The 53,626-nt window shown below is 27.2% G+C and overlaps 2 protein-coding genes across 2 annotated transcripts; both read left to right on the top strand.

Moving 5' to 3' along the window:
* The first annotated feature begins 22,538 nt into the window (after positions 1–22,538).
* Positions 22,539–24,575, top strand: LOC100252986 (probable 2-oxoglutarate-dependent dioxygenase SLC1). Its single transcript, XM_002270631.4, has 4 exons — positions 22,539–23,015; positions 23,162–23,409; positions 23,552–23,894; positions 24,102–24,575. Exons 1-4 carry the CDS (start codon positions 22,728–22,730, stop codon positions 24,345–24,347), a joined length of 1,125 nt encoding a protein of 374 aa, XP_002270667.1. The 5' UTR covers positions 22,539–22,727; the 3' UTR covers positions 24,348–24,575.
* A 7,171-nt stretch (positions 24,576–31,746) lies between these two features.
* LOC132254857 (uncharacterized) lies at positions 31,747–32,769 on the top strand. Its single transcript, XM_059741536.1, has one exon. It carries the CDS (start codon positions 31,747–31,749, stop codon positions 32,767–32,769), a length of 1,023 nt encoding a protein of 340 aa, XP_059597519.1.
* Positions 32,770–53,626: the final 20,857 nt, after the last annotated feature.

Raw genomic sequence — 53,626 nt, 5'->3', positions numbered from 1 at the left:
TGTATAGTGAACCCCATGAGCCATGGACCTGAGAATGCCTAACGTGAATATGATATCGATAAGGAGACAAATGAAGCAAAATGAACTGATAGTGATATGCATAATGATGATGCGAAGTATCGAACCCGAGATGGGTCGCTGTAAGGGGAGAATAAGATGTGAAGGGAATGAGATGAATCATAAGCAACGATAAAAACAACAGCGAAACAATGGATATGTGAAGAAAGGTAGTGATCGACTCAGATCAAACATGAAGTGAAGTCACATCAATAATGAATGTAATGATGGGAAGGACAATGACCATAGAGGCGTCGAAGGCCCTCAGATGCACCCACGTGTAGGGAGGGAGTCCTAATCGGAGGATCTATGACTCAACCTACGAGGTCAAGGTGACTCTAAATGGATATGGGTGGACTTTAAAAGATCCCTAGCAGAAGCGATCGTACCCTCCGGCGGTACGCAACCCTCTGCACGTCTCCGAAGAGACGGGGCGCTTCCATGCAAGGTGGTCATCACCTCCACACATGCACTACCTCGACATCCTAGGGGGTTTCCTATGGTGAAACCTCTCAAACTCTCGACGCTCAATGGTCAACTAAAGTGCACAGTGAAAGGTGTGGGTGCATCCGAAAACCCTAAGAATCTAGAGCAGAAGAGGAAACACACTGGTCGCACAACTATCCATGAAACCTAGCTCGGGGCTATATAGGTCTTCAATGATCAGACTCCAATCGACATCAAAGTGTCGCTCTCCTCCAGAATGCTCCCGTGCATCGATATAGCCCGTCACTAGACCCTACTCCTAATCTCTGGCTCGGTCAGAGAGCAAGCACACAGAAGGTCTCACACTTGCAATAGTGAGAATCGAGATGAAAAGAATGACCGAGACCAAGAGATTTGGAAGTAAGGGGATAGAAGTGAGACCCACATAGACAAGCGACATGCAATCATGTAGAGGGAGGGCAGTCATGCATCATACAATCAGGTAGAGCAGAATATATCACTCATGTACACACAAGATAAGCGAGAATACGACAATCAAGACGAATAGTGATACAAACATCATGCTCAAAGACGATCAAAATAGTATACAAGTCAGAGAATCAACATGTCAAGCCGAGTGATATACAATGGTGAGTGTATGCATGTGAAGTGATCAGAACAATCATGCCAAAATCAGAATCAATACGTTAAGCAATGCAATAAAATCAATCATCAATAATCCAGCATGTCAAAATCTCAAATGAATACGACATCTAAGCATGCATCAAGAAATCCTCAATGTACAATGAAGAGATGAGCATCCACTGATCGTCCAATCAAATGCCACGTTTGTTTCACTCTAAGTTCAAGCTTGACCCTCTAAAAAAATTCCCCAGTGAAGTCGCCAATATGGTAGAATTTTGATTTAAATTATTAGAATTTTATAAATTTGTTTTGCATTAATTTTTTTTTAATCTAAATTAAGTTATTTTTATGTTGTTAGTTTCATTTTTGAGTAACCATTGAAAAGCAAATTTTAGATTTAAATTTTATTGAAAAACAAGTTAATCATATTCACTTTTTTCTTTACAAGAACTTCATTACTTTATAATAAATTCATTTTCATTGGGATTATACAAAGTTAAGATAGTTTAATTTCCTTTTTAAAGTAGAAGTTGTATAAAATTGATTGTATTTTTTATTAAGATAAAAGTAAAAAAAATTTAACTTTTTTTTATCAAGACAAAATTGTCTTAGAAAACCCACAAATTAAAAAACAAATAACTTCAATTTTTTTCTTTTAAGTCAAAGCAATTTAATTTAAGGCTTAAGGCAAAAAAATATAAATTACCCTCACATCAAAATTCAAAAAACCATTTAAAAAAAAGCTTAGTATTTCCTTTTTGGAAGATAAGATAATAATTGAATAAAATTATATTAGTTGGGACTCTTACGAGGATTATGTTTTGAGTCCCATAATTGAATAATGGAAACCTTCTTTTAGGATCTTACTTTTAGAATCCTAAAATCTCTTATTTATCCCGTCCAAGTGAAAATCTTCTCGTCTTAGCATCACCTCCTTGATTATCACTTTCGAAAACCCTAAATTCTCCTTCACCTTGGCAAACGAAAATTCTAAAATCTCTAGGATCTCAAACCAAACCCTAAAAGCTCATTTTCAGCCTATAAATTAGCATATTAGAGGCAAAGATTAAAAAAAGTATTGAACAATACTTAAATTATATTATTACATTAAATTAGGTACTAATTTGTTAATCTTGAAGGTCATTATGTAAGTTTAGAGGTCAATACTACATGAATGTATTAGAGTTAGTACATTCCTTTTTATTTCCTCATACACGTTTCTATTGTAACCAGTATATCGATACATTTCATTATGAAATGGAACCTTCAATATCATTTATTAGGATTCTTATGAGCTAATTTGATCATCTTGCATTAGCCTTGTTAAAGACAAAATGAGAAATTAGGGATATTTAGTGTGCTTGAACTTTTTGCAGGACTTTTTTTTCTAACAATTGGGCTCTTACATCGAACCCTTGATAAGTTAGGCCACCAAATTTTAAATAAAACTTAATCTAGATCTCGAAACATAATTCTTTCAAATATATTAATCATTCAAATAAAGCAACCGTTGCTTTCTTTGCTTTGAGTTTATTTTAATGATAATATTTATAATTAAAAATATAATAAATTTTTCTCTACACATTTAACATGTACACCCATGTTTTTTAATTAAATTTAATCCAATATATTATTTATTTAAAAAAAATTATCAAAACAAAAGCAAGGATGAAAAATAGGTGGCTGAGGAGGGATTTTAAAGTCAAAGAAAGGTGATGTAGATCTTGGAATAAGTCAGAATTAAGCCAATCAAACACAAATTCCTCACTCCAAATATTATAAAAGAAAAGAGTAGATGACAGTAAGAATGTAAAAATGAATTGAACCATCGAAGCAGCATACAAGTTAAATGACTTGCAAGAATCTTGGAGGCATTCGGGGGAGGTGGGTACTGGTTCCTTCACTGCCTTCCACCTTTGATGTATACAAAAATTCAAATACACATCGTTGGCCTACAATTATATAATTGTTAATTGGAAGATAAATATGCTACTGAAGCTGCCTCCCTACTTCCTAAACACATGTCCTGCATATCCATGCCATGCTATCTTTGTCCACCTCCCAATAAAAATAACGGTTTTATGGAAATATCGATAATTGGATTTTATAAAATATTAAAAAATATTAATAAAAATTTCGATAAAAAATATTAATAAATAAAAATTGATCAAAATTCATAAAAATATTTTAAAAAATCTTTACAAAACATTAAAATAAATAATAATATAAGTACACGTATTAAATTTCTTATATATATAATTTAACAATAACATGTAAAACTTAAAAATACACTTAATATTAAAATATTCAAGATATAAAATAAATAATGATATATGTAAATATTTTTATGTTTAAAAATGTTAATCATGAAGTTATATTTTTCTTGTATTTAATTATAATATTATAAAAATATAAAAGAGGCTATTTAATAAGATTATTATGATGCTTTTAATATTTTTAATGATATGTTAAATGAAATTCAAAAAATAATTCAAATTAATTTTATTAAAGAGAAAGTTTAGGAGGGACAATTAAGATTTACATAAGAATATATTTGTATATATTCAAAAAAGTAAAATAGCCTAATTGACTAATATGCCATTGGTGGATGAAAAATCGGAATATTTGGTCGAAATATCTCCATGACCCTTAACTATTCTCAAATTTTAATGAGCTTGAGTAAGTGTGACATACTTAACATTCGTGTATAAGTATGTTATGTCTTATAAATAAATTTCTCTTCATGTGAAAGCAATATTCAAAGTCAATCCATTGATTTCTAGGAAGGAAAAAGGAAACACAAAATGGAAATAAACTTGGGTTATTCCATTGATTCAAAGTCAATCTCAAATTAACATTCTCATTTCATCACTAAATTATTAAGGTTTACAAGTCAATACAAGACTTCAACTCTCAACTTCATGAACAAGTTCAATTAATAAACTTGTTCCAAGTCAATATCCAAAAGCTTGAATTCAAATTCCCTAGTTCACACGCAAGTTTATTTTTATAAAATAACAACCTTTGAACATTATAAATTCTAGAAAGAGATTTAAGACTTATCAAAATAATAAATGTATTAAACACGAAGATTTTACGACGTCTTAGGTGTCATTTCAAACCTTTAATATGCATTTTGAGATGAAAATATAAATAAAAATGAATAAAATACAAATAAATAGTGTTAAGGTATAAAATAATAAATCATAAAAAAAAATAGAGATTTAAATTTAAATACGCAGAAACCAAATATAACAAAATAATACTTATGTAATTAATTATTTGATCGCTACCATATATAAAATCACATTTAAGATATGTTGTATGTAATCTTAGTCAATAAACATAATTACAAACTTACATGCACTTAGAAAATAGGATAACTAAAAGCTTTATTGTTAGTGTCTATTGGATGGTCCAAATGAAGCAAAGATATCCCCTAAGATAAAAATTGAACGACCAAGTCATTAGTTGTGAGCCATTATTAAAGAGCATCTCATCTTTGGGACCCAATGGCAAGTGGATCTTTGTTTATATATAATACCAAATCAATAAGATGATCAAATTAGACATGTGTATTTTGATTTCAATATGTTATCATTTATGGTGGAAAAGGATGTTAGACTGAGTTATCCCATTTGACAAAGTTTGCCAATGAGGTAAACATGTGACATGTTTAATTAATCATAGTTAGAAACTAGTAACTTAGACTCCAAAACTTATATGTAAGCTCTTCCTTATCCATTCACATGGGCCTTTTTTTCTTCTTTTTTTTCAAATATTAGACACTTTTTTCTTTTTTTCTATGGATTTTTTAAATGATAAGAAAGTACGATACTACAAAATTCAAGGTTTCTTTAGTTATAATTATACACACATACGAGAAAAAATAGTCAAAAAACTCAATGTCTTTCTTCGATATATACACATATAACATGATGTCCTATGTTTTAGATTATTTAATGAAATTGGGAATTTAGATCATTTCATCCTAATTTATCATTGTACATGTTTCTTCTGTGATTTATGCTGCTCTAGAAGACTTCAATTCACTAGAGAAGACATCTCAATGTAGTCCAAGTATGATTGAATCAATTAGAGTATAATGATATAAAATTGACATATATAGTGAACTTATAAGAAATTTGGGAATAAAATTTAATTGGAAAAAAAAAATAGATAAGAGTGCTTAAGTGACCTAAGGTATGTTCAAGCATTCTTAGGGGGGCCTTGAATGGTGCTTAAGCTCTTAAGCCTAAGTTTGCTCAAATCTAAAGCTTTTCCAATTTTTGAAAGTTTTCTAAATTTAATTTGATACATAATGATTTACAAAACCTATCCAAGTCCATTACGATTTATTCAACATAGATACTCTTTTTGGAAAAATTCTTTTCTTTTTTTCCTTCGTGCCCTAAACATAATGTTATTGTTCTCGACTCTGAACCAACCCTCTTAGAAAGAAATATAATTGTTTGTTGAGTTTGTGAAAAGATTTTCTTTTTATTAAATTTTATCTTGCTCTTCTTTATTTTCATTTTTAGTGTACTTTAAATTTAAAATTTGAATTTAACCCAATGCTTAACAATATTCACCTAATGTAATTATAAAGCTAATAATGGTTGAGCTCTTAATTTTTTGTCATTTTTTTTAATTATTTTCAATCTCATAATTACACAAAAATATAAAGTAAAATAATGCAAATATTAGAACATGTGAACAATATATAGCACATTCCAATACTAAAATAAAATAAATAAGTTAAAGATCATAGAATAAATTTTAATTATAGATTGGTAATGATGTTGTTAGGATTAAGTGAATTTTGCCAAAAATTTGGACATATAAGTAGTCTAATACCTTATACAAATCTTGAAACACTGAAGCTATGAGCTTCTACAAATACTAGGCTTGATTGAATACAAAGTTTCGTCCACAAAGGGATGCAACATGTTTGAATTGAACTTAACCCAACTTGGATTCTTTTGTACTCCCATATTGAAATCAAATGACAAGGTCACCTTTTTTAGGCTAAGTTGGACTTGAGATTGGGTTAACCTCAAACACAATACAAAAATTATAGTTTCAAAAAATTATTAATAGTATTAATAATTTTAGTATGCAAGGTTAATTTTACCTATTTATTTATCTTGTTTAGTAAATAAAATAACAATGAAAAGAAGTAGATGATGATAAATATAAAGCAAAACATAAGTTAATTTTTGGGAGAATTATGTTTTGGGGGTAGATGGGCTCCCAAATTAACAAAAGGTTCATGTAACTCTTCAAATTGAGCCCAAGACCCAATGAAAGTATGAAAATTGAGTTGAAGGATATCATCCTTCAGTATTTCCAAAAATACCCTTTATTGATTTTGAGAAAAAAAAAATTAATATTTTTTAAAAATACTTTTATTTAATTTAATATTTTTTATTTAATTTAATATTTTAAAAAAATACTTTTATGTAATTTAATATTTTAAAAAAAATTTAATTTAAATTTTTTAAATACTTTAATTTAATTTAATATTTTTGAAAAAAAATTTAATTTAATATTTTTGAAAAAAAATTTTTAATTTAATATTTTTGAAAACTACTTTTATTTAATTTAGTATTTTTGAAAAAAAAATTATTGAAAAAAAATTATTTAACTTAATTTTATAAAATATTTTATATGTGTACTTAAAGGGTATATTTGTCCGTTACTATTTCATATCCTTCAACTCAATTTGAAGACTTATATGGACCTTTTGTTAATTTGGGGGCCCATCTACCCCCAAAAGATAATTCTCCCTTAATTTTTTGTTAATTATGATATTAAATTAATTTTTTATCATATATAATTATATTATATTAATATCATACTTTGCTTGAAAATTTTCTACCAAGTGAGATAATATTAGGTTTGGATTAGTTTCCAACCTAATCAATCAGTCCAAATTATAATATTAATTAATGGCGATACATCCTTAACGCCTCTTCTTTTCTAATACAAACATATCATCGTGATACAAATTTATGGTTGATCTTATTAATCAAGAGAAATGAGCTAAAATGTTTTTCGAATAGAGTTGGCACATAATAAAATAAATTAAATTATATTTCAAGCATTTATTTTTAATGAAAAATATATAAAAAAATACAATGAAAATCAAGGAAAAAAAATCTCTCAATTATGGTTGTATTTTCTAAGAAAACCCTTAAATATAAAATAATTAAATATATAATAGGGACAAACTCGTCAATCATCATATAAAAAATTTCTCTAAGAGGCGCTACCTCCTTCAACCCCTATGAGCTAATTAGACAGCTCGATCCCCATGAATTCACTAGGGAGCTCAACCCTCACGAATTGATCAGACAACTCGACCCTTGGCATCTCAAATAAAGCGTAATAATACTAATTCAGGTTTCACAATCTAACGCCAAAAAGTTTAAAAAAAATATAAATATAATAATTATATGATGAAGGTATTTCTGTCTTGGTATTAGGCAACTCATAGACTCGGAGACATCACAACGGAGTAGCAGAGCAGGTATCCCCAGTTGGACCTACCATGGAGAAACCAAATAAATTTCAGCCTTGTAGCATTTTCTCCTTGGCATATAAAATTTGACATTAATTGGAAGACTTAAGAACAAATTTGGTCAAGTTCAAAAAGGGTGGACTTAAAGGAATTAAAAAAAAAAAAAAAAGGGAGTCCGTTGAAATTTCCTGATTGAGAAAACATATGCATGTAAGACAAAATAAATATCTAATAATCTTTAAGTTTAATTGGCCCATTAATAACTTAAAGTAACATCTTTTTAAATTTGATATTAAAATATCAATTTGTCACAATTTATCAGAAAATTTTCTGATTTTTTAAGTGCATAAATAATTAAAAAAATTTCATATAAGAAATTAATCTTATACTTGAAAAACCACCCAGTCATTTTTGGTCTACAGAGGATATAATGTCACAATTTCATTTTAAGAATTAGGAGAAATTAGGAAGTTGATGGAAGTCAATTATGGAAGGCTTGAATGCCTCTATGAAAAAAAACTATGAAGCCGAGAGGTATATATTTCTAAGTCTATAGAGCCGCCTCCTTAAGGAAACAACCCACTAATTTCAATTTTGAAATCAACACATTTTCAAGTCATTATTTTATTTTGATAAATTAATATTTAAGCTCTTCAAGTCACATTCCAACTTAAGGCTTTATACTGGAATCTTCCCTTATTAAACAAAATTATTCTTCCAGTTAAAAATCAATTCTAAATGTTTAAAATTTTTTTTTTTGAAGTAATTTTATTTTCTATTTTAATTGATATCATGTAAACTTATTCATAATAACAAGTTTTTATTTTACATCTTATAAATATATACACATCAACAATAACATACTTTTAGCTAATTCAATATAATGCACTTATTAATGTTAGGATAATATTATTTCTTAAATGATTATTTACTCTAGTATTAGCAATAGACAATTAGTTTCACATGTAAAAAATTTAATCCAAAAAATTAAATTATTTGAAAAATAAATAATAATGTACTTTAAGATAATGTAATTCTATATAATAATTTGCAAATTAATTTAGTCAATGTAATATAAAATTTATTTATTACATATGCTATTAGAGAGTAATATTTTAGTGAAAAAATACAAATAAATTGGATTGTGCAGTTTGAATAAGTTTTGCTATACTTTGCTCCGAACTAGGGGATGAAATTGCTCCGTTAACTCATGGGGATTGAAGGGGCCAATACCCCCTAAATAAATAAATAAATAAATTATATAATAAATAACAATTTTATCTTTATTATATATTTAATATTTTTATGTTTTAAAGTTTTGCTTTTAAAGCTTTACTATTGTAATCCTTCATTCTTTTTTTTAGAATATTATTAAGTGGTAGTACACTCGAAAAACATGAAAATCATATTGGTCCTCGAATCACATTAAAATACCGTGTTTTTCTTAATTTTCTTTTAAAATATTAAAATGAGTGAAAATACCTTAAAATAACTTTGCTTTAATTTTATCAAGCATATTAATGAAAAAATTATAAGAAAAAATAGAAGACTTTAATGGTTGATGGGCTTTTAAATAATAGCAAGAAATTAGTAAGTCTGTTCAAAGTCAATCTCTAGAAGGCTTGAAAATTATGCAGCCACCCTCCAGTCGACTTAAAAAAAATATTCAAAGTCATTAGGCTTGAGCTTCCAATCTGGGCTCAATTTGCCTACCCAAAAATGCCCTTGGCATACTAAAATATGAAATAGAGTTTGGAATCATCCAAAATAGATATACAATTAAATAAATAATTTATACACCGACATAAAAACTTGCATAAAAATCTAATTTAGTAATAATTTGACAAATTAATATAATTCAATGTATTTGATGGTGTTTTTATTAATATATTTTTAATAGAAGTAGTGTTTTCTTAAAAAATAAATAAATAAATAAATAAATACTTTTAATAAAATCACAAAAATTTAAAAAATATTTTCTAAATTTTAGCAAAAGCCTATTTTTTTTTTTACCCAGTATCTTTCAAGGTAGTTAGTGTCCTAAAATGTCAACCTGGTGACGTACGAAATGAGACGGGGACGTGTGATTAGGTGAGGAATTAAAATGCGTCCAATTTATTTATTCTTTTATTTCCATTTTCCTTTTGAAAAATAAAAAGTAGGTGAAAGAGAGAGATGGAGAGCAGTTGATGGGAGTGGAGAGAGTCAAGTTATCGCGTTATAATTGAAAGGGAGAGTGACCGAATATAGGGTGGGCCGAGTCCTACCCCCCTACTCACGCGAAAGAGGGAAATCTTGGATTTTTTAATTTTCTCCTTGACGAGATACACTGTACGCATTTTCTATTCTACAAAGAATTTTATACATCTCAAAGGGCACATCATTTTCAAGAAAAAGTTAGATGAATGATTCTGTGAATGTCGGTAGAAAAATTATTTTTTGGTTGGAGAATGGAGATGGAAGAAAGATATATATAGAATTCAAAGTCGTCATTTATACTGATGGTGATAACGTTAAGAACGAGACCCAAGAGTCGAAGCTGCATGACAGCTAGACTTTGATGGGAAGGACTTTGGATTCAAGTGCGTCGACAGAAATACTTGAGAAGAAACTTGGCTGGAAGTTGCTACACGCCATAAGGAAGAACATTACAGTAGCTGTTATTCCTGGATACTGTATTATAGAGATGACAGGGTCCTGATTTCTCAATCGGAAGGGGACAGATGCATGGAACTCAATGTAAAGTGGGCATTGCAATTTCTAGCTAGTTGTTTTCAGGAGAAGAGGGATTAATGTTGGACATTAGCATAGGTTATGGACCAAGGTTAAGGAGGACCATTTTGGAGGTTGATAATGGAAATCATGGACATTATTAAGCTCCAGTTGATAGAAACAGCTTGAGGCATCTACACCACCTCTTGAATTTTGGCCCATTTCCGGAAGAAGAAGATACACATCATTTCTTCTGTAATAATATCGTAGATCAAGAGAAGGTGTGCCATTTTGATTCATTGGATCCATGCATCAAGTACCACGTACCACAACGTGATTGCATGAGGTCTTCATTACCCTTTTTCTATAAGTTCTAAATATCACCATAAAATCAGTTGGAGTGATATGTACATTTTTTAACCCCATTATTTGTATACTAGTTTTTCATTTGTATTTATCATTATATTCGTTGGATTATGAAGTCTAAATAAGTTTTATTACACTTCGTTCAAGATATTGACGGTTGAGTCCTCCATTAAGCTCATGGGGAACTCCTTGATTTGATTAGCTCATTGAGGCTAAAGAGGTAGCTCCTCTAGAATTTTTTATTTATTTATATTTATGTAATGAATGATAAATTTATCCTCATTTATATTTAATATTATTATGTTTTTTAGGGTTTTATAAGAGAGTCCAGTTGCAATTGAAAGGTTTTTTTGGGAGCTTCATCATATAAACTCTTTTTTTTTTCTTTTGACTAATGGATTGTTAAACGTTAGTACATTTCGTAAACATAAGGATCTCATTGATCATCGAATTATATTAAAATTTTTGTGTTTTTTTATTTTTTATTTTTTGTTCGTGTGTGTGGTTTTTGTTAATAATATTTTATTTTCATTTCCTTAGACTTCTGTTAAATAGTCTATATCGATGTCATCTAGATATTGAACTTTAAACTTTGCTAAGTACCATAACATTTTTCATAATCAACATAGTAATTTTTCCCAAAAATATGGCATAAGACCAAGGCCATGCCAAGTGGTAAAACTATGAGCATATGATTATGATGGCCATATTTAAGATAGCTTTTAAATTCTGCATGCAACAATAAGTTGAAAAGTGAAAGTTATAACTAGTATCACTATATATGTATTTAATTTTTTACCGTTGGATCTATATTTTAAAAATATTGGATAATTTTGATATTTTTAAAATTTAGTGAACTAAAATTTTATTTTCTATTTAAAGGAAAATATTATAGTTATATCCAAATTATACTTAATAATTAATTGCAGTTGACCTTTAAAACTGAAATTTGTTCGTGGCATGTATTAACCCCGAGATATAATATTATATAGAGGGATTTTGAAAAAAGAAAAAGAAAAAAAAAAGTGTGGACCCCACATTTTCGGCTCATGGGTTTCCCACTCGATGATGAGCTCGATTTTTATTTTATTTTGAAAAATGATTTATTTATTAAGAAAAATGACTTAGAGTCGCCACTTATTTAAGTTTTATTTTTAAATGGTAAACAAAATAATAAAGAAAACCCTAAGTGTGACTCCTTATTTTGGAAAAGGCGGGCTGTGAAAAAACCGGATCAGGTTCAAAGGTCAGGTTACTTATCGGGAAGGTACGATAAATACCGTAGCACCCCTCTAAGTCCCTAAAGTCAGGTATCTACTAATAAAATGAAGCAATCATGACAATTGATGAGTAAATTAACGAATACCCTGAATGATCATGCACATGTGAGAGTCTGAATATGCACAAAGAATGACTAAGACGCGAGTAAATACGTACTTGGGCAACGATCCTCAATGCGCTATCAAGAAGTGAGGTTAGTGCACAAATAATAGACATAAAACATAGCTCACGTGCTACTAAATCGAGTACAAAGTCATTACATGTCACCATTCATTCAAATTGATTTTTTATTTTAAAGAAAATTCTTTGATGTAGGGCCCCCACCAAAGCCCAATTTATTTTTGCATGAATTAATTTTGTAAATTCCATCACTTAGAATTACAAAATTTGATTTTTGCTTATTTTAAAACATTTTGAGAATAAGAGAAAATTCGGAAGTGGTTTGCCGGAAAGAAAGTGGCGACCAATTTTACTAAAAATGGAATTTTTGGAACAAAAAAAAATGCTAAGGGTAAAAATGGAAGAATTGAAAAAGAAAAAAAAATATTTGAAGAATTTGAAAATTGGGAAACTAATTAAGAAAACAAGAAAAAAACTTATTTGAAAACCAGGAGTGTGAGAAAGATATTTACAAAATGGGATATAATAAATCATTTTTTAAAATAAAAATCGATCTTGCCATCGAGTGGGGAAACGCATGAGCCGAAATGCGGGATCCACAAAAAGCTTTTTTAAAATATATTTTTCTTTGAAATATGATAAATTTAAAATTATTTTCAAATTGATGGAAACTTTTTAGACATCAATGAGAAGTTGTGTTTTAAAGAAACAATTTCAGTTTAAATATTGAAGTTGTTTTTTCAAAAAACAACTTTAAAATTTAAAATTACTGGATCAGTTTTCAAAATTTCCTGGTCGTATAGATGTGGAGTCATGGTTGAAAAATAGACCCTCATTAGATATGAGTAAATGAAGCAAAAAAGATTTAAGATTAAAAATAAGTTAATTATTTTGACTTAATATTTAAAGATGTTTTTAACTTTAAGTTGTGATATTAAATTATTTCATTAAATATATTTAATCTACTCAATAACTTAAATTAAATTGTTAAATTATATAAAGTGATCATTAAGTTGATTTATAAAACACTTTCAAAATGTTTATATTATTTGTTTTTTTATTAGTATTTGAATATTATTAATTGATCAATTGTTTGTTTTTATTCATATTTGAATGTCGAATCATTTTTTTTAAATTTTTACATTTTAAAACATCTATAAAATTAGTTATTATATTTCTGTTTATTTTAATTTGAAAACTAGCAATTTAGCATAATTTCCAAATATTCCAAAATATTAGAAGTTATTACCATAATAAAATTTTATAATTAGTTAGAAAATTTGTGTTTAACTATGTTTGGTTGCTAAGAAAATGTTAAATATTTTTAAAAATATTTGCTTTGATGTGGTGTACCTTTGGATTTATATATTTCTAAAATTAATTTATTAATTTTTGGAATTTTAATTTGGGAAAGAGTATCAATTCTTTTTTTTTTCTTTCAAAGTAATTAAATAGGAAAAGTGATATTTGATTCAAAAAATATGTGGAAAAAAGAACTTTAGATTTTTAAAATTAGTATTATCTTTATTTATTTAAAAATAATTTAACATACATGCATTTTTTAATGAGTAATTATTCCCAAAAATGTCTCTCATGTAATCCGAATCAATCAACAACTAGACTCCTCCATATAGATGTTTTCCTTCCTTTTAGATATTTTATTATTATTGTTATTATTATTATATTTTATTATTTTATTATTTGAGAATTTTTTTTTCTCTAAAAATATTATCAAGTAAGAATTTGAAAAAAAAAAGTTTATTATAGTATTAATAAGTTAAAAATAAATTCATATTCTTGATAATAAATAAATCAATAATAAATTTGTATTTATTATATAGTATTAATAATAATTTAATATAGTGGAAAATAAAATTTGTTATAAGAGCTTTTCAAATATAAAATGTTTTACAATATAATTGTACCTTGATATATAGTATAAAAATAAAAAATATTTTATATTAAATAAATTAATCATAATTAAAATAATTATATATTATTAAATTTATTATTTATTATTTAATAAACAACCTTATTACTTTTTGAATTGGTAATTATGATTAAATAAGATTTGTTTTACAATATTTGCTCTTAAAAATCTAGGAAATAAAAAAAATTGGGTCTAATCCAAATTTTATGATTTAAGTGTTACCATCAATATTTTTTAATAACAAAACTATAACATTTATGAAATTTAATTTCATTGAAAATTTGACAAATTGGGGAGTGTTTTCTCAAAATTGTTCTCAAAAACACTTTTTTAGAACAATTTTTGGAAAAAATTATAAGATGTTATGTATAACAAAAGTCAATTTATTTTCTATGTTTCTAGATAATTTTTTAAAATAAACTTTATATATAGTGTTTTATTTTTAACTACTTGATCTATTTTTCTATTTAAAAAAAAAAGAAGTAAAAATAACAACTAAATTTTTTTATTTTTTTAAAAAAAATTATATTTCTATTTTCTAATTAGGTTGTTTTGTAACTATAACAATATTAGGAATTATTCTCTTTTGAAAAAATCATCGCATAGGGTGGACTATAGATTACAAGTAATCTAAAGGGTAGGCTATTTTGATAAGCCTAGCAAAGGATAGTAAGAAAAAGGGAAAAAGTCCTCAAAAGTCCTTACAACAAAATTAGAGGCAAAAGTACCGAAAATGAGCTTCAATTATTAATATTAAGATTTGAATAATGCAATTGATTAGATTACACAGCTATAACAAAAATATATTAATATTACGATATAAAAACACTACAAGTACGATGTATTACAATATGATCAAATTTCAAGTTATTCATCTTTTTCCCATTCAAATAGGCATGGGTCATTAGTTAACATATCAAATCTCAAGCTATTCAAAATTTTTCTTTTAAATAGTAAATTGATATAATGAGGAACAACTTGAATTATTATAAATAACATAAGTTTTCATAAATATCCCAATGAATAGTAAAAAAGAAAAAGAAAAAACTTTGCTAGTATATATATATATATATATATATACACACATTTATTAACATCCCTTCATACAAACACAATGTATTCGTTGTACCCCATGGAATTGTAGGGTCTAACAGATAAACACCCCCTGTAGGTCCAAATAAACCCCCACATCAGAGTCGAGGATCGGCTCTGACACAATTTAAAACAACTCACACCCAACCATGTAGATATTATCTGTTTTTGGCTCTAAGGGCACTTATGATTTTAAATATCCCAATGAATAGTAAAAAAGAAAAAGAAAAAATTTGTTAGTATATATATATATATATATATATATATATATATATATATATATATATATACACACACATTTATTAACATACAAATTATAACGATCTGCACTCAACCGTATAGTTATTGTTCGTTTTGGACTTAAGGGGTCCTCACGCTTTTAAAAAGCATATATAAGGTTAAGAGAGACTCATACTTAATCATATAATGTCAGAAACTTTCTCTCTATCCAATGTAGGATATCACAAACATTCATTCATATAAACACAACATCTTTATTGTATCTCATGAAATTGTGAGGCCAAATAGACAAACATCCTCTATAGGGCCAAACAAACCCCACATCGAGGTTGATGATTGGCTCTAATACCTTTTGCAAGGACGCACACTCAACCATATAGTTATTGTCTGTTTTTTACCCATGAGTCTTCACGGCTTTAAAATGAATCTATATGATTAAAAGAACTCATTTAAATAGTGTTAGGAACTTTCTCCCCTATTCAATGTGAAACATCATAAACACCTCCACATACAAACACAACGTCTTTGTTGTATCTCATTAGATTATGAGGCCAAACATAAAAACACCCCTTATGGGGCTAAACAAACCCTCACACCGGGGTTGGGAATTATCGTGTAAATATTATCAGTTTTGGGCCCAAAAGGGAACTCATATTCATATAGTCCTAGAAACTTTCTCTCATATCCGAAGTTAGATATCACAACCATCCCTTCATACAAACCCAATGTACTCGTTGTACCCCATGGAATTGTAGGATCAAACAGATAAACACCCCCTATAGGTCCAAACAAACCCCCACATCGGAGTCGGGGATCGGCTCTAACACAATTTGAAACAACTCACACCCAACCATGTAGATATTATCCGCTTTTGGTTCTAGGGGCCCTTATGGTTTTAAAATACTTCTACATAGTTAAAAGAAGTTCATACTTATATAATGTCATAAACTTTTTCCTTTATTTGATGTAAGATATCACACAAATTATTACAACATTATTTATCTTCAAACAATTCCAATCAATTTTTAGCAAAGCTTCATAAACTCTGTGTGTTCTTCATACCCTAATAGATAATATCTTAAATTTTATTATCATCGAACATTACAAGTTATGTCATAATTTTTACTTTGTATTTATTCATCTTCTCTTAAAAATTACAAATAAAGAAAAAAAAAGGCATTTTCATGTTATTACCAATACATATTTTCTCATATATAAGATTGTCAATTGTTTAACGTAAAAAGAATATAGAAATTTATAAATTTTTGTTACAAAATTGATAGTTATGGGTTATCATCATTGTAAGCTCAAATCGCACACATTGAAACATAAACCTTGTGTAATGATGATCTTTTTTTTTTTTATCAAGTCTCACTAGAAAACCATGTACTATATCGGATTATTAGAGTTTTCAGCTTTTCTGTCATTGGAGACGAGGTCATTGAGGTTTGCAGCAGACTCAATGCTCATCGACTTGGAATTGAGTCGACTCAATGTCAGAAGTGAGAAAGAGTGTAACTTAGAAACCCTAATCCTAAGCCTACCAGGTTGGAGGAAAGTGGGAAATTGAGGATGTGAAAGGATGAAGGGAGAGCTTGATTACCATGGTGTTTGTTGATTTCATTCAATCTCATTCAAAGGTTAAAATTACAATCACCTCGAAAATATTTGCTTCTTTCTTGAAATACTAGATTTGAAATAATGTATATGACAACCTCGTTATCATGAAATAAAAATAAAATATGTGATAGTATAATTTTCTAATATTACTTCTTATTGTTGTATATTCAACCTCCTTATTTGATTAGAAAATAATTTTGTGTCATGTTTGGAAATTATTTAAAAAAATATTTTTTTATTGTTAAGAAAATAAAATATTTTTTAATTTAAAACATATATTTGATAAGCTTGTAATAAAAAATATTTTTCAAAAAAATATATTTTAATAAAAAAATATATTAGGTAATGTTGTTATGTCCATAGGTGCTTATGGAAAAGAAAATTCAACCGTACGAGAAGAATCTAAACAAGAATTTTCACCAATAAAAAAAAACATATGCTAAGAGACAATTATTCCTCAAACATACTTTTTAAATTTTAATATAGAAATATTCCTAATAAGTTTAGGGTTTCAAAAATTTAATATAAACAATTAAGGAATGGTCAAGAAAATTAGTGGACTACATGCATGGCTTGACAAAGATGACAAAAAAAGATGGAGTAGATGAATCAATCGATAGAGATGAGAAATTAATAAGAAGATGTGAGTTAGAAAAACCATTTACAATGTTGGAGAGTGATGTGGATCCAGAGCATGCATCGAATGGAGAAGAAAGGACAAACATGCATGGATGGAGCTTGGAGCAATGGCCAAATACTGTGGACCAGGATGCCATCCCCACCACCATCACCCCTAACCCCACCCTGTTACCTACATTTTCATAGGTTTACATTAATTGAGAAAGACAAACTCTTACCTACACTTTTATTAATACTATACCCCTCTCATTTCCATTGGGTCTACCTTAATTAATTTAAAGGGAAGACTGAAGAGTTGGTTGGGCAGTGGCCTGTGCTCATGCTTAACATTTGATGACTCTTGTTTTGTTTTGTTTTATAATTAGGGCACACGGGTTTGTGTAAGAAGGAAATATATATACATCATAGTCACAAACCTTGCAAGACGCTCATGAGCACACCTTCTCAAACCACCATGGGACACTGCAATCTCTACCTGTCATTTCATAATTTAATACTTGGCTGAGATCTTTCAAACGAGTTCATAGCCTCAAGGGTATATATATATATTTTATATATTAATTATTATAATATTTTTTGACAAGAGCCAGGCCATTAATATATCTAGTCATATGTTAACTTTCTCTTAGTAGATATTCATCTTGGAATACATTGGGCTAATTAGGAGACTGGTATCCTCCTTGGTGCCTCTACCCCTTTGCCAACATGCACATGGATATGGTTTATTATTACTTAATTGATTGACCATTAGTCTTCTAGTACTAGAATCTTGGATCAAAATCTGTAATATATATATAAATTATGAAAAGATGACTTGAACTCATGACTTTCTGTAAAATTCAATATGCAAATTGCGAAAAAGCGACTCGAACTCATAACCTTCCATCAAACCTAGCTCTAATTTTCATAGAATTTTAAATTTATAGGATTTTGATTCAATATGTATATTATGTTTTTTAACATACATAATATGATAAAAATCAAATTGATGAAACAATTTATCAACTTGATTAAAATTATATATGAAATCATTAATGATGGAGCATTCAAATACATTTACGTGAAATTAAGGCTCAAAGAAACTCGAGGGATGTTGAAGTCGAGATGAGTCAAATCCTATTTGATGATCACTTAAAAAACCAAGTATATTAGAAAGCCATGTCAACAAATGGAAATAAGTGGCTGAAATTGTCAATAAATCTCAAAAATTCATCTCCATAACCCTGGTTTGAAAAACAGAAGTTGTCTAGATTCACATAAATTTTCTATGGGTTTCAAAAGTGGGAATGAAAGAAGTAGGACTAAGACAGTATACATACCCAACATTATTCTTTACAACATACCTTACCAATTATTTTAAAGAAAAATACCTTATTGAACCAATATTTTTGTCTTTTAACTTAATTTTTAAATATTTATTAATCCCATATGTCCTCTTAAAACTATTCAAATTGTGCTATGTTTCTTGCAGCATATGCTATACCTAATCCCAAGGCAGATGCCACATTTGTCAAAGCCTAAATTTCCTTTCCCTTTCATTTCTTCTTTTAAAAAAGATTTGCGTTAGACCTTAATCAAATTAATGAGCTGGCATTCTGTAAGCATCTAATGCCTTGATCAGAGAGCTCTTTTTGGAGAGGAAGCAGTGCGCAAATGAGTTGGCTGCCAGGTGATGAGACAAATTATATGGAAATAATGAAAAGGATTAAGCATAGGATTTTTCAATTTTTTTTTTCTTTTCTTTTTGTGCTCTTCTGGAAATGATTAAATTAATTTTTTTCTCAAACATTTGTAGGCAATGAAATATTGTAGTTAATTAAAAAATGCATCTATTTTTCAAATAACTTATCTTACAATTATATGAGTCCCATGAACTGTGGCTCTTAAGGACACAAAGTTAAGTAAAACTTTGGATTGAGAAAACAATGAGAGGAAGAAAGTTACGGGGTGTTAAGTAAAACTTAACACCTCTTACTTAATTAGTTAACTTGATTTTAAGTTAAATTATATTTAAGTTGTTAATTTAAAATTTATTATTTAATTCTTATTTTAAATATAAAGATTGTTTGATAAAATTTATTTATTTATTTTTTAAAATTATCAAATTGATATATTTATCCTTATAAATTATAATTAAAAAAATAGAAATTATGTACCAATAAAGGTTGTAGAGTAATAAAAAAGATTATAAAAATAATTAAGATAAATGAGGATAAAAAAGATAAACTGAATATATAAACTTAAAAAATAAGTTAATTATTTTTACTTATTACTTAAAGTTATTTTTTATTTAAATCATATCATTATATTATTTTACTAACCTTACTTAGAACCCGTTTAACAACGATTCTAAAAAACGCTTTTAATATTTCTAATACTTGAAAATTTTTATTATTCAAGTATTAGAAATATTAAAAATATTTGTTAGAATTACTCTCAAACCCACTCTTAGACTATAAATGTGTTTGGTAGCGATTTTAGGAAATCTTTCTAACATTTCTATTACTTGAAAAATAAAAAATTTTAAATATTAAAAAGTTTATAAACACTTCTTAAAATGATTATCAAACGTACTCTATATTTAATAGTAATTTTAGGAAACGTTTCTATCATTTTTAACACTTGAATGACAAAAATTTTAAAATGTTAGAAATGTTAGAAACGTTTCGTAAAATCACTATCAAACAAGCTATTAATTTACTTAATGACTTAAATTATGTTAAGTTGGTTTATCAAATATCCACTTAATTTTCTCTTATTTTTTAAAATACAATAAAAAGAAAAAATTATGATAAATATTAACCAAATTTATACATTAACTTGGAGTTCTTCAACTCATACGGGAAGTATTAAAATTGATTAGGAGTGAATCAAGGCGAAGTATTAAAATTGATTCGGAGTGAATAAGGGGAAAAAAAATGTTGGGTTTAAGTTCAATATTTTTGTCATTTTCTTTTCTTTCTTTTTTTTTTTTTTTTTCCATTCCCTTCTCCACAAATGGAATCAAATATAGTCTTCTAGATTATTAAATTTTTATTCAAACAAATTAGGTTTTCATAACCTTACCTCCAACTTCACAATTGAATTTGATCCGCAAAAAAAAAAGTTCATGACATGTAAATGCAACATTTGATCGATTTTAAATAATTTGTATGAATATTTTTTATTTTGTAAAAGAAGAAAAGTGATAAAACATATAATTCTATGGAAGGAAACTTCCATAGAAATTATTGTTTTGAATAAAAGTCATAAAACATGTCATTCTAACATGCCATAGAAATCACCATTTTCCTTGAAGAATGTTGACAGAAAAAAACATTGTTGTAGATTTTTCATTTTGAGGGAAAGACTGTATATAATTTAGGAGTCAAAAATTGTAGGATGCAGATATTAAATTTGGAGCAATATCAAGATGAAGTTTCCTATTGGTATAATGGAAATATGATCATCAAAGTAGGGTTAAGATTCCTCTCCAAACATTGGAGGTCAACGAACGTCTCTTTTTTATTACATAATTTTCAACAAATTTGTAGTAGTATTTAATTAGCCTTAACTAATTGTATAAAGACATTATAAGGACTATTACGTTTGGTAGTTCTTTTCAAAAATAATTTTTAATAACAATTTTTGAAAATTATTTTTTAATATTCTATAAAATAAAAAATTATTTAGGAACCTAAATATTTTTAACTTGTTTTAAATATTTTTAAAAATCATTTTTATATATAGTATTTTATTTTTAATCATTATATATACTTATATAATTATTTTATAAAAAAACTTTTAAAAAACAAGTAATAATAACTAAAAAATGTTCTCTAAAAATATCATATTTTTTATTCTTAAGAATAAAAAATAAAAAATAATTTTTTATTGTCAAATATATTTTTTTTCATTTTTATGTTCTAAAGAATAAAAAACTATTCTTAAAAGCAATTGTAAAATATACCCTTAGTTTATAATTATAATAGACTCTTCAATTTTGTTTTGTACATAAAAAAACTTAAATAAAGCTTTAACAAATTTTTATTTTTTGTTTTTTCAAAATAATATTGGGACAAGGAAAATGTGTTCAATTTCCTCCCTAATAACTATTTAAGTTTTAGTGATTAACTTTTCTTCAAAATAATATTTAAAACTAGAAGGAAAAAGGTGTTTTTCCACCTTTTTGGCTTCTTTGGATTCGATTGATAAAGAAAATGTGTGCATGTTCTATGCATTATATAAATTTTTTTCATGTGATTAAATTTTTTTTTAAAATCATTGTTTTTTACAAAGGAAATATTAACATTAACAGTGAAATGAAATGAAATGTCTTAGATGATGACTTCCTTTTTTTTCTTAGAAATAATTAATGTGGTATGATTTTAAGTAATAGATTTATGTGATATGATCATTTCCTTGATATCACAACAATGGGACCGATGGTCACATGTACCACAGCCATATTAACATTTTCTCACAAAATATAAATATGATGGTACGCATAAACTTTATATACTTAATTTTTCTAGGCAAACCTGACAGGCAGAAGGTTAGAAAATAATTAATTTGGAAAAACTTTGAACACTACATTGATAAAGACTTAAGCAAATCAAGTAATGAGGGAGAATGAGAGAGAGAGAGAGAGAGAGAGAGAAAGAAGAAGACAAGGGGAGTCACTCAGTTTTGAGAGAGGAAGAAGAAGAAGACAAGGGAGGCACTCGGTTTTGAAATTTTCTAAATGTAGGACGCCAAGATACTTCTGGGCACCACCAACTCGTGGGCTGACTCTACTTGGTCAACGGTTCCGCTGCATGGAATGGAATGGAGAAGCAGTCTCATAAAACCACAGCTGGTTTCTCCCCCAAATACTTGATACTGCAGCTCGCTTTAATTTTGTTATTTCTCCTATAAATACACCACTTTTCTTCTTCACGATCACCACACCAATTCTCTCATTATTCTTCATCATTTCTTCACTTCCCTCTCCTATTGCTACACCACTTCTTTTACTCTTATTCGTTTTTTCTTTATCGCTCTCTCTCTCTCTCACTCACGCACACATATATCCTACAGCTAGATTCTTGTATTACCATGTCACCTGCAATGAGCACAGCAATCGAAGCCAACAAGGAAGGTGACCAACCAGAAAGCCAGTACCAGAAAGGAGTGAAACACCTATGGGACAGTGGCATCACCAGGGTTCCCAACAAGTACATATTGCCAGCCTCGGACAGACCTGGGTTAACCAGAGATGATAATCAAAGTGGCAACCCTAATCTCAAGTTACCCGTCATTGATTTTGCTCACCTGCAAGGCTCAAACAGATCCCATGCTCTCAATACCCTTGCCAAAGCTTGCGAGGAGTATGGATTTTTTCAGGTGAGCTTTGATTTTAATTATGCGGTTTAAGGGCTAGCTCAAGATAAACCATATAAACTGAACATTTACTAATGTATGTGTTCCTGCAAAAACTGGAAGTAAAACCAGTAAACCCTGATGGGAGGTTTTTGTTTGTATGGATGCAGTTGACAAACCATGGTATCCCAAGCGAAGTTATCCTCAACATGGTTGAAGGGAGTAAAAGATTTTTCGAGCTCCCTTTCGAGGAGAGATCCAAGTACATGTCGACTGATATGTATGCCCCAGTTAGGTATGGAACAAGTTTTAACCAGAACAAGGATCGAGTGTTCTGCTGGAGAGATTTTTTGAAGCTAAGCTGCCAGCCCCTCTCAGGTGTTCTTCCATTTTGGCCCTCTTCGCCTGTGGACTTCAGGTGAGGACACATTCAAGCTTCTTTCCATGCTTCGGATATGCCAGCTAGAGATTACCTACCAACCAATTTCAAGTAATACTAATTTGTTTCTAACTGTATCTTATATTATTTTTAAAAAAAATTATTTTCGTTATTTAATCAGGCAAAGCGCTGTTGATTACTCCAAGCAAGCCAAATTCTTGTACCTAGCTCTCACGGAGGCCATCCTAGAGAGCCTAGGATTGGTGGAAGCCACCACAAAGAACAACGAATATGATAGTTTAAAAGAATTCCAAGATGGAAGCCAACTCATTGTGGTCAATTGCTACCCTTCCTGCCCTGAACCTGACCTAACCCTCGGCATGCCACCACATTCAGACTATGGCTTCCTCACACTTCTTCTCCAAGATGAAGTCAAGGGCCTCCAGATACAGCATGATGGAAGATGGGTAACAGTCGAACCAATCCCTAACTCATTCGTAGTTAATGTCGGCGACCATCTAGAGGTTAGTAGTACTTAATCAAACCGATCAAACTCACTCTAAATTATGTTTATCATCCCGGTTTATTCATAGAATTTAATACATACCAGTCTTCTTCCCTCGAGTGTCCTTCAAACAGTGCATATATATATCCACTTGGAAACTACTGCTTTGCCTTCATGTAAAGGAAAGGCATCTAATTAAATTTCATCAACTTGGGTTTGCTGACAGATATTTAGCAATGGAAGATACAAGAGTGTGCTTCATAGGGTTTTGGTTAATCCTCTCAACTCCCGAATCTCCATTGCTTCCCTGCACAGTCTTCCCGTCAACAAGACGGTCCAGCCATCGCCAAAACTCATCGATGAAACCAATCCGAGGCGTTACAAGGACACAAACTTCGCCAGTTTCCTGGACTACATTTCCTCCTGTGAACCCAAGGGCAAGAATTTCCTGGAATCCAGGAAATTGACTTAAGAGGCATGTAAACAATGCATTAATCCACTAAAAAAAAGGATAATTAAGCATGCATTTTGACTTTTTGAACAAATTAAACAGTAATGAATTGATTGCATGGTAGAAAAGTTTGCAGTTAGTTTGTATTTTGGAAATTATGTATATATATCTTCAATAAGAGATCGGATAAACTAAAGTTTGTGCTCCTTATCATACTCTAATTGTACATCCTGATTTTAATTATTTCAAGATTGTCGTTTTGCTTCTCTTCTTTAACTACAAAATGATGTTGCTAGCTACCAGTCCTTTACACGCCACTCCCGAAATTATGGGAGCACATATCCTAAGCAATATCTACGTGTATACACTGTTTCTCCACGGATTTATTGTAAACCTGCTGTTACCATGTAGGGATATTAGGGAATTTTCCCACCAAACAAACAGCTCAATGACGTTTGCAATACTACTGTTTAATCACACAGCAAATTTTCAATTTTCATGTGTTTGCGGCGCCTCTTGCTTTTAGCCTTTTAATTACTCAAGCCAACAGAAAAGATTATGAGTTTAGTTTTTTTTTTTGGGGGGCGGGCCACTCTCAATTTATCTGCCCAAATAGTATATTGGATGCATGTATATATAGTAGGTGACGGTCAAGGGGACTTGAGCTTGCTCTTAAAACCCTTTATAGAAAACATGGAGAGGAGGTGAATAAGAGTGCGTTTAGAAATGATTCTAAAAAATGTTTCTAATATTTTTAACACTTAAATGATAAAAATTTTCAAGTATTAAGAATGTTAAAAGTTTTTTAGAATCACTATCAAACGAATTCTAAGTTGTTTTTCAAATTTTATTTTGAAGTCTGACGTTGGTTTACATTTTTGAAAGATCGAGTAGAGATTAGTTAGCCGACTTAAGCAGAATTTGTAAATGACACCTCAACTTTTTCATCATATCTAAATAAGAACTTTTTCTTTCCCTGTTATTTTCATCTTTATTTGTTTTCCCTTAATCTTCCGCAAATCAAAGAGTCTTAGGCATTTAAACTTCCACTGAACCAAAGAGTCTTAGTATAAATGAGGTAGCAGAATATAGCCGAAATTGTGAGTTGTTTGAATGATGGATCCCAACAGGCTAATACACTGAGTGTGGGTCGTGACCATGAAAATCAAAAGGATGAAGATGATGGAGATGTTAGTTGAAACGCCAGAAGGCATAGATCCATGACTTGCTACCAGCTTTAATTGAAGAGTCCACCCTTGAGTCATGAAGGCCCTATAGATTCAGCCAAACACAAACGATTAAATTGCATATCTTTACTTGTAATTATTAATAATTTAAACACCCAATAATATAAAATTAATTCACTTATATGACATAATTAAATCTCCAACATTCCTAATAAGATGGTGTTGAAACTTCGTTTTGTATTAGATATCATACATACGAAGAAGCCCATTAAAAATCATTGGATATTTTTGTATATCTTACATCAACATGGGTATAAGTTTTTTTCAATCTTATAGATGCATTTTAAAGTTGTGAGGTCCCTTTAAACCCAAAGTGAATAATATTTACACGATTAAAATTGAATCATTACAAATTGTATCAAATGTGACCCCTATTCTAATGTGGGAATTTGTTTTGGGATACATCGAGAACGTTGTATCTACATTTAAGGGACCTCAATGTGGGAGTTTGCATTGGAATGCAACCAAGACGTTATGTCTGTATTTGGGGTAAGGGGATTGATTATGATATTTTACAACGAATAGGAAAAAAAAGTTCTTAAAACTATATATGTATAAAAAAAATTTTAACCTTGTAAACACATTTTAAAGTCGCAAGATCCAATTAAGCCTAGAGTATATAATAACTATATTGTTAAGAGTTTGTCGTTACAACTCTCTTATTATATAAACCAATTTATTTGATAAGGTCTCATTGAGCTCAAAACAAACAATATTTACATGATTGGGAGTAAATCGTTACAACTCTCTTATTATATAAAACTAGTTTATTTGATTTATGAATTACTATTTAATCTCATGTTAATCTCAATTTTTCTCCCCAACAGTAAGCTTAGTTAAATCACAGCACAAGCAAATTTTACAAAACGGAAAAGACAGCCGCTGTTGAAAAGAAGACAATAATGTTATTGTCTTTATTACCCTAAGGTCAATCATCTGTTAATTGACTCCAGTAGCCGTGTGAATTGAACCTCAAACTTGGAAAATCCGAAGATGCCTGAGCCTATATATTGGACTATAATAAGAGTATTGGGGGGGAAAGAATTGAAGGCTTCTAGTATAGGGACTTTTCTCAATAGTACAGCAATTTTAAAAAGTTATGCTTAAATTACTGTAATAGAAGAAGTTATTACAAATATAGGGTAGTTTTTGCCACATAGGAGAGAGGAGAGAGGAAAGAGGAGAGAGGAGAGAGGAGAGAGGGTGAGAGAAGAGAGGAAAGAGGAGAGAGGGTGAGAGAGAGGAGATAGGAGAGAGGAGAGAGGGTGAGTAAAAAAAAAGCAAACTCGTCTCTTGAAGAGACGAGTTCCATGAAAGAAGAGAGGAAAGAGGAGAGAGGAGAGAGGAGAGAGGGTGAGAGAGAGGAGAGAGGAGAGAGGAGAGAGGAGAGAGGGTGTGTAAAAAAAAAGCAAACTCGTCTCTTGAAGAGACGAGTTCCATGAAAAAAAATATATATATATAATTTTAAAAAAATTCTAAACAATTATTCAAGGGAACTCGTCTCTTCAAGAGACGAGTTCCATGTAAAAAAATATATATTTTTTTAAAAATATATTTTTTAATTTAAAAAATCCCAAATTTAAAAAAAAAAAAAAATTTCCAAAAAGGGAACTCGTCTCTTGAAGAGACGAGTTCCATGTAAAAAAATATATATTTTTTATTTTAAAAAATCCCAAATTTAAAAAAAAAAAAAAATTCCAAAGGGAACTCGTCTCTTGAAGAGACGAGTTCCATGTAAAAAAAAAAATAGTTTTTAAAAAATATATTTTTTAATTTAAAAAATCCCAAATTAAAAAAAAAAAAAAATTCCAAAGGAACTCGTCTCTTGAAGAGACGAGTTCCATGTAAAAAAAATATATATTTTTATAAAAATATATATATTAAAAAAAAAATCCCAAATTAAAAAAAAAAAAAAAAAAAAAAAACACAATTCCAAAGGAAACTCGTCTCTTCATGTAAAAAAAATATATTTTTTATTTTAAAAAATCCCAAATTTAAAAAAAAAAAAATTCCAAAGGTAACTCGTCTCTTCAAGAGAGACGAGTTCCATGTAAAAAAAAAATTATTTTTTTAAAAATATATATATATTAAAAAAAATTCCCAAATTAAAAAAAAAAAATTAATTCCAAAGGGAACTCGTCTCTTCAAGAGACGAGTTCCCATGTAAAAAAAAATATTTTTTTAAATATATATATATATATATATATATATATATATTAAAAAAAAAAAAAAAAAAAAAAAAACAATTCCTTAAAATTCCTAACAGACGAGTTCTCATCTAAAAAAAAATATATTTTTTTTAAATATAAAATTTCAAGAGACGAGGGAAAAAAAATATATTTTTTAAAAAATATATTTTTTATTTTAAAAAATCCCAAATTTAAAAAAAAAAAAAAAAATTCCAAAGGGAACTCGTCTCTTGAAGAGACGAGTTCCCTGTAAAAAAAATATATATTTTTTTAAAAAAAAAATTCCAAAGGGAACTCGTCTCTTCAAGAGACGAGTTCCATGTAAAAAAAAATATTTTTTTTTAAAAATATATTTTTTATTTTAAAAAATCCAAAAAAAAAAAAAAAAAATCCAAAGGGAACTCGTCTCTTGAAGAGACGAGTTCCATGTAAAAAAAATATATATTTTTTTAAAAATATATATATTAAAAAAAAAATCCCAAATTAAAAAAAAAAAAAAAAATTTCCAAAAAGGGAACTCGTCTCTTCAAGAGACGAGTTCCATGTAAAAAAAATATATTTTTTATTTTAAAAAATCCCAAATTTAAAAAAAAAAAAAAAAAAATTCCAAAGGGAACTCGTCTCTTGAAGAGACGAGTTCCATGTAAAAAAAATATATATTTTTTTAAAAATATATATATTAAAAAAAAAATCCCAAATTAAAAAAAAAAAAAAAATTCCAAAAAGGGAACTCGTCTCTTGAAGAGACGAGTTCCATGTAAAAAAAATATATTTTTTATTTTAAAAAATCCCAAATTTAAAAAAAAAAAAAAATTCCAAAGGGAACTCGTCTCTTGAAGAGACGAGTTCCATGTAAAAAAAAAAATATTTTTTATTTTAAAAAATCCCAAATTAAAAAAAAAATAAAAAAATTCCAAAGGGAACTCGTCTCTTGAAGAGACGAGTTCCATGTAAAAAAAAATATTTTTTTTTAAAAATATATTTTTTATTTTAAAAAATCCCAAATTAAAAAAAAAAATAAAAAAATTCCAAAGGGAACTCGTCTCTTGAAGAGACGAGTTCCATGTAAAAAAAAATATTTTTTTTAAAAAATATATTTTTTATTTTAAAAAATCCCAAATTAAAAAAAAAAAAAAATCCAAAGGGAACTCGTCTCTTGAAGAGACGAGTTCCATGTAAAAAAATATATATTTTTTTAAAAATATATATATTAAGAAAAAAAAATCCCAAATTAAAAAAAAAAAAAAAAAAAACACACAATTCCAAAGGGAACTCGTCTCTTGAAGAGACGAGTTCCATGTAAAAAAAAATATATTTTTTAAAAAATATATTTTTTATTTTAAAAAATCCCAAATTTAAAAAAAAAAAAAAATCCCAAAGGAAACTCGTCTCTTGAAGATACGAGTTCCATGTAAAAAAATATATATATATTAAAAAAAATATATATTTTTTTAAAAATATATATATTAAAAAAAAATCCCAAATTAAAAAAAAAAAAAAACACACACAATTCCAAAGTGAAGAGACGAGTTCCATGTAAAAAAAAATATTTTTTAAAAAATATATTTTTTATTTTAAAAAATCCCAAATTAAAAAAAAAAATTCCAAAGGGAACTCGTCTCTTGAAGAGACGAGTAAAAAAATATATTTTTTAAAATATATATATTAAAAAAAAAATCCCAAATTAAAAAAAAAAAAAAAAAAACACACACACAATTCCAAAGGGAACTCGTCTCTTGAAGAGACGAGTTCCATGTAAAAAAAAATATATTTTTTTTAAAATATATATATTAAAAAAAAAAAAAAAGTAACTCGTCTCTTCAAGATTAAAAAATCCCAAATATTAAAAAAAAAAAAATTCAAAGGGAAAATAGTCTCTTTAAAAAAATTAATATTTTTAAATTTGTTTTTTAAAATCCCAAATTATAAAAATAAAAATATTTCAAAAGGGAAATCGTCTCTTCATTAAAAAAAATCCCAAATAAAAAAAAAAAATCCTAAAAGGAAATCGTCTCTTCATAGGTAAGTCGTTTGCTATCAACAATACCGTTTGCTATTTTGAACAACACTGTTTGTTATAATAGGTAAGCCATTTGCTATCATAGCTAACCCGTTTGCTATCATAGCTAGCCCGTTTGCTATTTCGGGCTAGCTATTTCGAAGAAGAACGTTGGTATCATACCGTTACACTCTACCAATTCCATTTTAAACTCAAATTTTAACCACTCATGGTACCTTTTTACAACTTCTCAAATACTATAAATTACCTTCTTCATTCTCATTTTCACCTTCAAACTTCTTCACTTACATTTTCCCATTCTTCCCACTTGAAACTTCTTCACTTACATTTTCCCACTCTTCCCACTTGAAACCGAAATTTTCACTTCTCAGTTTTTCACCTTTGGTAGAATTTGAGCATATCTTCTAAGGTAATATTTTTGCTTTATTTTATTTTATGATATATAGTTTTTATTATTATATCAGTTTTTATTGGTAGGTAATATTTTTGCCTTTTTATTATTATATCAGTTTGTTTTTATTGATAGGTAATATTTTTTCCTTTATTTCATATTTATTGTGTAATACATTTAAATATCCATTTTAAAAAAGAAAAGATAAGAAACATATAATAATTGTACAATGTTAGAATATATAATAAAATAAAATAAATAAATAAATTTAGTAATGGTGGTTAGTGTTAAATTATTTTTTTGCATTTAATATTATTTAAAAAATATTAAAATATAAGAAATTTAAGTATAACATTATCTGAAATTATGAATTTATCTTCTATATTATAAAAAAATTAATATTAGTCTTAAATTATTGAAATAATTCTTGTAAGATATTGAGAGCTAAAAAATAAAAATAAATAAAAGTAGAAATAAAACTAAAATATTATTTGATTTATTTAAATGGCTATTTAATGTATAATATATATACGAGTAATTTTCTATAATATAACATAGTAACAGTGAGTATTAAAGGTATATAATATATATTTAAATATTAAAATATTAAAATATTATATACATTTAAATGTCCATTTTAACAAAGAAAAGAAATATATAATTGTAAAATGTTATAATATATAATATTATTAGTGTGAAATTATTTTGAAATTATTTTTTTGCATACATTATATATATGTATATATATTAAAATATAAGAAATATAAGTATAACATTATTCGAAATTTTGAGTTTGTATTCTATAGTTTATAAAAATTAACATTAGTTTTAAATTATTGAAAAAATTCTTGTAAGAAATTGAGAGCTAAAAATTAAAAATAAATTAAAGTATATTTAAATTTAAAATATTATTTGATTTATTTAATTGGATATTTTAATATAATATATATGTACACAATATAAAATAGTCAATTATATATATTTAAATATTCAAATATTATATACATTTCATATCTATTTTAAAAAAGAAAAGAAATAGATAATTGTAAAATGTTAGAATATATAATAAAAATAAATAAATAAATTTAGTAATGGTTGTTAGTATTAAATTATTTTTTTGCATATAATATTAATTAAAAAAATATAAAAATATAAGAAATATAAGTAGAACATTATCCGAGAGTTGGTCTTATCTTAAATATGTAAATGGACATTTAAAATGTTATATTATATACATTTAAATATCCCTTTTTAAAAAGAAAAGAAATATATTGTAATGTACAATGCACCGTAATATTAGTAAAATAGATTTGCAAAATATATATTGTTTTATTATCATAAAGTTTATTGATGATGATATTTTTTGTTGATCTTTTGAATAGGTTTTATAATGGACGGTTACACCACGGTGTTGTGCTATACCAGGGGTGAAATTATTGATTGTGAATTTGGGGTAAGTTATAATCGTCCTCCTGATAAAGGTGTTTTAATCAATAGTATGATAACATTTGATGAGTTAGAAACAAAATTGTGTCATGCTCTAAATATTAATCGTACTTATACCAAGTTAAATATGGTGTTTCGATATCCAGTTCCCTTTTCAAATGGAAATGGTACTGTTAATTATGTCCCTTTGCCTATTCGAGATGATGGTGATGTAAGGATAATGTTCACCGTTGTCGCACAATCTCCTCCTCCAAATACTATTGAAATGTATTGTCAAACTTCTTCCATTGATTATCACCCTGTGCCTAGTAGCTTTACTACCCCATTGCATATTGAAAGTCTAGGTCCAAGTCAACATATGGTAGAAAATAACACATCTTCCCCTAAGTATATGCAAAGTTATGATAATGATATGGAACCTACAGTTAGGGTAGATATGGCAGGGGTTACTGAGTCAATTGTAATGACAGTTGGAAATTATGTTGATATTTTACCTGGAAATGATGATGACAATGTAGAGTTATTTGATGAAGATGATGGTAATGAGGATATTATGGACATGGAGGATAATGAAAATACAGAAAATGATGCATCATTGCTAGGTGGTGGTGAACATGATGTCCCTTCCCCAATATTTAGAGAATTGAATTGGGATGTAATTAACTCCATCGCTGACAAGGATTTAATAGCACGCACTGGCTTATGGAATGAATCAGATGAATTGTTTAAGGGTTTGCGGTTTGAGAGTAAGGTAGACTTACAATATGCTGTTAAACGTTATTCTATATGTAGGAATCAACATTTGATTGTTATTGAATCTGAGCCAGATATTTGGGCTGTAAAGTGTAAAAAATGGTCTGAGGGTTGTAATTGGAGGCTTCGTGCATGTCGTCGTAAATGTCATGGTTTGTTTGAGATAACAAAGTACATAGGTCCTCACACTTGTGTTTACCCTAAACTATCACAAGACCACTCACAATTAGACTCAACCTTCATTGCACGAGAAGTTCAAAATGTAGTCCAAAGTGATCACACAATTTCAATTGCTGCATTACATCAAATAGTGAAAGATAAATTTGGTTATAATGTTCATTACAAGAGGATTTGGGAAGCAAAGAGGAAAGCAATGATAAGGATATTTGGTGATTAGGATGAATCTTACCAAACTTTACCTAGGTGGATGAATATTGTTAAACTTACTAACCCTGGGACTAAGGTTGTTTGGAAGACATCATTACTAGCAGGTTGCAATGGAAATGTACGTTTTATGCGTGTGTTCTGGGCTTTTGGGGCATGTGTTGAAGGATTTAAGCATTGTAGACCAATAATACAAATAGATGGTACTTTTTTATATGGAAAATACATAGGAAAACTTTTGATTGCAACATCAATCGATGCTAATGGTCATATCTTCCCTCTAGCATTTGCAATAGTTGAAGAGGAATCATCAGATAGTTGGTCTTGGTTTCTTTATATATTAAGGACTCAAGTCACACAAAGAGAAGGCATATGTCTTATTTCAGATCGTCATGCAGGAATACAAGCCGCCATTAGGGATCCTAGTGTTGGTTGGAGCCCGCCTTATGCACACCATCGATATTGTCTTAGGCATGTGGCAAGCAATTTCAATGATAAATATAGAAATAAGATGTTAAAAGACTTAGTGTATAGAGCAGGGTCTCAACATCAACCACGAAAGTATGAGGCATGTATGACTGAGTTAAAACGATTAGATGACAAATGCTTAGAATGGTTTAAGAGGTTGGACACAAAGAAATGGACTTTGGCACATGATGGAGGACATCGGTATGGGTGGATGACTACAAATATTGCTGAATGCATAAATGGAGTGCTCAAAGGGGCTAGAATGTTGCCTATCACTACTCTTGTTCGATTAACTTTCTATCGTTGTGTTTCATATTTCGAGACTCGTCGAACAGAGATACAAACTCAAATGGCAAATGGAGATTTGTATACTTCCTATGCCATTAACAAAATAACAAAATATCAATCAAGGGCTAATGGACACACTGCCAATATTTTTCACCGTTCAAATGAGATATTTGAAGTTACAACTGCTCCCCATGGGTTTCATATGGATAAAGGAAACAATATACAAATTGTGAAGTTGAAAGAAAGAACATGTACTTGTAATAAATGGCAATCATTTGGTATACCATGTTCACATGTGTTGGCTGTATGTGCACGTGCAAGGATTGATAGTTGGCAATTTGTTGACAAACATTATAGGATGGATGTATATGCTTGTTGCTATACACCTCAATTCAATCCAATTCCACATCAAGCATATTGGCCAGAGCCTAATTTTCCAATTGTTCATCCTAATCCAAATCTAGTACGTGATAAAGGAAGACCAAGATCTTCAAGGATTAGGAATGAAATGGATTGGAGAGAACCAAGTGTTAAATTGCGATGTGGGCTTTGTAAACAAGAGGGTCACAATCGGCGAAAATGTCCTAACAGAGGGGAGTCTTCTAACACAACCGCTCAATGATATTGTAAGTTCCAGTTTATTTAAATTAAAGTTCTTTTAATCGAGACGATTTCTGGGAAAAAAAATCCTCAAGGTAACTCGTCTCTTGAATAGCCGAGTTCCCTTTAGGAAAAAATATATTTTTTTAAAAAAAATATATTTTTTATTTTAAAAAATCCCAAATTAAAAATAAAAAAAATAAAACACAATTCCAAGGGAACTCGTCTCTTGAAGAGACGAGTTCCCTTGTAAAAAAATATATATATATTTTTAAATACATATTAAAAAAAAAAAAAAAAATTCCTAAAGGTAACTCGTCTCTTGAAGAGACGAGTTCCCATGTAAAAAAAAAATATTTTTTTTTAAAAATATATATATTTAAAAAAAAAAAATTTCAAGAGACGAGTTACCTTTAGGAAAAAAAATATTTTTTTTAAAAAAAATATTTTTATTTTAAAAAATCCCAAAAAAAAAAACACAATTCCAAAGGGAACTCGTCTCTTCAAGAGACGAGTTCCCATGTAAAAAAAAAAATATTTTTTTAAATATATATTACAAAAAAAAAAAATTCCTAAAGGGAACTCGTCTCTTGAAGAGACGAGTTCCCATGTAAAAAAAAATATTTTTTTAAAAAATATATATATTTAAAAAAAAAAATTTCAAGAGACGAGTTTCCCAAAATATTTTTTTTAAAAAAATATATTTTTATTTTAAAAAATCCCAAATAAAAAAACAAAAAAAAAAAAACACAATTACAAAGGAACTCGTCTCTTCACTGTAAAAAAAAAAAATATTTTTTTAAATATATATTAAAAAAAAAAAAATACAATTTCTCAAAAATTCCTAAAGGGAACTCGTCTCTTCAAGAGACGAGTTCCAATATAAAAAAAATTTTTTTTTTTAAAATATATATATTTAAAAAAAAAATTCCTAAAGGAACTCGTCTTTTCAAGAGACGAGTTCCCTAATTAAAAAATCTCAAATTAAAAAAAAAATTAAAAAATCTCAAATTAAAAAAAAAAAAAAAAAAAATCCTTAACGGAACTCGTCTCTTCAAGACGAGTTTCCCATGAAAAATAAAAAAAATTAACATTTTTTAAAAAAAAATCCCAAAAAAAAAATCCTCAAGGAACTCGTCTCTTGAAGAGACGAGTTCCCATTAAAAAAAATTAATATATTTTTTTTAAAAAAATCCGAAAAAAAAATTCCAAAAGAGACGATTTCCCATTAAAAAAAATAATATTTTTTTTAAAAAAGTCCCAAATTAAAAAAAAAAAAAAAAAAAAAAAAAAACGAAGAATGAACTAGGAACCAATAAAAGTTAGTATTCATCATTAACACAAATAAACGAAGAATAAAAAAAATACAAGATATAAAAGTCATCAATGTGTGCCACATGAAGGAGGCTTCCTTCTTCGTTGTGGCCGTTGGTGACATCTTTCCAACTCGGATTGATCTGAGGGACCATCTAATGTTGCTTCATTTCCTCGTCTTCGTCCCCGTCCTCGTCCTCGACCTCTTCCTCGTCCACGTCCTTCATCTTGCACTTGTGCCTCTAGCTGTTGTTCAACAAGTGGTGATGAAAAGTATTGCATTTGTGTCGCCGCATCATCTCTCAATGGATGTCCTAATGATTGTGGTGACAAAGCAATGAGTGGTGCTGTAGGTGGAGTAAATGATACATCGATACTAGACGACATAGGTATATGAAAAGAAGGCCCATCAATATAAGAATGCAATATCTCCTGCATGAATGATGTCCCAACATCTTCCTGTATCACCCCCTCAACAATGGATGGAACTGATGAATAAGGCAGTGACTGGTCAAGTGGTGTAGAAAAATTGAAGGAAGAATGTTGTAGAGCTGATGGTGGAAAATGTATAGCTACATCATCGCTATGGAAGTGTGGATCATCATAAATATGGCTTCCACGTGTTCGTACACCTCCGCCTCTAGTGCGAACACCTCCACCACCTCTAGTCCGCACCCCACCACCTCTGGTCCGTACCCCAATATCTGTCATCCCAACCTCCTCATCTGATGAATGTCTCTCCGCATCAATGACATTGGGGGGAACAAGAAACTCATCGGCCTCGTGGATCTCTGAACGTCTAGTCCGTACCCCACCACCTCTAGTCCGCACCCCACCACCCCTAGTCCGCACCCCACCACCCCTAGTCCGCATCCCACCATCTCTTATCCCAACCTCCTCATCCGATGATTGTCTCTCCGTATCAACAACATTAGGGGGAATAACTAACCGATCAGCCTCGTGTATAGCCTCTAAAGTGGTTGCACATAATTGATGAATTGCATCACGATGACCGATATTCGGTGTAGTTGGAGAAGTCCATAAATGTATTTGTTGCAAACTGCGGTTCTGTAAGAATTAAGAATAAAAAGTTAGATGTTTTTGTAATAAGAAGAAAATATAGTAATAAATAAAAAGACATTGTAATTACCACTATCTCCCACGAAGATCCATGTGGAGTCAAAAAAAGGCGAGTGATCGAATGATACCACACCATATATGGGTGGTTATACCCGTACGAAGTATATGCTGCCTCAGCTCTAGCAAGATGATCGTACCTAGCCTCCCACCTTTGAATATAGTGGTGATGAATACTCATCCAATCAAAATCATGTCGACCCCTCAAATCATATCTATGTAAGCCCAATTCTGTATCGCATTGCTCGGGAATATGTTGTACTAGCCCAAATTGCCGCAAAACACGATCAGGTCTATGCCACTCCACTATGTGGAAACAGATAAGGGGTGAAATAGTCAACCACAAGTCAGAAGCAATAGTACAGTAATCTGGGAGTGCAGAGATGACATCATCAGTATATGGCTCCCATATAATCTGCAATTAAATTTGAAATATAACTCACATTATTTAATAATAATTTCATTATAAATCGTTTAAAAAAAATTATTCAAAATAATGAATTTATCACCTGCTCTGGCATAAGTCGATCAAGTAGATATCTATACTGGGATAGCACATGCATAGGCGTCGAAGTAGTACGGAATTCATCTCTCCAACTACAAAAAGAATATATATTAAAGGTTTTAGTAATTGTTTATTTATGCATATATGTGTTTACATATGCTATAACTATGGTTGAATACATACCGCATGCCTAAAGGTGGTTGTGGCAGTACTTCATCATGTGGTGTCGGATGTAAGCGCATAGGTGCCATAAAAGGAAATCTATCCCATATCCATAACTGTAACAAAATCAGAGGACCTGATACATCATGTGCATCAATACGGGATGCTCGACACATCTCTCGATATAGCCAAGCTAGGCAAGCACTACCCCAACTGTAAGTACCAGTAACTCCAAAATCCTGAAGTAGTGGTAAAAACATTAAGTGTACTCTATTGTTTGATTTATCCGCAAAAAGAAAACCTCCAATCAACTGTAAGATGAATGCCCTAGCATAGCATCTCACGGACTCCACATCAGCATCAGGTGGCAATGAAGGAAAATGTTCTGTCAACCACATCAAACGAAGTCTTTGTCCAGATATATCTCTATCTCCAGGCACCACTCCTAATAGTGTGGCACACACCTCTCTCCAATCTAAGCACGTGGTACCGGTAACTGCAACACCATCAATCGGTAAGCCTAAAATAATGCTAACATCTTGAAGTGTGATGGTACACTCTCCCTGAGGTACATGGAAAGTGTGGGTCTCAGGACGCCATCTCTCTATGAATGCTGTAATAAGATGCCAATCCAATGAAATAAAACCTAATCGAGCAACACCGTAGAATCCAGATTGTTGCAAATATGGAATGATACGTGCATCCAAAACACTATTACGAAAAAAACTGGCTTCACGACGTCGACAATGGAGCTCTCCGGGATCATTTCCTTCCCATATAAGTGAAGATCGGTGTATTTCCTGGTTATATAGAACTGAACTATCTACTGGTCCAGGATCCATGAGAATGTATTTCCTGCATCATTCAAATATTTTTTAATATTTTAATATTCTAACATTTTACAATTATATATTTCTTTTCTCTTTTAAAAATGGATATTTAAATGTATATAATATTTTAACATTTAAATATATATTATATACCTTTCATACTCACTGTTACTATTTTATATTATAAAAAATTACTTATATATATATATATATATATATATATATATATATATATATATATATATATATATTATACATTAAAATATCCATTTAAATAAATCAAATAATATTTTAGTTTTATTTATTTTTTATATTTTGGTCTCAATATCTGAGAAGAATTATTTCAATAATTTAATACTAATATTATTTTTCATAAAATATAGAAGATAAATTCATAATTTCCATAATGTTCTACTTAAATTTCTTTTAATTTAATATGTTTTAAATAATATTATATGAAAAAAAATAATTTAACACTAATAACCATTAATAAATTTATTTATTTTATTTTATTATATATTCTAACATTTTACAATTATATATTTCTTTTCTTTGTTAAAATAGATATTTAAATTTATGTAATATTTAAATATTTAAATATATATATTATATATACATTTAATACTCACTGTTACTATGTTATATTATAGAAAATTTCTTTGATATATATATATATATATATATTATACATTAAAATATCCATTTAAATAAATCAAATAATAATTTAGTTTTATCTCTACTTTTATTTATTTTTAATTTTTAGCTATCAATATCTTACAAGAATTATTTCAATAATTTAAAAATAATATTAATTTTTTAATAATTTCACACTAACCACCATTACTAAATTTATTTAAATTAATTCATGTAAACAATAATTAATTCATGCACGTAATAATTAATTCTGTCTAAATTAATTCATATAAACAATAATTAATTCATGCACGTAATAATTAATTCTGTCTAATAATCTTCAACTATAAAAACAACAGAAATATTTAATTTATAATACTGTATAATTTATTGTAAAAATTTAAACACAATAACACAAATATTTGAATATGAAAAATTTGTTTATTGAAAATATACCTTACAGAGAGTTGATGATTACGGGCTACGGGCTGGTTTACAGCAGAGGGAGGGAGGACTCAGACTGAAAAAAGAAAATTACAAGAGAAAATTTTTTGAACTCTCAAAATTTTGCACTCTCTAAATTTTTTTTGCTCTTTTTCTGCTCTTGAAGCTCTCTTACCGACTCTGCTTACGAAGAAAGTTGAGGCTCTATTTATAGGCGAGGATTCGGACTTGAAATTCTATTGAATCTGCAATCTTGAAAAAGTTTGAAATCCATCACGTGAAATCCAGCTGGGTACTGAAGTCTGCAGAGGGAGAATTTATTTTCTTTGTCAAAGACTTGTTACTTTCCCATCCTCCACGTTGGTTGCAAAGTAGTAGAAAGTAGACAAATACTACTATTCACTACTATTCATGACTTTTGATGTGACTTTTGATGCTCAGTCCATGCAGGTGTGCAGGTGTATTTTTCTAAGTAATATAAGAAGGTTCATTCTGAAATCTTTGAAGTAATCAGAAACATAATTTAAATAACCTATAAATCTTTCCAATTGTTTTTTATCTTTTATTTCATATTTATTCTATTTGTTTTTCCTTGAAAAAATTCATGTCCTACAAATCTAATTTTTGTTTGAAATAATTTTATTTTTAAGCAGAAAAAGCCGCTTTAATGACATTGAAAATATATATTTTTAATTTGAGAGTTTTTTTTTTTTTTCACGGAACTCGTCTCTACGAATTGACTTGAAGATTTTTTTTAAAAAAACTAATTTTTTTCATAGGAACTCGTCTGTTGATTTTTTTTTTTTTCCCTTAAGGAAATTCTTTTGTTTTTTTATTTTTTTTAATTTGGGAATTTATATATATATATATATACTTTTAAAAAAATTTCTTTATTTTTTTTTCTTTTTTTTATTTGGGAATTTTTAAAAAAATATATATATGAAGAGAAAAGTTGACTTGAGGAATTGTTTTTTTGTGATTTTTTTTAAATAAAAAATATATTTAAAAAAAAATATTTTTTTCCATAGGAACTCGTCTCTTGAATAGAGTTCGCTTGATGAATTGTTTTTTTAAATATTTTTTTTAAAAAAAAATTTGTTTTTTTTTTTTTTTTAAATTTGAGATTTTTTAAAATAAAAAATATTTTTTTTTTTACATGGAACTCGTCTCTTCAAGAGACGAGTTCCCTTTGTAATTGTGTTTTTTTTTTTTTTTTAATTTGGGATTTTTTTTTTAATATATATATATTTTTAAAAAAATATTTTTTTTTTTACAGGGAACTCGTCTCTTCAAGAGACGAGTTCCCTTTGGAATTTTTTTTTTTTTTTTTAATTTGGGATTTTTTAAAATAAAAAATATATTTTTTAAAAAATAATTTTTTTTTACATGGAACTCGTCTCTTGAAGAGACGAGTTCCCTTTGGAATTTTTTTTTTTTTTTTTAATTTGGGATTTTTTAAAATAAATAATATATTTTTAAAAAAATATATTTTTTTTACATGGAACTCGTCTCTTCAAGAGACGAGTTCCCTTTGGAATTTTTTTTTTTTTTAAATTTGGGATTTTTTAAAATAAAAAATATATTTTTTAAAAAATAAATTTTTTTTCCTAAAGGAACTCGTCTCTTGAAATTTTATATTTAAAAAAAAAATATTTTTTTTAGATGAGAACTCGTCTGTTAGGAATTTTGAGGAATTGTTTTTTTTTTTTTTTTTTTTTTAATATATATATATTTAAAAAAATATTTTATTTTTACATTGGGAACTCGTCTCTTGAAGAGACGAGTTCCCTTTGGAATTAATTTTTTTTTTTTTTTAATTTGGGATTTTTTTTTTCATATATATATATTTTTAAAAAAATAATTTTTTTTTACATGGAACTCGTCTCTTGTAGAGACGAGTTCCCTTTGGAATTTTTTTTTTTTTTAATTTGGGATTTTTTAAAATAAAAAATATATTTTTTAAAAAATATTTTTTTTTTTACATGGAACTCGTCTCTTCAAGAGACGAGTTCCCTTTGGAATTTTTTTTTTTTTTTTAATTTGGGATTTTTTAAAATAAAAAATATATTTTTAAAAAAATATATTTTTTTTTACATGGAACTCGTCTCTTCAAGAGACGAGTTCCTTTTGGAATTGTGTTTTTTTTTTTAATTTGGGATTTTTTTTTAATATATATATTTTAAAAAAAATATATTTTTTTTACATGGAACTCGTCTCTTCAAGAGACGAGTTCCCTTTGGAATTTTTTTTTTTTTTTAATTTGGGATTTTTTAAAATAAAAAATATATTTTTTAAAAAATATTTTTTTTTTTACATGGAACTCGTTTCTTCAAGATACGAGTTCCCTTTGGAATTTTTTTTTTTTTTTAAATTTGGGATTTTTTAAAATAAAAAATATATTTTTTAAAAAATATATTTTTTTTCCTAAAGGAACTCGTCTCTTGAAATTTTATATTTAAAAAAAAAATATTTTTTTTAGATGAGAACTCGTCTGTTAGGAATTTTGAGGAATTGTTTTTTTTTTTTTTTTTTTAATATATATATATATTTAAAAAAATATTTTTTTTTACATTGGGAACTCGTCTCTTCAAGAGACGAGTTCCCTTTGGAATTAATTTTTTTTTTTTTTTTTTAATTTGGGATTTTTTTTTTCATATATATATATATATTTTTAAAAAAATAATTTTTTTTTACATGGAACTCGTCTCTTGTAGAGACGAGTTACCTTTGGAATTTTTTTTTTTTTTTAATTTGGGATTTTTTAAAATAAAAAATATATTTTTTAAAAAATATTTTTTTTTTTACATGGAACTCGTCTCTTCAAGAGACGAGTTCCCTTGGGAATTGTGTTTTTTTTTTTAATTTGAGATTTTTTTTTTAATATATATATTTTTAAAAAAATATATTTTTTTTTTACATGGAACTCGTCTCTTGAAGAGACGAGTTCCCTTTGGAATTTTTTTTTTTTTTTTTTTTTTAATTTGGGATTTTTTAAAATAAAAAATATATTTTTTTTACATGGAACTATGAGTTCCTTTTGGAATTTTTTTTTTTTTTAAATTTGGGATTTTTTAAAATAAAAAATATATTTTTTAAAAAATATATTTTTTTTCCTAAAGGAACTCGTCTCTTGAAATTTTATATTTAAAAAAAAAATATTTTTTTTAGATGAGAACTCGTCTGTTAGGAATTTTGAGGAATTGTTTTTTTTTTTTTTTTTTTTTTTTTTTTTAATATATATATATTTAAAAAAATATTTTTTTTTTACATTGGGAACTCGTCTCTTGAAGAGACGAGTTCCCTTTGGAATTAATTTTTTTTTTTTTTTAATTTGGGATTTTTTTTTTTCATATATATATATTTTTAAAAAAATAATTTTTTTTTACATGGAACTCGTCTCTTGTAGAGACGAGTTCCCTTTGGAATTTTTTTTTTTTTTTTTTAATTTGGGATTTTTTAAAATAAAAAATATATTTTTTAAAAAATATTTTTTTTTTTACATGGAACTCGTCTCTTCAAGAGACGAGTTCCCTTTGGAATTTTTTTTTTTTTTAATTTGGGATTTTTTAAAATAAAAAATATATTTTTTAAAAAATATTTTTTTTTTTTACATGGAACTCGTTTCTTCAAGATACGAGTTCCCTTTGGAATTTTTTTTTTTTTTAAATTTGGGATTTTTTAAAATAAAAAATATATTTTTTAAAAAATATATTTTTTTTCCTAAAGGAACTCGTCTCTTGAAATTTTATATTTAAAAAAAAAATATTTTTTTTAGATGAGAACTCGTCTGTTAGGAATTTTGAGGAATTGTTTTTTTTTTTTTTTTTTTTTTTTTTTAATATATATATATTTAAAAAAATATTTTTTTTTTACATTGGGAACTCGTCTCTTGAAGAGACGAGTTCCCTTTGGAATTAATTTTTTTTTTTTTTAATTTGGGATTTTTTTTTTTCATATATATATATTTTTAAAAAAATAATTTTTTTTTACATGGAACTCGTCTCTTGTAGAGACGAGTTCCCTTTGGAATTTTTTTTTTTTTTTTAATTTGGGATTTTTTAAAATAAAAAATATATTTTTTAAAAAATATTTTTTTTTTTACATGGAACTCGTCTCTTCAAGAGACGAGTTCCCTTTGGAATTTTTTTTTTTTTTTTAATTTGGGATTTTTTAAAATAAAAAATATATTTTTTAAAAAATATATTTTTTTTTACGTGGAACTCGTCTCTTCAAGAGACGAGTTCCTTTTGGAATTGTGTTTTTTTTTTTAATTTGGGATTTTTTTTTTAATATATATATTTTTAAAAAAATATATTTTTTTTACATGGAACTCGTCTCTTCAAGAGACGAGTTCCCTTTGGAATTTTTTTTTTTTTAATTTGGGATTTTTTAAAATAAAAAATATATTTTTTAAAATAAAAAATATATTTTTTAAAAAATATTTTTTTTTTTACATGGAACTCGTTTCTTCAAGATACGAGTTCCCTTTGGAATTTTTTTTTTTTTTTTTTTAATTTGGGATTTTTTAAAATAAAAAATATATTTTTTTTACATGGAACTATGAGTTCCTTTTGGAATTTTTTTTTTTTTAAATTTGGGATTTTTTAAAATAAAAAATATATTTTTTAAAAAATATATTTTTTTTCCTAAAGGAACTCGTCTCTTGAAATTTTATATTTAAAAAAAAAAATATTTTTTTTAGATGAGAACTCGTCTGTTAGGAATTTTGAGGAATTGTTTTTTTTTTTTTTTTTTTTTTTAATATATATATATTTAAAAAAATATTTTTTTTTTACATTGGGAACTCGTCTCTTGAAGAGACGAGTTCCCTTTGGAATTAATTTTTTTTTTTTTTTAATTTGGGATTTTTTTTTTTCATATATATATATTTTTAAAAAAATAATTTTTTTTTACATGGAACTCGTCTCTTGTAGAGACGAGTTCCCTTTGGAATTTTTTTTTTTTTTTTTTAATTTGGGATTTTTTAAAATAAAAAATATATTTTTTAAAAAATATTTTTTTTTTTTACATGGAACTCGTCTCTTCAAGAGACGAGTTCCCTTTGGAATTTTTTTTTTTTTTAATTTGGGATTTTTTAAAATAAAAAATATATTTTTTAAAAAATATTTTTTTTTTTTACATGGAACTCGTTTCTTCAAGATACGAGTTCCCTTTGGAATTTTTTTTTTTTTTAAATTTGGGATTTTTTAAAATAAAAAATATATTTTTTAAAAAATATATTTTTTTTCCTAAAGGAACTCGTCTCTTGAAATTTTATATTTAAAAAAAAAATATTTTTTTTAGATGAGAACTCGTCTGTTAGGAATTTTGAGGAATTGTTTTTTTTTTTTTTTTTTTTTTTTTAATATATATATATTTAAAAAAATATTTTTTTTTTACATTGGGAACTCGTCTCTTGAAGAGACGAGTTCCCTTTGGAATTAATTTTTTTTTTTTTTAATTTGGGATTTTTTTTTTTCATATATATATATTTTTAAAAAAATAATTTTTTTTTACATGGAACTCGTCTCTTGTAGAGACGAATTCCCTTTGGAATTTTTTTTTTTTTTTTAATTTGGGATTTTTTAAAATAAAAAATATATTTTTTTAAAAATATTTTTTTTTTTACATGGAACTCGTCTCTTCAAGAGACGAGTTCCCTTTGGAATTTTTTTTTTTTTTTTAATTTGGGATTTTTTAAAATAAAAAATATATTTTTTAAAAAATATATTTTTTTTTACATGGAACTCGTCTCTTCAAGAGACGAGTTCCTTTTGGAATTGTGTTTTTTTTTTTAATTTGGGATTTTTTTTTTAATATATATATTTTTAAAAAAATATTTTTTTTTTACATGGAACTCGTCTCTTCAAGAGACGAGTTCCCTTTGGAATTTTTTTTTTTTTAATTTGGGATTTTTTAAAATAAAAAATATATTTTTTAAAATAAAAAATATATTTTTTAAAAAATATTTTTTTTTTTACATGGAACTCGTTTCTTCAAGATACGAGTTCCCTTTGGAATTTTTTTTTTTTTTTTTAATTTGGGATTTTTTAAAATAAAAAATATATTTTTTTTACATGGAACTATGAGTTCCTTTTGGAATTTTTTTTTTTTTAAATTTGGGATTTTTTAAAATAAAAAATATATTTTTTAAAAAATATATTTTTTTTCCTAAAGGAACTCGTCTCTTGAAATTTTATATTTAAAAAAAAAATATTTTTTTTAGATGAGAACTCGTCTGTTAGGAATTTTGAGGAATTGTTTTTTTTTTTTTTTTTTTTTTTTTTAATATATATATATTTAAAAAAATATTTTTTTTTTACATTGGGAACTCGTCTCTTGAAGAGACGAGTTCCCTTTGGAATTAATTTTTTTTTTTTTTTTAATTTGGGATTTTTTTTTTTCATATATATATATTTTTAAAAAAATAATTTTTTTTTACATGGAACTCGTCTCTTGTAGAGACGAGTTCCCTTTGGAATTTTTTTTTTTTTTTTTAATTTGGGATTTTTTAAAATAAAAAATATATTTTTTAAAAAATATTTTTTTTTTAAATATAAAATTTCAAGAGACGAGTTCCCTTTGGAATTTTTTTTTTTTTAATTTGGGATTTTTTAAATTAAAAAATATATTTTTTTTCCTAAAGGAACTCGTCTCTTGAAATTTTATATTTAAAAAAAAAATATTTTTTTTAGATGAGAACTCGTCTGTTAGGAATTTTGAGGAATTGTTTTTTTTTTTTTTTTTTTTTTTTTAATATATATATATTTAAAAAAAAAAATTTTTTTACATTGGGAACTCGTCTCTTGAAGAGACGAGTTCCCTTTGGAATTAATTTTTTTTTTTTTTAATTTGGGATTTTTTTTTTCATATATATATATTTTTAAAAAAATAATTTTTTTTTACATGGAACTCGTCTCTTGTAGAGACGAGTTCCCTTTGGAATTTTTTTTTTTTTTTAATTTGGGATTTTTTAAAATAAAAAATATATTTTTTAAAAAATATTTTTTTTTTTTACATGGAACTCGTCTCTTCAAGAGACGAGTTCCCTTTGGAATTTTTTTTTTTTTTTTTAATTTGGGATTTTTTAAAATAAAAAATATATTTTTTTAAAAATATATTTTTTTTTACATGGAACTCGTCTCTTCAAGAGACGAGTTCCCTTTGGAATTGTGTTTTTTTTTTTAATTTGGGATTTTTTTTTTAATATATATATTTTTAAAAAAATATATTTTTTTTTACATGGAACTCGTCTCTTCAAGAGACGAGTTCCCTTTGGAATTTTTTTTTTTTTAATTTGGGATTTTTTAAAATAAAAAATATATTTTTTAAAAAATATTTTTTTTTTACATGGAACTCGTTTCTTCAAGAGACGAGTTCCCTTTGGAATTTTTTTTTTTTTTTTTTAATTTGGGATTTTTTAAAATAAAAAATATATTTTTTAAAAAATATATTTTTTTTCCTAAAGGAACTCGTCTCTTGAAATTTTATATTTAAAAAAAAAAATATTTTTTTTAGATGAGAACTCGTCTGTTAGGAATTTTGAGGAATTGTTTTTTTATTTTTATTTTTTTTTAATATATATATATTTAAAAAATATTTTTTTTTTACATTGGGAACTCGTCTCTTCAAGAGACGAGTTCCCTTTGGAATTATTTTTATTTTTTATTTTTTTTAATTTGGGATTTTTTTTTTTCATATATATATATATATTTTTAAAAAAATAATTTTTTTTTTACATGGAACTCGTCTCTTGTAGAGACGAGTTCCCTTTGGAATTTTTTTTTTTTTTTTTTAATTTGGGATTTTTTAAAATAAAAAATATATTTTTTAAAAAATATTTTTTTTTTTACATGGAACTCGTCTCTTCAAGAGACGAGTTCCCTTTGGAATTGTGTTTTTTTTTTTTTAATTTGGGATTTTTTTTTTAATATATATATTTTTAAAAAAAAATATTTTTTTTTACATGGAACTCGTCTCTTCACGTCTCTTGAAGAGACGAGTTCCCTTTGGAATTTTTTTTTTTTTTTTTTAATTTGGGATTTTTTAAAATAAAAAATATATTTTTTTTACATGGAACTCGTCTCTTCAAGAGACGAGTTCCCTTTGGAATTTTTTTTTTCTCTTGAAATTTTATATTTAAAAAAAAAATATTTTTTTTTAGATGAGAACTCGTCTGTTAGGAATTTTGAGGAATTGTTTTTTTTTTTTTTTTTTTTTAATATATATATATATTTAAAAAAATATTAGAGACGAGTTCCTTTGGAATTAATTTTTTTTTTTTTTTAATTTGGGATTTTTTTTTCATATATATATATTTTTAAAAAAATAATTTTTTTTTTACGTGGAACTCGTCTCTTGTAGAGACGAGTTACCTTTGGAATTTTTTTTTTTTTTTTTTTAATTTGGGATTTTTTAAAATAAAAAATATATTTTTTAAAAAATATATTTTTTTTTACATGGAACTCGTCTCTTCAAGAGACGAGACGAGTTCCCTTTGGAATTGTGTTTTTTTTTTTTTTAATTTGGGATTTTTTTTAATATATATATTTTTAAAAAAATATATTTTTTTTACATGGAACTCGTCTCTTCAAGAGACGAGTTCCCTTTGGAATTTTTTTTTTATTTTTAATTTGGGATTTTTTAAAATAAAAAATATATTTTTTAAAAAATATTTTTTTTTTTACATGGAACTCGTCTCTTCAAGAGACGAGTTTAATTTGGGATTTTTTAAAATGAAAAATATATTTTTTAAAAACTATTTTTTTTTTTACATGGAACTCGTCTCTTCAAGAGACGAGTTACCTTTGGAATTTTTTTTTTTTTTTTTTTAAATTTGGGATTTTTTAAAATAAAAAATATTTTTTTTTTGACATGGAACTCGTCTCTTCAAGAGACGAGTTCCCTTTTTGGAAATTTTTTTTTTTTTTTAATTTGGGATTTTTTAAATTAAAAAATATATTTTTTAAATTAAAAAATATATTTTTTAAAAAATATATATTTTTTTACATGGAACTCGTCTCTTGAAGAGACGAGTTCCCTTGAATAATTGTTTAGAATTTTTTTAAAATTATATATATATTTTTTTTCATGGAACTCGTCTCTTCAAGAGACGAGTTTGCTTTTTTTTATACACCCTCTCTCCTCTCTCCTCTCTCCTCTCTCCTCTTTCCTCTCTTCTTTCATGGAACTCGTTTCTTCAAGAGACGAGTTTGCTTTTTTTTTACTCACCCTCTCTCCTCTCTCCTTTCTCCTATCTCCTCTCTCTCACCCTCTCTCCTCTCTCCTCTTTCCTCTCTTCTCTCACCCTCTCTCCTCTCTCCTCTCTCCTCTCTCCTCTTTCCTCTCTCCTCTCTCCTATGTGGCAAAAACTACCCTATATTTGTAATAACTTCTTCCATTACAGTAATTTAAGCATAACTTTTTAAAATTGCTGTACTATTGAGAAAAGTCCACCGGTATAGATACTTGGAACGGGTAGGACCCCATTATATTGATAATGGAGACCAAGGTGCCATGAGCCTAGGACCACACATTGGCTGCTAGCATACTACAGTTGGTCTTTACATAGACCAGCTAGCTGCTATGCTCTCCTCGGTCGCTACATTGACTCCATGGTCTCTTCTCCGACGTGTCGCATTATAATATTAGCTAGCTAGCTAACTGCGGTCCATTTAGGGCACACCTTCACGTCGTGAAAATCACTCCAAGACGCTAATCAAGGGATATCATGAATTCCGCTGTGCAATTAATGGTATCGCCATAGATGATGTTGGAATTTTTATTAGTCTAGATGAATAAAAAAACATATTGTTCAAATCTTGCATGCCGGGAAAGCCCTACTTTTTCTCAAGACTTTTTGCAAAGAAGCTAGTCGTGTTTAGCGGTGAAAGTAATCAAAACAGCTCTCCAATTTTCCTCCATCTTAAAAAGATTATCTTTCTTTTCTTTTCTCAATTTTCTGATCATTCAAATGTCTCCACTAGCTGTGAAAAAAGGAACAATCAAATAATTCTGACAATGACATTGAACAGTAACATTGACTCTAGGAAGATCGTTCAAAATATATAAACTTGTCTTGGGGTTCTGGTAAAATTTTTGGTAGATTTGTGTTATCATTTCTATGTCTACTTCACAACAAAATGAAATTAACTCAAAGATTTACATGGGAAGTAGTTAATCTATGCCTATCTTGCTTTCCCTTCAAAAGAGGGAAAAAAGATTTATATAGGAAGCAGTTGATCTATGTCTATCTTGCTTTCCCTTCAAAAGAAGGAAAAAACAAGTTGGAAAGTGACTCAAAATCTTAATCAGTGATACATAATAACAAGAATAGGCAATTAAAAAAATAAAGAACACAAATAATATAAGAATACAAATTCACGTGAAAAACCCTAGACAAGAAAAATTATGACAAGAGAAAAAGGAAATCCACTATATTAAAAGATCGATACAAGATGGGAGAGTTACGAATGATTACAGTATAAGTATAATCATCATAAGCCTAAAACTTAACATTATTATATATGTATATATGCGACCACCACAAATTTCTCAAAAAATCTCATAATTATAATTTCATTATATATTTCGCACTGTAAGTTTTTTAGATAGACTAAATAAAATTCAGGTCACCAAACTCTAATAATTAATATAGATTTTTTTCGAAAATCTAATAATTGTATCTTATTTTTATGTTCCCTATAATATTTTTTTTATATATAGTATAATGGAATGATTCTCTTTTATTCACGTGGATGTAGGTATATTGATTGAAACACGTTAAAGTTTGACGTAACTTTATATGGACTGTTTTATCTTCGCATTCTTTAATTAATGAATATTGTTTGCATTAACTTTACATTTCCTCTAATGTGAAATGTAATACTTTATTACTTGACCCTCAATTAACAGGCCAACTAATACTTTTAGTTTTCTTAACATGCAATTAATAAATATAAAAATAAAAAGTTTATAACTTTTCATTTTTCTAAGAATTTTATAAATAAATAAATAAATAATTCCCCATATCAGGAGTTGATAGAGTATTCAAATTGGCCTTTAGGTTTATTGATTTGAAAAAGAAAAATAGTTAAAGAATTAGTAAGATGTTTATGTTTAATATCAAAAACTGGAAAGATGAGTGTCCAACTTGTTGAACTCCAAGTTGGCTGATAAAATCCATTTGGGCTGAAGTTTATCATGCAGGGCCGGCCCATTAAAGTTCTGACTTATTATCTCGTGTGTGTATTCAGTTCCGCTTTCATAAGTTTAAAGTTTAAACTAGGGTCGTGTTTGTCCTCTATCAATATCTAAGTATTCTATTAGATAATTCAATCAAACCCGACATAAATAATAATTATGTTAAAAATATAAACTTAAATATTATTTAATTATTAAATAGGTAACACGCAATATAACTCATTTAACACATTTAATAATCATCAGATCTTTTTATTTAATAATCAAATTCAATTATCTTATATATATAATTAATGTTTCAATCAAATATATATTATTCAATTTACCTATTTATTTAAAAATAAATTTAAAATAAGTCAAATAGTTTAAAGATACAATTAAGTTAATAGATGAATCAATTCGAATTAAATTTATGCTATGAAGGTTGATCCAAAAATTATCTATTTATTGAACGGGTTATACAAATCGACACGAATTTGAACCAAACTCATTTATACTCAATTTAAACCCATGAAAAATTTGTTGGGTTCATATCATATTATCAAATCATATCAAACTTTACCACCAATAACCCATAAGTTCAACCAAAATTTGCAATATTTCTCATGTTAACTTATAAAATTAAAATTTTTAAAAAATAACTTAATTTAGTTTGATTTTATTTGATTTTTCAGTTTGATGGGTTTTTTGCACCCCTATGAAATTGTATATTTTAAACTATTATTAGATGCAATATTGTAATCTGACACGCCCATAATATTTGTACCTCATACAATTGAAAATCAACAATTATCAAATCTAAGATAATTAGCTAAGAGGAGGATGAATTGGACCTTATATCAAATTTATGATAAAATTTTTTTTTTAATGCATGCATTTTTTAAAGATTATTTCATTGAAATAAATTTCATGCATTGAAGATTTCAATAATTTAAAGTCAAGCAACAACTTTAAAAGAGTCAAAGCATAGGGAAAAGCCAAAAATTGTATAATCCGTATGACAACTTCAAAATATGTCTATCATTGCATTGAAGCAACCATAGCATAAATGTCTGAAACATGTCCAAAAATAACAAAGTCACATAATGTGTATGAAATGAAAATACGTCCACAATACTAACATTTACTGTCTTAGTAAATATGAAAATGCAAGACACCTAAGTGGACCTAGTATGTCTCCACCTTTGGCATCTTTTCTTTGAAAATAATTTTTTATTTTCATTAAAGAAAAAAAAAAACATCTTTGATAGTTTTTTGCTAAATAGAAAAACATATTTGTTCATGTGATTTTAAAATTATACTTAAAAATGTTTGATTGTTGTTTTTTTTTCAAGTAATTTTTTAAAAACAAAGTAAAATATAAAATCGTTTTTCCAATTTTTTTTTTTTTTTCACTAGAGAAATAAATTTCTAATCAAGCGAAATTTTGTATTTAATTTATTAATAAGTTTAATAATTTAATAATTTTAAATATATATATATATATAAAGCTTTAAAAATATATATAATGACTATAAAAAATAATCAACGTAATTCATATTTTTTTAAAAAAAATTAATGAATCTTCTAATTTTTAAGAGTACTTTGGAATTTAAAAATTAATTAATTGATTATAAATAAAATAAAATAAAATAAAAAATTGGAACACTATATCTATAATTGAGTACTAAATGTATGCATGTTATGAAAAATTTTATTAATTTGCTTAAAAAATTAAATTTTATTTGTTTTTAAATTCCTTTAAAATAAAATAGTATTAGTAATTATTAATTTTGAATTATTATTATTATTATTATTACTATTATTATTATTTACTTTTAACAAAATAAATTAATTATGCTTTTATAAGATGTTAATATCAATATTTTTATAATATTTATAAAAAATATAATTTATGATTTTATTATAACATAACTATTCATATTTTATTAAAAACTATCATTTTTTAATTTATTTGTAATTTAATTTTTTATTTTTTATTTTTAATAAGACGTGAATTAAATTTAGTTCATATTATATAAATGAAATTTACAATATTTTTTTTATAAATTCAAAATAAGAAAAAATATTTTTAAAACAACTTATCCAAACAAGTTTTTAATTTTTTAATTTTTGAAAAGTGGTTTAAAAAACAACTTACACTAAGGTATTAAAATGTCTCATACTATGGATAAAAAAATGTCTCATTTTTTATTTCATTCTCCTCATCACTTTAGTTATCCAAACATGGGAATGGATAAAATAAGGAATGAGATAGATGTCTACTCTCATCGTTAATTGTGCATATTGAACATGGTCGATGGTGGGTAGTGCTCAAAGATGCTCAAGGATTTCCAAATTATTAGGCTCTACATTGGGCAATAGAAGACCTTATCTTAAAAATAGTAGTTGTTGTAGTATGAAGCTCATATTTGAGTAAAAAGACATATGGAGAAAAATGGGCAAATGTTGGAGTGGAGAGGAGTGATAGCATTTACCATTTAGGCTTGCACTTCTTTTGTTGTGGGTCGAGTTATAGGTTTGAGGGGTGTCCCTCGCGGTACTGTTCAGGGGTATTTTTGGAATTTTTATTCCTAAGGGTTTATATAAATACCCTTTTATGTAACCCTAATTTGATACATAGTGAAAATCCTCTTCCCTGTTCCTATGGACGTAGGCAATTAGTCGAACCACGTTAAATCTATGTGTTCTTCTTTCTTGTTTTTATTATTTTCACCATAAATCGTTGCACGGATTTCAACAATTGGTATTAGAGGACCAGGTTCGATGTCTGGGATTTCTTCTGCGAAGTTTGACATGGTCAAGTTTGATTGATCTAGGAATTTCGGCCTATGGTAGAGGAGGGTTAAGGATCTGTTAATGCAGTAAGGTATGGTGAAGGCTTTATACGGTAATCAACCAAAAGAAATGAACGATATGGATTAGAATGATCTAGAAGCGAAGATTGCAGCAATGATCAAGCTTTATTTGGCTAATGACGTGATGTACCATGTCATGGATGAGGAATCACCGGTGACAATCTGGTTGAATTTGGAAAGTCAGTATATGTCTAAGTTGTTGACGAACAAGTTGTATCTTAAGCAGAAATTGTATGGTCTTAAGATGGTAGAGGGCTCAGATCTAAGCCAGCATATCAACGTGTTCAATCAGATCATTAGTGATTTGAAGCGAATTGATGTGAAGTTCGAAAACAAAGACAAGACGTTGATGTTACTGAATTCCCTTCCTGCTTCTTCTACGTATGAAATTCTGGTTACAACTCTCATGTGGGGGAAATAAACTCTTGA

This window comes from Vitis vinifera, chromosome 13, assembly GCF_030704535.1.
Source record: "Vitis vinifera cultivar Pinot Noir 40024 chromosome 13, ASM3070453v1".
In the NCBI taxonomy this organism is placed as follows: Eukaryota; Viridiplantae; Streptophyta; class Magnoliopsida; order Vitales; family Vitaceae; genus Vitis; species Vitis vinifera.
The sequence above is the reverse complement of the archived record's forward strand: the minus strand, read 5'-3'. Positions and strand labels throughout refer to the sequence as shown.

Bases quoted from the DNA above. Each gene is read 5' to 3' on its own strand.
- LOC100252986 (XM_002270631.4), top strand. From the start codon at position 22,728: ATGTCACCTGCAATGAGCACAGCAATCGAAGCCAACAAGGAAGGTGAC. The intron at 23,016-23,161 runs GTGAGCTTTGAT...GTATGGATGCAG, and splicing joins AGGAGTATGGATTTTTTCAG to TTGACAAACCATGGTATCCC. The intron at 23,410-23,551 runs GTGAGGACACAT...TTATTTAATCAG, and splicing joins TCTTCGCCTGTGGACTTCAG to GCAAAGCGCTGTTGATTACT.
- LOC132254857 (XM_059741536.1), top strand. From the start codon at position 31,747: ATGGTGTTTCGATATCCAGTTCCCTTTTCAAATGGAAATGGTACTGTT.